The 72089-nt window shown below is 35.5% G+C and overlaps 5 protein-coding genes and 1 long non-coding RNA gene across 6 annotated transcripts; 3 read left to right on the plus strand and 3 right to left on the minus strand.

Annotated features, from left to right (window-relative positions):
* Positions 1–9291: 9291 nt before the first annotated feature.
* LOC114165266 lies at positions 9292–10365 on the minus strand. Its single transcript, XM_028049924.1, has one exon. It carries the CDS (start codon positions 10363–10365, stop codon positions 9292–9294), a length of 1074 nt encoding a protein of 357 aa, XP_027905725.1.
* An 8776-nt stretch (positions 10366–19141) lies between these two features.
* Positions 19142–21488, plus strand: LOC114165267 (protein OCTOPUS-like; the record flags this gene model as incomplete). The annotated part of the gene is made up of 1 exon (XM_028049925.1): positions 19142–21488. A coding segment is annotated over one exon (2010 nt), but the record flags the coding sequence as incomplete, so codon positions are not given.
* Positions 21489–36506: 15018 nt separating this feature from the next.
* LOC114166333 lies at positions 36507–38373 on the minus strand. The gene is made up of 2 exons (XM_028051045.1): positions 37882–38373; positions 36507–37200 (listed from the first exon to the last, which is right to left on the minus strand). Exons 1-2 carry the CDS (start codon positions 38194–38196, stop codon positions 36790–36792), a joined length of 726 nt encoding a protein of 241 aa, XP_027906846.1. The 5' UTR covers positions 38197–38373; the 3' UTR covers positions 36507–36789.
* Positions 38374–45401: 7028 nt separating this feature from the next.
* LOC114165268 lies at positions 45402–46256 on the plus strand. The gene has a single exon (XM_028049926.1). It carries the CDS (start codon positions 45402–45404, stop codon positions 46254–46256), a length of 855 nt encoding a protein of 284 aa, XP_027905727.1.
* A 767-nt stretch (positions 46257–47023) lies between these two features.
* Positions 47024–48589, plus strand: LOC114165269. The gene has a single exon (XM_028049927.1). It carries the CDS (start codon positions 47024–47026, stop codon positions 48587–48589), a length of 1566 nt encoding a protein of 521 aa, XP_027905728.1.
* A 14606-nt stretch (positions 48590–63195) lies between these two features.
* Positions 63196–65221, minus strand: LOC114167406. The gene is made up of 3 exons (XR_003600219.1): positions 64817–65221; positions 63500–64131; positions 63196–63381 (listed from the first exon to the last, which is right to left on the minus strand). It is a non-coding gene; the product is annotated as an uncharacterized LOC114167406 (long non-coding RNA).
* Positions 65222–72089: the final 6868 nt, after the last annotated feature.

Raw genomic sequence — 72089 nt, forward strand, 5'->3', positions numbered from 1 at the left:
GGGGTTGTGAGCGAAGTTAGTGTCTTGGAATTTGTAAGTGGTGATAACTTGGTGATGTTATTCTGGTCAGTTTGGGTATAATTTGATAAATATGTGTTGTATGATATAAGATGGAATTGTAAGAGAAGTGTCCATGTCCTAGGGGTTAGGCAAGAAATAGGGATACGTGACAAGGTTTTGGAATGCAAGACTTGGATACATTTTTGGGTTTCATTAGAAACTGGTGGTCTTATATTGAAATACCGGATTAGTGGTATTTCTATAAGTGGGATGGAGACATTGTGCAATTTAAAAATACTTAGTGAATTCATAGCTTTGGATCAAGGAATTGACAATTATGGTTGATAGGCAATTAAACCTTGTGAGGGTTTCAGATTTCCAAGAATTTAATCTTAACTGATGTGTTTATTTCTGGACTTGTGGAAGTACCTTGGCTTGTAAGCCAACCTGATGTGGGGTGCAAAAACCAGTAGGATTCTTGCTACTGGTATAGCGCCTGGCGGCACGGGTGTGTGCACCAGGCAATAGGAGCACCAGAGGGTTTCTATCACGCGAGGTGCCTGGCGGCAAAGTGTGGTCCGCCAGGCGATAGACTTCAAAACAGAGGGTTGCAATGACTTGGCGCCTGGCGGTAGATGCGTTCCGCCAGGCGGTTTGCACAAGTTTTGCCCGGTGGCGCTTAGGTTGCACCAAGCGATAATGCGGCGGATAGTGGCTTGTGTGGGTTGCTTTTATGCAGTGACGTAATACTTGGATCATGAGATATTGTGCCATGAGCGGGTAGGTTCATGGATGGTGGTGAACATGTGATGATATGAGCGGGGAGGTTAATATCCAATTACTCTCGTTTGGGGATACTAGCGAGGTAGGTTCGTATGTTCCGTGCTCACATTTGAGAGATGTTGCGTCCGGGGAGGTACGTAGCTGGTGGATCACGTGTGTTGGACTACGGGAAGGCAGGTTCGTAGAGCAAGACTATGAGCGGGGAGGTTCGTAGAGGCATGACCACGAGCGGGCAGGTTCGTGTGAGCATCATAAACCTTGAATCCAATGTTAACTATTTGTTGGTTGTGTAGGTTGAAAAGCCTTGGGAATTAAGGTCTTGGAAAAGAACTAATTAGAATGACTAAGATGGGTGAATTACTGTTATATTAATTACATATATTTTATTTTGTGTATAATCTCACCTTTTCTATTTGTGATTGGCGATGATCGTGTGATTCGTTACACGGGAGCAGATGATGATACAGGTGATGTTGTGGATGCACAAATGACGGAGTGAGGGCTAGCTTGGGAAATAGATCTAGGGATTTTACTATGTTTTCATTTATGTTATTGAAAATTGGAACTTGTAACGACATTATGTTTTAGTTTCATTTAAATCTTGGCGCCTTGGATATTGTTTTAAATTTTTCCGCGTTTGGGAATAATAATATTGCGACGTTTGAATTTCTTTTCGATAATTATTTATTTAATTAAGTAATATTCCTTAGGGATGTTACAGTGTCATGGACATTGTAATCTATAGTGGGAAGTAAAGAGACATTAGAATCAAATATGGAATAATCAAAATTATAAGTAGGTAGGGTAGGAAGAGAGAGAGAGAGAGAGAGGTAGTGGCATCTGTAACAAAGGAATCAATGGTTTCATGATAGGGAAAATGAGTTTCATAAAATATAGCATGATGAGAGACATCAATGGAATGATTGTTAAGGTTGAGAAACAGATAACCCTTAGTGTGGGGCTTGAAACCCAAAATTATGCTGGGAATGGCACTAGGGTCAAGTTTCTTATGATGAGCATGGTTAGTACTGATGTAACAAAGGCAACCAAAAACTTTTAAAAAAGATAAATCAGGAGGGAAAACATGCAAATATTCATAAGGGTAGGAGTATTGAAGAAGGGGAGTAGGGATGCAATTAATTAGAAAAACGTGTTGTGTAGTGAAACACCAAAATGCAGTAGGCTATTTAAAAACTTCATCGATTGATCTTCAAGCTTGCGTTGGAGAAAGACATGAGAGAGATTGCAAGAACATTTCTGTGTACATGTGTAGAGAGGATTAGATCGAAAGTTCTCTAATTCATCACAAAGGATGCGAAGTTTGGTGAAGAAATCTGAAATGGAGAGGTCACCTTTACAAAGAGTGGCAGCCTTCATTTGCAGGTATGAGATTCTTGATCGATCTCGCTATGAAAACCAGTTTTTAAGATTTGTCCATATATCAACAGTGTGATCCTTCCAAATGATGCTTTGACGGATGGAGAAGAGACAAAATGGACCAACCAAGAGACCACCATACTATTGCAGCATTACCAAGATGAGAAGAAGGAATTTGTTGTGGCCAAAGGAGGTGCAATACCAAGAACAAACTTTTTTTTATCTTTACACATAAATTCGTTGTAACATCCTAGTCGGATATTTCGAATTTAAAATAAAATAGAATAATATGGAAAAAACTTCGCATTTATTTAACTACCTTTCCCAAAACGCGGGAAAATTAAAACATTCATTAAGCGTCATGATAATAACTGTAAATAAAACTCCAAGTTTTACATCTCCAAAAACTAATAAATCAAATTCGAGTTACATAATAATAGAAATAGCTATGAAATTAAATTCCTCATGCTGCGCCGCTCCAATGCTACGCCTCATCAGCACTACCTACAACATCATATCCTCCTATATAACGAATTACATGATCATTGCTAGTCACAAACAGATAGGGTGAGCTAACAATTCAAATGTATATAAAACACAATTCAAATATATACACACACTTATCAGAGAAACTCAATCCTCTGATTCCATAAAGCATGGCCATCACCATGTTTATCCACGCTCTACATCTTTAAATGATGACCTTAAGATATCCTTTGCTACCGCAAGCCACAACTCATCGTTCCACCATCTATAAGCCACAACTTGTAGAAATACGTGGGAGATTATCTTGTTATGAACCACACTCCGTAACTTAAGGTGGAGTTCCCATTACGAACCACAATTTGTACTCTCGACACAAGATTAACACCTCATTGGCTACAACTTGTGATTGCATAATCGAGTGGAGACCATATGTACGAGCCACAACTCGCACACTCACACCAGTATCACTCACCAGGCCACAACCTAGATCGCCACATGTTTACCCTCCATTCTGAGCCTACACTCAAGGAATGTCAGTCTAAGCCACAACTCAATAAATTTTCTAGCAAGGTTCATCCTTAAGGTATCACCCAAAGCCTTGTAGACCACGCATCACCAAAGAAAACAAGTCATTGTCCTTGCCTTATCACCTGACGCAGCTTGAGCGTCGCCAGGTGAGAACTAGTTGTAGATTGCTTAGCGAAAACCACAAGTTGCTAGGCGCCACACTTCAAAGGTAACTGGATTTCTAGGTTTCACCTTGCGAAACCCTCTCTACGGACAAGTGCCACGCGTTGTAATGCTCACTGCTCCTTCAGTTGTCGCTTGGTGGATTTGTTTGTGTTGCCAGGCGTTAAGCGATCTAGAGTTCCCTGATTATTGTAGCTTTTGCCTAGCGGCTCGATACCTACCGCCAAGCATTACACCAGTACAACGAGTTGTAGTAGTTATCTCTATTACAGTCTAAATTCCAACCCTTAGGACTCTAATACAGGTGCCAATTAATCAGTGACATTAAATAACTACTAGCCATTTGCCAATCAGTTCCCAAAACATCCAATTCAACTCATGAATCTAAATGTTCACCAATCAACCACTACCAACTTATGTTCAAGCCACATGTCAATTAAGCTCTGAAAACTTACCACTAAACCAACCCTTGCTTATAATTCACTTAATATCAAATTATTCACAAATGATAACCATAATATAATACTCCTCCCAAACCTTAAACCCAAACCATCAAGAATCACTTCCTTAACACTCTCATTCCAAAGTATTTATCAACCTCTTTCACCTTATTGACTTTTATTGCATAATTCTTGGATAAACTAAAGTAACCACCAATAGAACCCCAATCATGCACTCCTCACATTGAACCCATTCTATGCCATCCCCACTGCACCAGTTGTCACCTAGCGGCACATTGCTCGCCGCCAGGTGGCACATCAGATTCTGGAAAAATACCCAGAATCTTCCTACCTACCCGAACCCTAAAATCCTCAATTTCCTTTCCCTTTTACAATTTATCCTTCAATAAACCACACTAATTCCTTTTCTAGTATGTGTCTACATTCAATTTCACTATTAAATTATCAATTCTTTGCATCATAATTTAAATTCAGCTTTTACTGATCATTATTAACTTTGACGCACTCAATGATCCTTAACATTAACCAATCATCAAAACACAACTAAAATTATAATTTTAAGGTACCCATCCATCCAGAAAACCCTAAGAACGATTTTCTCCCAAATCTGAATCATCCCAAATCGCATAAAACCCAAAAACATGCTAAAACCACATGAGTAACCTAGTGAGCATTCATCACCACTAGACGGTTCTTGCCAAAACCCAGAAAATTGGATTATTCCTGATGTGTTGCCTTGCAGCCCTTTAACGCCGCCAGGCTGTAAGATTTGAGAAAATTAAATAAATAAATAAATATTTATCTAATAAATGCGAGGGCAGGAATCCCTAAGTTCATTAATATGGATAGAGAAGACAATGAGCAATGGTAGCTCAAGTGGTTAAGAGTACTTGACTATTATGAGAGGACTTAGGTTCAAGCCTTGTGTATGTCATTAGCATATTAATTTAATTGTTTTATTATTTTAATAATATGCTTGATCATGGTGTGTGATAATATAATCCTAGAGGTGTAGGATTTATCATGAAACATGAATTGGTTGAATGGTTGTGCAATTATTTGGTATTGAGTTAGGGTAGGTTCGAACCTTGGCTAGCATAATTTAGCCTTGCATGGAATAATATGTTACACTTGCAATGAACTCACATGTTAATGGTTTTAATTGTTATTTTCGTTTTGGGTAATTAAGGGAAAATTAATAAGGTTAATAATGGAGGAAAGGGAGGAGAATGGTGCTCTTGGGAAGGTGGGAGTTTTAGAACCCTAAAAACAGAACTTGGGAGAGTGTTAGAAGGCTGGAAGGAGTGCCTAAGGGTGGAGATCAAATGGGAGATCAATTATGGTGTAAGGAAGGATTCTAAGAGTACTTTTAGAGCCAGAATTCCAGGTTAGGGGAGTTGTCATTTCCTGTTTTAATGATATTATATGTAATTGCGTTATATATTGATGCATGAAAGCTATCTCCTGAGAACATACACAAAGATAAACAAGTCCATACAAGAAGGGTAAGCTAACCAAATAAATCAAGCAATTTAATTATAATTATCAGCAAGTAATTTCACATCTATCAGAATATTTAAGCTACCAACACAAAGCAACACAGTTACATGACACTAGACTCAATATCCGGATTATGTAAGCAACATTGGATCTCTTGGTGGCTTGCACCTGTGAAGGTTCCCAAACTTTGCAGAGTTTAGGCTCAAGGGGTTATCACCCAACCACTCTCAAGGTAAGTCCCTTTCGCGTCTATGATTGATCGGGTTCATAGACTAGGACCTCCCGCTACTCCTCACGACATAATCCATCACACTCTACATGAGTCTTAAAGGATTATTGGAGCGTCAGGATGCCAACCAAATATGAGTCCTTAAGTGCTTACACACACTAAATACTTCTCTTAGAATTTCCCTTGAAATCCTAGTTCCATCACATCTCATCACAATCTCATTCCCCGCAATTTCAACATACAAATATATATATATATATATATATATATATATATATATATATATATATATATATATATATATATATATTACCAATCATGATTATCCAAGCAGATTATGAGCAAACATCACATTATTTCACTAAATAAAGCTTTTGTTCATCTAAAACAGAGAAAATAACATAACTCTGCAGTGAAATTCGCTTAAGCTAGAGAATCTCGCCTAGGCTAGGGGGTAATCTCGCTTAGGCGAACCACCCTCGCCTGGGCAAGACCCCATACAGTGGGCAACCCAAAAACCTAAGCGAATTCTCGCTCAAGCTAAGTTGGTTCGCTTAGACGAGAGGATCCCTCCCTCAAGCGACCCCAGCTCGCCTAGGCGAGACCTCGCGCAGTAACAGATGTAACTCTCTAATACTTTCGCTCAGGCGAGAGCTGCTCGCTTGGGCGAAATTATTAGGATTCCAATCTGTTCTTCACATGCAGAGCTAAGAATTTCATGCTAAATCCCAAATTTACACAGCAAGTAGTTCCAAACAGCAATTAAACAAAGAATCATGCCATCCAAGCACTCAAAGACACTATATACTCAAAAATTTAGTTAAAGGTTAGCTTCCTTTACCTTTTTGCTAAGTATTGAGTTTTGTGGAGTCAAACTAGTTGCAAGGAGGCAGAAATCTCAAATTAACCTAGAGAATTTATCACCAAGACATAGAGGAAGAAGAATCCCATAATTAAACTCAGAATTCAGAGATTAAATAGCGAATTCTAGCTAGAAATGAACCAAAACCGAAATAGAACTTACCTAGGAGGAAGGAAGTTGTGGGACGAAGCTGCAGAGGGTTTTGTTGGGTTGTTCCTTCCGAAATCTGATCACGGTTCAAAGAATTGGTGAGGAAACTGATTAAGGGGGTAGAGTTTGAGAGAGAATTTGAAGCTGAGGAGGTGGGTGGAAGTAGCTGGCTTTTGGGTCTTTACAACAGAGAGCAAAAAGAAGCCAATAAAAGAGGGTTTCACATTCTCCCCTACAACAAAAATTTTTGACCCGAAAATTGAGACTTACCCGTGAACATGTGGGGGTATGACTTTCTCACGTCCTCTTCAATTCCCCAAGTGGAATCGCCCGTCCTCTTGTCCCATATGACTTGGACTAGACTGATGGAGTTCCCCCTGAGTTGCCTTGTCTGGATATCACCAAGACCAACCGACTGAGCCTCTACTGAAAGATCTCCCATAATCTGCAAATCTTCTGCCTTAAGCACATGGGAGGGGTCAGTCACATACTTCTTGAGCTGTGAGACGCGAAACACTGGGTGAAGGTTGGCCAACTGAGGAGGTAGAGCGACCTCATAAGCCACTAGTTCAATCCTTCTCAGGATTTGATAGGGACCAATGAACTTAGGAGATAACTTCCTAGAGCGAATTTCCCTTCCCACACCAGTAGTCGGGGTAACTCTCAAGAAGACACGATCTCCATGTGCAACTTCCAAAGGTCCTCTGCTCTGATCAGCATAGGATTTCTGTCGACTCTGTGATGCCTTCATTCTCTCTTGTATTAGCTTGACCTTCTCGGTAGTCTGTCTCAGTAACTCCGGTCCCACAACTACCGACTCCCCATCTTGGTACCAGTACAAAGGAGTCCTGCACCTCTTGCCATAGAGAGCCTCGTAAGGTGTCATGCCAATGCTTGCATGGAAGCTGTTATTATAGGTGAACTCTACCAAAGGCAGGACCTCATCCCAGACACCCAGATGATCAAGCACGCACGTCCGCAAGAGATCCTCGAGAGATTGGATGGTCCTCTCAAACTGACCATCCGTTTGGGGGTGGTAGGTTGATCTCACAGCCAATTTGTTGCCCAAGGCACTCTGCAACGTCTGCCAGAAACGGGATATGAATCGTGGGTCCCGATTTGAGACTATACTCGACGGCACTCCGTGCAACCTCACAATCTCACTGATGTATACCTGTGCCAGCTTTGTCATGGACATCCTCAGATTCACAGCTAGAAAGTGGGCGCTCTTAGTCAGACGGTCCACTATAACCCAGATGGCATCATGGCTCCTCACAGTCCGTGGCAAGTGGGTAACAAAATCCATAGCAATGCTATCCCACTTCCATTCTGGTATCTCCAGCTGTTGCAGCATTCCCCCAAGTCTTTGATGCTCTGCCTTGGCCTTCTGACAGGTCAACCAGAGGATACAAAATGGGCAACATCTTGCTTCATGCCCGGCCACCAGAAAGATTCTTTCAAGTCATGGTACATTTTAGTCATGCCTGGATGCATACTAAAACAACTCTTGTGCCCTTCTTCAAGAATCATACCTTTCACCTCTACATCCTCAGGTATGCAGACCCTGCCTCTAAATCTCAACACCCCATCACCTCCTATTGTGAAGTCCTTGGCTTTCTCTGTGCCAAGTAGCTCCACTGTCTTCTATAGCTTAGGGTCAGATAGTTGCCTCTCCTTTATCAGGACAAGGAAATCATTAGACACAGTTAGATGATTGCATCTAATGACACCCTCTCCTAAAACCACCTGCAACTGCATGTCTCTAAACTGTTCCACCAAACCCAACTCCTTAACCATCATGTGAGTCGCATGAACTGTTTTTCTGCTCAAGGCGTCAGCCACCACATTTGCTTTCCCCGGGTTATATAATAGCTCGAAGTCGAAGTCCTTCAGAAACTCCATCCACCTTCTTTACCTCATGTTTAACTCTTTCTGGTCAAACAAGTACTTCAGACTCTTGTGGTCACTGAAAACCTGGAACTGCGCGCCATACAGATAATGTCTCTAGATCTTCAAGGCAAATACCACAGTTGCCAGCTCCAAATCATGCATGGGATAGTTCTTTTCATGGTTTTTCAGTTGTCTCGAGGCATAGGCAACCACCCTCCTGTCTTGCATCAAAACACATCATAATCCCTGATGGGAAGCATCGCAGTAAACCTCGAAGGGTTTACTGGCATCAGGGATCACCAACACGGGGGCACTAATCAACTTTTGTTTCAACTCTAGAAAGCTCACTTCACACCGGTCAGTCCAAGCGAAAGGCTGATCCTTTCGAGTCAGCTGTGTCAGGGGTGCCGCTATCTTAGAGAATCCCTCAATGAACCTCCTATAGTAGCCAGCCAGCCCACAAAGCTTCTTATTTCAGTCACTAACTTAGGACGCTCCCACTTTAACACGGCTTCCACTTTGGATGGATCCACTGATATGCCCTGAGCTAAGATCGTATGCCTCAAGAATTGGACTGTGGTCATCCAAAACTCACACTTCGACAGTTTCACATATAGTTGTTTCTCTCTCAAGATGCACAAAATTGTCCCCAAATGCTCTGTATGCTCCTCATGACTTCGAGAGTATACTAAGATGTCGTCGATGAAAACCACCACGAACTTGTCCAGGAATGGCTTGAAGATTCTGTTCATATAGTCCATGAACATGGCAGGGGCATTAGGTACTCCAAAAGGCATTACTATGTACTCATAATGCCCATATCTGGACCTGAAAGCGGTCTTCTGAATATCATCAGACTTGACTCAAATCTGATGGTATCCTGATCTCAGATTGATCTTAGAAAACACTATAGCTCCGTGCAATTGATCCATCAAGTCGTTTATCCTTGGCAGAGGGTACTTATTTTTTATGGTTAACTTATTTAGCTGCCTGTAATCCACACAAAGTCTAGAACTGTCGTCTTTCTTTTTAGCCAGCAACACTGGCGCTCCCCATGGTGACACGCTTGGTCTAATAAATTGTTTCTCTAGCAGCTCTTCAATTTGCTTCTTCAGTTCTTCTAGCTCAGCTGGAGCCATCCTATAGGGTGCCATTGACATTGGCCCTACTCCTAGCACTAGATCAATAAAGAACTCTATTTCTCTAGGAGGGGGTAAACCAGGTACATCCTCAAGGAATACGTTTGAGAAGTCTCTCACTACAGGTGTCTCAATATTCCCGCTTCCCTTCTCAACAGATAATTGAGTCATAATTAGGAAACACTGAGATCCCTCCTTGATTGCCTGATCCACCTGCTGTGAGGATATCAACTGATCTTCATCTTCCAAGCTAGGAAACACCACCCTCTTCTCGTTGCAATCAATGAGGATGTGATTAGCAGATAGCCAATCCATCCCTAAGATTACATCTAGTCCCTCTAAAGGTAAACAAATAAGATTTACCTTGTACTTGCGTCCCTCAACCTCGATCAAACACCTAGCACATAATGTCGAGGTTCTGACCAACCTAGACGCAGGCGTGGATACTACCAGGTCAAATTGGAGCTCCTTCACCGGAAGACCCAACTCAAACACTTTAGACTCCGACACAAAGGAATGTGTAGCTCCAGAATCATACAAAACGCATAAACTCCTACCAGCAATCATACATGATCCAATGATGAGGTTACCTGATCTGACCGCCTCTCTACCCGTCATGGCATACACTCGGCCAGCTGCCTGAGGCCTTACGCCTCCCCTGGATTGCTGCGGCTGAGACTGTGCTGAAGGTCTCGGCACTACACTCCTACTAGCAAGGCAATCTTTGATGAAATGACCCTTCTTGCCACAACCGTGACACGTCCTCCTGCTAGAGAGCTGAGGGCAAGCATTCTTCATATGGGGCCCTCAACAAAGGAAACACTACGCCCTAGGAGGCTGAAACTGTTGAGGCTGGTGTGAGAATCTCCTAGGCCCCTGAGGCTGAGGCTTGGAGTATGGCTTCCTCCTATCTTCATGTCTGCTCGTGGACCCAGATGGTCCCCCCACCTTCTGCTGGGGTCGTTGTTGTGCTTAAACTTCAGCCTTAAGCTTCTCCATTACTCGAGCTTTCTCCACCAAAGCAGGAAATTCTTTAATAGAGAGTGGGGCCACCATGAGCTTAAGATCACCTCTCAACCCATTTTCAAACTTCTTGCACTGCTAGTCTTCAGCCATCTTCAGGGTATGAAATCTGCCCAGATGTTTAAACTTTTCAGCATATTCAGACACTGACATGTCTCCTTGCATCAGCTGCAAGAACTCGACCTCCTTTGCATACCTTACACTATCTGGGAAGTATTCGGCATATAACTTTTTCTTAAACAGTTTCCAAGTGATGGGTTCCCTGCTATCTTCCAACATCATCTTCATGTTGGACCACCAATGTACGGCCTCTCCAGCAAGAAGGTACTCAATGTATGCTAATCTGTTCTCCACAGGACACCTTTTGGCATCATAGATTCGTTCCATATCCCGCATCCACTGGTCTGCTCCATCTGGGCTAATCTTGCCATCAAAGCGGGATGGATGATGCTGTAGGAAATCCCCCAAACTCCAGCTGATGGTGGAGCTTGGGACGAACCGACTGCTGAACGGTTTTCTCCCAGCTGATGTAGGGATTCCAAGTGCCTCTGCTGCTACTCTTGCAGACTTCATCTGTTGTAAGGCTAGGTTTTGTTGATTCACCATGTTAGCATTCTACTGCTGCATGGCTGCAATCATCGCCTCTATTGCTCCCACTAAATGAGGATTATCTGGGTTTGGAATAGGAGGAGGAGGAGGCCTAGGTGCCATAGCTCTGACCACACAAAGAAAGAATCATCAGTCTAACTAATAGATACCACAACTATGCCAAAACACTATGATGAATACGCAACAAAAACTAAGCAAGCTCACACCTACAGATCCTAAAGGAACCACTGCTCTGATACAAAAAATGTAACATCCCATTTAATAATATTCAAACTACTAAACAAAACATCATATCATGATTTAGCAAAGCAGATAGTCAGAATAAGCCATACATGAGTTTAATACAGTCATCCAAAGTAATTGTATGAACTTCCAAGCATAAGTATGGTCTATGCTAGAGAGAAGACATAATATGTATATATATATATATAGTCCAAAAGGGCTCTAATCCCCAGTCTAAAGAAACAAAAGTTCTACCAAACGTCTTTGGTTGTGAGTCAACTCTGGTAAAAAAGGGGAGTATCTTCTCCTGGATCCTTTTCTGCTCACACCAAGACATAGGTGATCATTGCAAAAGAAAACATACACAAAGATAAACAAGTCCATACAAGAAGGGTAAGCTAACCAAATAAATCAAGCAATTTAATTATAATTATCAGCAAGTAATTTCACATCTATCAGAATATTTAAGCTACTAACACAAAGCAACATAGTTACATGACACTAGACTCGATATCTGGATTATGTAAGCAACATTGGATCTCTTGGTGGCTTGCACCTGTGAAGGTTCCCAAACTCTGCAGAGTTTAGGCTCAAGGGGTTATCACCCAACCACTCCCAAGGTAAGTCCCTTTCGCGTCTATGATTGATCGGGTCCATAGACTAGGACCTCCCGCTACTCCTCACGACATAATCCATCACACACTACATGAGTCTTAAAGGATTATTGGAGCGTCAGGATGCCAACCAAATTTGAGTCCTTAAGTGCTTACACACACTAAATACTTCTCTTAGAATTTCCCTAGAAATCCTATTTCCATCACATCTCATCACAATCTCATTCCCCAAAATTTCATCATACAAATATATAAATAAATATATATATATATATATATATATATATATATATATATATATATATATATATATTACCAATCATGGTTATCCAAGCATACTATGAGCAAACATCACATTATTTCACTAAATAAAGCTTTTGTTCATCTAAAACAGAGAAAATAACATAACTCTGTAGTGAAATTCGCTTAAGCTAGAGAATCTCGCCTAGGCTAGGGGTAATCTCGCTTAGGCGAACCACCCTCGCCTGGGCGAGACCCCATACAGTGGGCAACCCAAAAACCTGAGCGAATTCTCGCTCAAGCTAAGCTGGTTCGCTTAGACGAGAGGATCCCTCCCTCAAGCGACCCTAGCTTGCCTAGGCGAGACCTCGCGCAGTAACAGATGTAACTCTCTAATACTTTCGCTCAGGCGAGAGCTGCTTGCCTGGGCAAAATTATTAGGATTCCAATTTGTTCTTCACATGCAGAGCTACGAAATTCATGCCAAATCCCAAATTTACACAGCAAGTAGTTCCAAATAGCAATTAAACAGAGAATCATGCCATCCAAGCACTCAAAGACACTATATACCCGAAAATTTAGTTAAAGGTTAGCTTCCCTTACCTTTTTGCTAAGTATTGAGTTTGGTGGAGTCAAACTAGTTGCAAGGAGGCAAAAATCTCAAATTAACCTAGAGAATTTATCACCAAGACATAGAGGAAGAAGAATCCCATAATTAAACTCAGAATTCAGAGATTAAATAGCGAATTTTAGCTGGAAATGAACCAAAACCGAAATAGAACTTACCTAAGAGGAAGGGAGTTGAGGGAGGAAGCTGCAGAGGGTTCTGTTGGGTTGTTCCTTCCGAAATCTGATCACGGTTCAAAGAATTGGTGAGGAAACTGATTAAAGGGGTAGAGTTTGAGAGAGAATTTGAAGTTGAGGAGGAGGGTGGAAGTAGCTGGCTTTTGGGTCTTTACAACAGAGAGCAAAAAGAAGCCAATAAAAGAGGGTTTCACAATTTTCATTTTCGTTATTATTTTTATTTATAAAATTTCGTTTTATTACTATTATCATTATTATAATAATAATAATAATTAGTATTTATTTATTTTTTTATTATTATTACTATTTTTATTTTTAATATTTTTATTATTCTTATTATTCTTATTATTATTTTCATTTTTTTTATTTTATAATTATCTTTATCTTTATTATTAATATTATTTTATTTTACTATTATTTTTATTATTATCATTTTTTTATTTTATTTATGATTTTATTATCATTATTATTTATTATTATTGCTTTATTTTATTTTTATTATTTTTTATGTTATTATTATTATTTTATCTTATTATTTTATCTTATTAGTATTATTCTTTTACTATTATTGTTTCATTTTATTTTATTATTATTTTTATTTGTATTGTTTCATTTTATTATTATTATTATCATTATTGTTATTGTTGTTGTTTTTTTATTATTATCATTATTACTCTTTTATTGCCCGTGTGATATTTTGGGACAATGATTATGTGTTCTTCTTGGTTTGTATATTGTTTGGTTGTGCATGATTGTGTGTTGGGTATAACACTTTGTTTTGATAGTTTTAAGTGGATTTATTATGATTCTTCAGGATGTATAAAAGCAAGAATATGGTTGTGTTTGATGTATGACCATGTGATATTGTGTAGTTGAGTTCAACTTAATGATATGAAAGTGTATTTACTTGTCATGGATGCATGTTTTTCGTGCACTGAGTCTCATGTATAAATAGGTTCATTGGAAACTATTCTAAAGTGCCAAATACCAGTAAATTACCAATTACTAGTGTGGCGTCTGGCGGAACGGTGTAAACTGCCAAGAGATAGGCCACAAAGCGAACTCTAGAGTAAAACCTGAGAGTTGGCGCTTGGCAACGAAAGTGGTTCCGCTAGGCAGTGTGTTATAGAACTGGGCTTGGACCAAAATCCAGTGGGTTGGCGCTCGACGGCGCCAAGTGTTCTGGCAGGTGGTCTAGAACGCGAGTTAACCTAGCGACGTGGATGTTGTGCTAGGCGGTTTTGGATGCTGTAATGGATTACGCGAGGGATTCTACATAGCTTTGGATGGAGGTCTTGATGCGATGCTTTGTTGGGAGCCCAGTTATGAGTGTAACTTGTATTGGGATAACACATGGCCACTTGAGGTTGTAGCCTGGTGGTTTTGGAAGTCCAGTGGAGTGTGCGAGATCGTGGCTCGTATGGCGGGGTTCCGGAAGATTGTAATCTTCAGTGTAACTGATTGAGTTTGGTAGTTCGGGGACAACTACGGACTACGGTTCATTTTGGGGAACTCCACTTGGTGTCGCGGATTGTGGCTGTGGCAATTTATTCCCGCGTGTGGACTATTAGGTGGTGGCCTGTAGTCGGAGGGGCGAGTAAACACTCGTGCAACAAAGATCGATCAGTGTACTCATCAAAGGGTGTAGAATCAAAAGGCGTCCAGAGGAAGATATGAAAGTTTGGGTCCGAGATTTGAGTGTAGTAGAAGTGTTAGGGGTTTTTAATTGTTATTATAATGTACCTTGTAATGCGTTTTTATTTTGAGCTCACCCTATCTGTGTGTGTTTGGCGATGATCATGTAACTCGTTACATGGGAGCAGATGTTGATGCAGGTGAGCATGTGGATACTTAGAGCCAGAGTGGGATCAACATGAGAATTTTTACATGGAATTATTTTATGGATTATTTTTGCAATCAATTACTATAAATTGTTTTATAATTGTAAGCGTGAAACACATTTATGGATTTGATATTTTGGCGCGTGTAAACTAAAGTTTTACTTTTCCCATGTTTTTGGGCTGGAGGTTCCGCTGCATAGTCTGCTTGGACTGGATCTAAATCTTTTTGGGCTTTCTGGGCTATGGCCCATGTACTAGTTTGTCTTTTAAATTCCTTTTTTATTACTGTTGAATGTTGTAACTGGTTTAGTTTTGGCGTCGTGGTGTGTCATGGATATGTGTTAGGAGTTATGTTTTAAACTCTAGGACTGCGCTGCTATACTATCTGTGTGGTGACGTTTCCTTTAATTATGTTTATTGATTAAATGAGACGTTACAGAAGGCTTCGTAGCAATTTTTTGTTCTTATTTTTGTAACAATAATTCAATGTTTTTCCTCTATTTATTTTTACTCCATGTGGTTTATATATTTTTTAAGAAGATTTAGTATGTTATATTAGCGTCATTTAGAAGATGATGTAATGTATGATCATTCACTCTTTTTAAGTATTTATTGTCCGATCTTAGAAACCAAAATAGGAATAATGATGGTAATAGTGATCTAGTATAAAGATAACCATTTAAAAAATATAGAAACCAATTAAATAAAAGAAATTACTAAATAATTAATTTACATATAGAGACCAACAATGTTATTAAACTCCATTCGAATTTTGGTGATGAGAAATGATAAAAAAAAAAATAAAAGAAAAAGGTTATTTTTATTAGGCCTTTCGATAAGATTGCGATGTATAAGCACTACGCTGGTCCTAATGTCCTATGATATAGTCCTCGTGCATGCCTACGATGGTGTGGTCTGGTCATATATACTGTTTTTATGATTATTTGTGTGCTCGTGCACTTGGTGACCAGACACAAATATGGTCCCAAAAAAGAAAGACAACTCAGATCTTCAATTGGATCGTCCTGTTATAAATTCGAAATCAGAATCAAAATTATATTATATTGGGATAAATAAGATGGTGCTGTAACAGTGAGTTGGAGGGAGGACAAATTAAAGGAAACAACACAAAACATTCTTCGGGTTTTTTCTTTTCATCATTCATACATTGAATTGCATTGCATAGTACATTTGTACATTTTCCTCTATAGATTCTACAACTGGTCCATGCTCTCATAAGGGGACCTCATGTTTACATTTTCTTTTTCACCTTCATAGAAAAATTAAATCTAAGTTTTTTTTTAATATTTTATTACCAAAAAGATTTTGAAGTTTATCACACAAATTTATCTCTATTTTGTCAAGAATTGTGAGTGTGATCATGCAATTATATGAGAGTCTTTTTTAAAAGGAAAATACAATGATTCAAATTAAAATCTTGTTGAACTTCAAGTGGATCATTAATATGAAAAATAATTTAAAGGTTCAATATAAATTTTATTTCTAAATTATTATGGAAAAGTGTGTTTTTAAATTAAATGACAATATATTTTGTCCCAATATTTTATAAACATTATATAAGATATTTTTTTTAATAAATAATGTAAAGATTATATATATTATAATTTATTATGAAATTTTGTTTGTAAAGAAAACACCTATTTAATAGAAGAATATTTTACATATTTTATATAAGCTGCAAAAATAAAATGTTTATAAAATATTTTTTATAATAATTTAGAGGCAAAAACATATTTAATTTTTAAATAATTTTTTTCAAGTAATACATTTGTCAATATATTTTAGAAAAATTAATTAGTTGAGCCAAAAATAACATTTATATAGAAATGAAATTCATGTATTTCTTTTAATAAGAAGAGATGTTTGAGGAATTAGAAGCTACTATTATGGTTGAGAAAATACAAATGGGAATGATGTTTGAATGGTAGGTAGAATTGAATGAAATTCATTATAAAAAATTGAAAAAAAGAAAACACAAAAAAACAAAAGTGATACAACAAAAGGCACAATCCCCAATCCCCATCACCTTTAGTAAAAACAACAACCTCTCATTGTTTATTTTCTGTAAATAGTGACAAGTTCTGACCCCATAGAACTCCACACTCCACACCTAAAGTTAAAGCATCAACCTTTATTTTTTATTTTTTATTTTTTAAAAAAAAAAAGAAAGTTAAAGTAGCAACCCAAACAAAACGGAAAGGAACCAGGTCAGAGAAAATACTAATAATATTCATAGTAACTGATAACGAGATCTTATTATAAATAACCACAGTTATATGAGTTGCTTTATGGATTAGCAAATGTTTATGATTCTATATTATTATTATTAAAGAATTTCGACTTAATCTTAAAGACTTTTAATTAGTTTACAATTTTGTATGCTTTCTTATTTATATTTATTTTAATAAGTAGAATAATATTTTTATTTTATTTTTTAGATTGAGTTACTTGAAATTGCTTAAAAAAAATTAAAGTTTAATGGATGACTTTGAAATGTGATATGAAACCACTTTAAGAAATAGATTGATTTAAACCATTTAAAATAGTTCGATAATATCTATTGTTGGAAATGGCTAACAGGAAAAATAAATTAAATGATAAAACTCATGTGTACAATAATATAAATATATGTCATTCTGAATTTATTGTCTATTCTAATTTGTAATTATAACAATAACAATTATAATATTAAGAATACTAATAGCGTTTTATGTAATAAATTTGAAAAATAAGAAACTTGAAAATTCAACGTTAACAATTGTTAGGAAATGAAAGACAGTGTTGAGAGACTTATGAAGAACAGTAATTTTAGGTTTCCATGCTTTCTTTGAGTTTGAGGCCTTTAGAGTCACTATCAACTTTTGAAAAAATAACTCATAATATGCAAACAAATATTAAAATATCTATTTTATTTAAAAAAATAATTGTTTGTTGTTCATAATTTATCACAATGATTGACAAGGAAAACACTTGTTAAATTAACAAAAAAATGATATTTATGCGTCAAAGTTTCATAGTTCGAATTGAATAATTTTATTATGTATTTAATTGACATAGAAATAAAAAAATTGTTAATATAATTTATAAAATAAATATCATAAAATTCAACAAATTTATCGAATATTATTGTAAGATAACAATATAAAAATGTATTACAAATTATTTTCTCTTACGAATATGTTAAGAATCACTTTTATGGTAATTATTAAAAAATCAATAAATTTATTCAAAAAAATTATGAAACTTAAATACATTATTTTAATTCATTCTTTAACCAAATTTAGACTTTTGTCTCATTAATTTTATACAATAAATAATTCCATCAAATATAGAAATCCATCACAGAAAAACTATGATTGTATTTTAGAAAAATAACATAAATACCACCACCTGCGTCTATTTGTCATTACAATTTTTGAAACGGACGCTTTACACTATCTTTTCTATACATTAAATTGTCTTTTGAGGTCATCCACGTTACTTTAATACATATAATATTTTCTTAATAAATAGATTCTTAAACCCTAATTCTTTTTAATTAAAAATTAATTTTCCACGTTCCCTTTTAAAATACACACTTATTACACTTCAATGCAAGGAGAAACTCCAAATTCTTGGTAACCGACCCTACATTTTTCTTTACGTAGTTTCTTTCATTGATGTCCATTAATCCAAATACTTTAACAAACAATCGACATAAGAAAAATTAAATATTAAAATTGGTTCTCCAAAAATTAAGATTATTGTATAAACGAACCATTAAAAATTTAATTTGTGTATATATAATTTAATTTGTACTATATATATAATATATAATATCAAATATCCTCACATAGTTTCAGACATATGAATTTTTTAAAAAATTTTAATTTTTAACACATTAATATTCTAGGGATGAATTTGAGTAATTACTCTGTATAGAAAACCCATATCATTATTATTATTTTATTTTGCATTCGTCCACATAGTATAAACCTTAAATTTTTTTGTCACGCCACGCCACTTTTGTTTTCTCGCTGTCCCTGGGAACCAAACAGTGCCACCAACCTTCACAACCTCTCACTATCATCACATCACTCTCTCTCTCTCTCTCTCTCTCTCTCTCTTCCTTTCTCTGTCATCACTCCACACAGACAAATCACACTCAATACTCACTCTTCTTCTTCTTCTTCACTTTCTCTTTCACTTCATTCTTCATAACATGACCAAAGCTCAAATATCTTTTCCCCACTTTCGGTTATGAATCCCCCCCAACCGCCGCAGGCCCACCGTCCCTCCACCTCCTGCCCCCGCCACCCCGACGAAGCCTTCACCGGCTTCTGTCCCTCATGCCTCTGCGAACGCCTTGCTCTCCTCGACCCAAACAACAACAACAGCCCGGCCACTGCCCGGAAACCTCCATCCACCGCCGCCGCCGCCCTTAAAGCCCTCTTCCGCCCACCCGCCTTCCCGGAGCTCCGCCGCACAAAGTCCTTCTCCGCCTCCAAAAACGAACCTTTCTCCACCTCTTTCGAACCCCAGCGCAAATCCTGCGACGTCCGCGTCCGCAGCACCCTCTCAAACCTCTTCCACCAAGACCTGAAACCCCAAAACGACAACCCCCCAGAACTAAACGACGTTCTTCCACGTGTTCACGACCACCCAGAAGATAAACAAGAAGCCCAAGAAGAAGAGGAAGACGAGAAAGACGAGATCAGGGTTGTGGAGGAGCCCAAGGCCAATGTGAACGAAATAGTTGAAGTCATTGAAGAGCTTGAAGTTGAAGAGATAGACACAGAGAAAGAGAAAGAGAAAGAGAAGGAAGAAGAGCTTGTTGCTATCGTTGAAGAAGAGGAGGAGCTGAAGACAATGAAGGACCATATCGACCTTGACTCATCACAAGCGAAGCAGCAAAAAGCGCGTGACTTCAAGGACCTCGCGGGAAGCTTCTTCTCCGCGGCTTCGGTTTTCAGCAAAAAATTGCAGAAGTGGCGCCAGAAGCAGAAAGCGAAGAAGCGGAGGAACGGTGCTCTTCCGGTGGAGAAGCCGATCGGGCGGCAGTTCCGGGACACGCAGTCGGAGATCGCCGACTACGGCTTCGGGCGGCGGTCTTGCGACACCGATCCGCGGTTCTCGCTGGACGCAGGGCGGTTCTCGCTAGACGCGGGGCAGTTCTCGCTTGACGCCGGGAGGATGTCGTTCGACGACCCTCGGTACTCGCTGGAGGAGCCGCGGGCGTCGTGGGACGGGTACTTGCTCGGCCGGAGCAATTTTCCGAGGATGCCGACGATGCTGTCGGTGGTGGAAGACGCGCCGGTAGCACCGTTGCAGCATGTGGTGAGGACTGATACGCAGATTCCGGTTGAGGAGGAGCCGGTGAATGACGATGAGGGCATTCCTGGTGGGAATGCACAGACTAGAGAGTACTACTCTGATTCGGGTTCTAGGAGGAGGAAGAGTCTTGATAGGTCTAATTCGGTTAGGAAGAGTGTTAGTTTGGAGGTGGATGAGTTGAGTAACAATGGAAGTGGTGGTGCAAATGGGAATGGGAATTTGAATGTGAATGTGAATGTGAATGCTAAGGTGGCTCCTTCTGGAGTGGATTATGTGCAGGGTGTGAGAATGGGGTTTAATGAAAGGGAGTTCGGGTCAAATTCAATGCGGGAAGATTGCTATTCTGAGAAGATGTTTGATGTTGGGGTGATTGGGAATGGAGATGGAAATGGGAATGGGAAGGGGGGGAAGAAGGGGCGGCGATGGCGGTGGAGCATATGGGGGTTTATTCACCGGCGTGGTGGCGGGAACAAGGATGAGGATGAGGATAGGTATAGCAGAGTGAATGGGGTGGAGAGGTCTTATTCGGAGACTTGGGGTGGTGATGGTAGAGGTGGTGGCGGTGGTGGTGGTGGTGGCGGTGGTGGTTTTAATGGGAGGATGTTGAGGAGCAATAGTAGTGTGAGTTGGAGGAATGCTCAAGGAGTTGGAAATGGTGGTGGGGGGTTTGGAGGTTTCAGAAGGAACGGTGTGCAGGGTAATGGAAATGGGAAGAAGGGGAAGGAGGAGTTTGTGTTGGAAAGGAATAGGAGTGCAAGGTATTCACCCAACAACATTGACAATGGTCTCTTGAGGTTTTACTTGACCCCCATGAGGGGAAGCAGAAGAAATGGCTCTGTGAAAAGTCGCTCAAATCAAGCACATTCTATTGCAAGAAGTGTTCTTGGATTGTATTGACATGGAAGAAGGTCCATAACGTGTTCTTTTGGTTTGATGTTGTTCATTTTGCTCTGCATTTCTTGTGTAAACCACACATGCCCTATGTATTATTACTATTTACTACTATTCTTCTTCTTCTTCTTGATGGTTGGTTGGTTAAAGCACCTGCATTTTTCTTTAACACTGAGTAGTAGCATGCTTCTTCAGTTTAGTTTACTCTTAACAAGTGTTTCTGCTTCTGCACTATGCTGCTGGCGTTAGTGAATAGTGACCTAAAACTCTTCCTTCACACACCATGTTCACTTTCTTTAATTTGCCAGAAAAAAAAAAAATAAATAAACGAGACATGTGGCTAGATTCATGGCGCCACTCAAAATATGCTTTGTCTTTGGACCTGATATGGTTTCTTTTTCTGTCTTTATGCTGCAAAAGCAATGCTGATTGGCGTAGGATCGGAGGGGTTATAATTTGGGAGCATTTTAACCTGAATTTTGGCATGTTTTATATTCCTGCAAAAGTGGTTACATTGTGGGCTCATGCCACCTGCAATTGCTCTTTGTCATGAGTTGTAGTTTTGAGTACAAAGATAACCGGTCGATCCTTTTTCCCTTTGGCATCAATTAATCACACTTTATTACATGTGACTTAGCACAGACCATGGTCCCATAAAACATCCATCAACGTATCTTTGTCCACAAAGAAAATGTTGGAGCCTTGAAAATTTTTCTAGTGAGATTGAACTCAACAAAGGTGCGATCTTAACAGTATGTGAAGAAATTACAACATTTTACTGGTGTGGAAAGAGAGCAATGGGTGGAGGTTGAGATTAAGACAGTTGCATTTGGGTTTACCGAGACAATGAAGAGTGTGTGGACATAAGGAGGGTGTTAACAGGAACAAGACATGAGTAAAAGAATATATAGGGATAAGAGTGCAGAAAGCTGACCCTCCATGTTTGTAAAAGAAGAACAATTTTGCAGATTCTGTGTTGGAGCTACTGATTGACTTGAAACTAGAGGAATATTAATGCTACTGGTATGTCAGGTCAACGTCAACTGAAACTTGATAGTGCAATAAAGGGTTATTTTTCAGTATACAAATGTAAGAAAGTATAGCAGGTGCTTGCCTCTTTGGTTCTTCAATTCACAAACTATGCTAATTAACTGCTCTATGTAATATTTACTGTGCTTTGCCTGTTACTTGGGTTACTCATAAAATTAATTTGGACTAATAACCAGTTCCTAAATTTGAAATCAAATGTCTATACGTTTACTAAAATCTTTGGTAATTGATATTGTAACATGACTCTGCATTAGTTTAGAGTGTTGTAAAATTTTTTTGAACTAAACTCATTTTAAAGTGAAGTGATTTAACTTTGGATATTTTTATATTGAAAGTTTGTTGCTAACATAGTGCAAATTCTTCTAACTTAAAAAGTTGTTTTTTATTAATTATAGTTGAATTGTACATTGATCCGAGTGGTTCATCAAACACTTCTCCCTAAGCTTTTTTTTTTCTTCTTTTCTTTACTTAAGAACGTAGTAATTTAAATTTTTCGATTGTGACTTGATCTAAACAATACATACTACAAGGTAATTGTGTTCACTGGAAATTAAATTTGCGACTTTGATTCCTATACAAATGATTAGATTGAAAAAGAATATTTTATGGCAAGCACAGTTGAGATTCTTATGGAATTTAGAATTGTTGGTTGCATTAGAATATTATTTGTTGGGAGAAGTTTTCTTGTGTGAGCATGCAGATATCGAAGGAAGCAGATTTTGGATGCCCCTAACGAGTTTTCTAAGAAGAGAATTGCCGACCTTCGAGAACTACAGGGAAAGCCAAATGATGCAGAATATATGGGTCGGTCCCTTCTAACACAAACAAATGCCTAAGTGAGATTTTGTCGGTCCAACCTCATAATTTATCATCTCCTTTATCATTATTTATCTTAATCTTCACAATATTTTTTCTCTCTTAAGAATGTGTATAAGAGAAACTTTGTAGATATTTTAAAATTTCTTAACATGTGAAAAAGTTCATGTATGATTGATTTCTAAATTTGGAATCGGGTTTTCAAGATTAAAACTATTGTTGTTGGAGAGTTTATCCATGTTCAACACATTCTTCTTATAAAGTAAGAATTTAATTTGATTTTGTGACGGATTTAAATACAAATTGATTTTTTTCTCATTTAAAATAGTAATCATTGAATTATATTATCCTTAAAGAAGAACATGGTGTTTTGGTTAGAGACTACATGTATCTGTTTATCTAGTATTTAAATATGACACATTAATTAAGTTTGAATAATCTCTATCTACCATGTGTTGACGATAAAGAAAAAACAGACTTATTCTTGGCAAAGATTTATTACAATTTGGCATTTTAATTATTTTAATTTATGGAAAAAATTATGAAAGATTATTTTTAATTGTCGCAAAACAAAAAATAACTTCTTTACATAAAACATTTAAACATATATAACTTTTTTTTTTTTAATTCAAACAGCTTGTATTTTATTATTACCCTTCAATTTTTACCTGTCTATTCATTCATTCTCCACTTTCAGTTATCAGTTTTTACCTACATGGTCTCAGAAAGTGAAAGTTATTATAAACCCATTAAACATTGCATTCCCACGAAGTATTTTTTCTTCTCACTTACTTGTAAAAAGTTGTTCGTAGATTTCTCATTTATATCGATACCCGATTATGTTCAATCATGATGCCTTTGATGCATGTATCATACCTTATTGGAGAAAAGTTTGGTTATCATTATTGTAAACATATTATATTAAATGTAATGCAATTTAAGATTAATTAAATCTCAAAAAATTGGTTTAGTAATTTTACTTATATATTCTAAATTAATACTGTGTTTCAAAATTTGACTAAGAGATACATATTTTATTCCAAAATTTGACTAGAAGGTAATCCGATTAGGATTGAAGCAATATTAAGACATTACAATTTAATTTGAAATTGACCTCACAAAACCGCAATTGACTCGATAAATGAATGATATTTAAATTTATCTTATTTCTAGTTTTATATTATTTAAAGGTCAAGATTAAAATTAACTTTAAATATATTTTTCTCATCAAATTTTTTGAGACACTTTCTAAATCTTTGTCAACAACATAATATAAGTTTCAGACTTCAAAACAAACAATATCTCAAGTGTGATAATTGAATGTAATAGTGTTATTTCAACAACTTAAGTTTAAAACACTAAAATAATATATAGGATATTCAACATATTTATTGAAATTCTAAGGACTAAGTTACAACTCATAAACTTACTTAAAATTGAAGAGCAATTTAATCTATTTGAATGTGAGCAATAACTCCAAAAAAGAAGCACTTTAAACTCTGTTTTATGAAGCTGAAATCCCATAATGTAGACATAAATAAGAAGTTAATGATTGTGGTTGAATAAGTAAGATGAATGTAGATGTCCCACTAGGATATTGAAGGAATAAAATCCATGCCCATTTCAATTACCAAGTCTTATATTTGGTGCTTTCTCTGTTTTCAATACAATTTGTAAAGCTCTATTATCAAACAGAAGTCAAAAAAGTAGGGGGAAAACATCTCTACATCTTGCTCCAATGAAAGTTCGGTGATAAAGAAAGCAAATTACGGTGGAAAAATAAATAAATAAATAAAGGAGTGTTGTGGGGTAGTGTGAGAAAAACATTTGAAAGAAAAAAGGGTCATGACACTGATGGCATGTCTAATTTGACTAAGTTGGAAGAAAACTGTTCTGGTTTTACACTTGTCTCTCTCTAATGCCATAACTTATTCACACCACACATTGCTATACTCTGCGCTAAATCATTAAGATATATTAATTATGTAATTGTTAAGAGTGGTAAATAAACATCAATGATTTGTCAAATGTTTGAGCTTCGATTGATCCTTTAATATTCTTTTTTTATTCTTTGAAAATATAGTCGATTAACAATATATCATTTTGAAGGTCGAACCATTTTTGATGAAATAAATTAAAATGCGGCCAAGAAGATTTTTTTTTTTCTGATTTAATAAGAAAGGATAATTGAGAATTTATTTGCAAGATCGCATTGATAGTCCGTTACTTAAAAAACAAAAAAACTATTCATATAAGAGAGACGTTATTCATCAATATAGAGGTTATTCTTTAAAACAGAAATTACTCATCGACGTACAAGTTACACTAAATGTGAAAATTGAAAATTAATGATATATTTATCTTTTGTAAATTGTAATAAGTGAACTTTCAACAAAATAATAAAGTGTAAGACTCAAATGATAAAATATCGTATTTATATATAAGATTTTAATATAACTTTTTAACGGTGATGGTATTGAAATTTTAGTGTAATTTAAAAAAAAAATATTATGTTTTAATTAAATTTATTACTAATTATATTATATTTAAAGGAAGAAAACATACAACAAACACGATAATTTTTATAAAAGCTTTTAGTTTCTTTCTCTTTATTATCTTTTAAAAATATTGATATTTATAATATTCGAAAATTATTCATCATATTCTCGATCAATTAAATGAGTTGTTGTATTTTCAAGAATGAATATATAATATTTTACTTTATTTTATAGTGAGTGTGTTTTCTCTCTAATGACACAATTATGCATGTATCAACCTAAGCTCTTTCTAATTTTTTCTTCTTTAATAATATTTATTTTGTATTGTTGTGGTTTATCATAAGAATTGTTTGACTTAATCAGTTTCATGTATTTATGTCTATGCCTTTTTGCTAACATTTTTAAAGATAAATTACTCATTATTCCTTTTATTGTAATAGTCAAAGATTATTATATATCATATTTTACTTAGAGTTTAAAATAAACTTGAAATATTTTCTTTTGATGATTTGCTTGTGTCTTCAAATTGAGAAAAAAAGTCACTTTTCTTAAAAGTTTATTCAAAATTTTCAATCTAATTTCAAGTCCTATCTTGTTAAGAACTCTATTAAGCTTAAGAACTCTTGTAACTCTAATACAAAATCCTTAAACAAGTATAGTTCTAATATAAATAAGTTTGTAAAAAGATTTTTTTTTCTAAAACAAAGAAGAACTTTGGTTATAACAAAATATGGCGAATGAGATATTTCATTTGTTTGTTGACAAACTAATCATGTGGCCAAATATTGCTTTCAACAACATCTTCAACCGATGTCTAATTCCAACCTTGAACCCAAAAATAACTGGTTGTGTTTTTATTGAATACTCTTTGCATAACACTAATTATAGATTATTGGTTATTAATTCTGAAGTGATCGAAATTTCCAACAATATTATTATGAAATCATATTGTTTTCTTTAAAAATATTTTCTTAAAAGATAAATTGACTAAAATTATTTATTATACCCATAGTCCTATTTTGTCTTCGGATAATAATGTTATTTGTAATGCCTCTAGTTTTGTTTTTTCTTTTTGGTGAAAATACTAATAAAAATGTTCAAAATGAAAGAAAAAAAAGTAAATGTTTTGATTCTATCTTTTATTTATTTATTTATTTATTTATTTATTTATTTTTCGTTTGTTTAAGGATATCCTAAAACTTATAATGAAGCAACAAGGTCAATTGGTACTTTATTTCTTAAATAAGTTATTAATAAGAAAATAAACTCTCTTAAATAGAATAAAACTTGACGTTAAAATTTCTTTTTAAATTGTGATTTAGAAGAGAAAATAAATATGTACATATAGTTTTTAGTCATGAAGAGAGTGGTAGTATATATATGATTAATAGATCTTATAAAGGCTTTAAAACTCTTTTCTCGTGAACTAGTTCTTGGGATTGAACTGAACTATACCAGACTATATTCAAGAGAGGGTAGATGTTGAACTGTAAGATATAAGAAAATAATTATTGTAAGTTGATCCAATAAAGGAGTGGAAACTTGACAAATACCATATTATTGTATTAAACATGCAAAAAACTATCATAATATGAGTAACAAATGAATTCTCTAGAGGGAAATTACCATCAAAGGTTGCTTTCCTATTTCTATGTCCTATAATAGTCCTTATAAGACGGATTAGGAAGGGAAGAAAGGTTAATTCCAGAGTAATCAATACAAAGCATCTTTCTGGATCTAGTGGTTAATTTCAGATTACGCTATCTAGAACATATTAAAATTCCAACAACAACCACACATCCCCACTGGAGAAAACACCACAACATCGAAAATAAAAACAAAGTGATAAATAAAAAGTGTTGTTCAACGGAAGACACCCCTTAAATAGAGGACTATTCCCGAATTTCATACAAGATGAAATTGAAGATGAACCTTTACAATTCAAAAGACCTATTATAAGGGCAAGGAGCAAGAGATTATAAGAAAAATCTATTCAAGGCTTATGATGCTACAAGCAACTAAAAATTCAAAGCATATGAAGATCATGGCTTGGAGCACCTTTATAGATTAAAATTTTAAGCATTTAAAACATTTGTAATCTATTTTGATTTTTTAAGTTCGTTGGGCGAACAATTCGTTTCTTTTTTTAATTTTCAAGTTATTTTGGACCAAATATCTTTGGTCTTTCTTTTAGGGTTTCTTAGGTTGTTTAAACATTTGTTCCTATATATAGGGGTACCAAATACATTTGTAGACACCTTTGATGGTCATTATATGAAGAATGGTCTTTCATTGAGAGAGAATTATCTCGGTTCTTATGAAAGATTGAATTATTTGTGGCAAATCTTCTTTGACTTATCAATATGTTAGATTGTAGCGTCTCCAATTCCAGCTCTTACCAAAGATGACAATCTTTGAGGCGAACCTTCATTGACTTATCAATTTGTTAGATTAAAAGATGACAATCTTTGTTGCAAATCTTCATTGATTTATCAATGTGTTAGATTGTGGCATCCCTGTTTTATTACACGTTTTTCTCTTATTTATTTTTCTTTGTGCCTCTTAAGGATTAAAAAAATTGAGAAGCGATTATACTCTTTCATGGATAGGATCATATCATCTAGTATCTAGAGCAAGGTTCTAGTTTCAATATCCTCTTTTATCTTATTTTTTTGTCACATGAAATAGAACAAAAAAAACCTAAATTTTTTTGAATGTATGTGTTCTGTGCTTGTTTTGAAATTATGTTCTTCATTTTTCTTAGAATTTTGTAAGTAGTAAAACAATTAAGGTTTTATCCAATTCCGTTGAGTTTTTAATTTTTTTCGTGTTCTTCGTTTAAATTGTGCATTTCTACATTTAATTCGTGAAAATTATTTGTTTTTTTGTCTATCTGTTAATTGTAGTACCAATTAACTTATTACTTTGATTTTGCATGAGTTTAGGTGTTTGAAGGGCAATCTATTTAGTTTTCTTTGTTTGTGTGTTGAACTGCAAAGTTGAAAAGAAAAGAAAGAATAGTGGATCCAAGTCAAAAATGAAACAAATATATATTCAAAGAAAAGATAAAGAAAAGGTAAGGATCCAAGAGGAAAAAAAATAAAGAAAGAGTTCAACATAAACTTTTGTTGCATTTTTTTCATTTGTGGTTTATTGATCTATTTAATTGCAATCATTCTTTTTTTAGAGTCTTCGTGTTGTCTCATTTAACTCTTTTTTGTACTCTTATTATTTTCTAATTTTATTGTTTTGTGTCTTTTAAAATTCCTTGAAGTTTTGTCTAGAGTTTTGTATTTTCTTTGACCTCTTAAGTTAATATTTAGATCTCGCAACGCTTTTTACATTGATTGATTACTCTTTGCTTAAGCTATTGGAGTTCTTTGTCAAGTGTTAAAAGGAATTTGAGTGGTAAAAGGAAAGATAGTACATTTAAGAAAAAATCTATAAGTGTGATACATAAGTGGAATTGGAGTGAAACACTTAGAAGAGTGGTGAGGTCCTAAAAAAGTATATTTTATTATTACTAACATTTTCTTACAGCACATGGCTTCTTCCTAAAATAATGATCCTTGATCACCTAAGATTGCCACAATTATGGTTGCACTTAAGAAGCTCAACTTACAAATGACTCAAATGCACAACACACTCAATTACAATTTGAAAGGCTCCAAAACTCTAATGAAGATGTGAGTGTAAGATTGGATGGAGTGGATAGAAAAAGGAGACATGATGATTCAAACCATTCTTCTCATAATGATGAAGAAAAGCATGCTTTTATACCATAGAGGGGCCAAAGTCGAGAGGAGTTTGGGAACCACACACCTAGGAGGGATAATGATGAAAATGAACATGGTTCTAACCCAAGGCGAGGCCAAAGACTAGAGGAATTTTGGAACCACACACTTAAGGGAGATACATGGGGAGGAAGATTATAATCCCTAAACTTAATGGAGCTAATGACTTAAAAGACTACCTGGCATGGGAAATGAAGCTTGACCAAATCCTCAACTCTCATGATTATGAAGATGATGGTGAGGTTCTCATGGCATCCTTGGAGTTTGAAGCCTATGCTTTGAATTAGTGAAATCAAATTACCATAGACATCACTAGAAATAGGGGGTTGCCAATTTGTACATGGAAACAATTAAAAGTAGCTACGAAGGAAAGATTTGTGTCTCCTTATTATAAAAATGAGATTTACAACAAATTACAAATATTTACCAAGGAAATAGGAGTGTTGAAGAATATGTCCAAGAGATGGAAGTCAATGATTTGTCAATGATTCGTCAATGATTTTGGTTTAAATGCATTAAACATAAGTATGGTTTCAATTTAAAGTCAATTATACTTGAAGACATAATATCCTTAAATTTCATAATTAGGGTTCACAATAATTTCATAAAAGAAACCCTAAATTACATAATTAGGATTCATACTAATTTCATAAAAGAATCCCCAAATTCATGATTAGGGTTCATCTTAATTTGGAAGAAAAATAATTTGGGAACAAACATCATAGTGGGAGAATCATAAATCTAACAATGCATGTTATGATACCACATGTTAGTTATTGTAGTTTTCTTACATTCTTAATTCAATTCTCAAACATTAAGATAAATCATAATAGGGAGACACTACTTTGATCCATGAGAGATCCCACACGAATATATATACATTTTTTGATCTCATTGTTCTTCAACCACATTTTTTCAATCTATCTCCTTGCCTTTTTTTCTCCTCTCACTCTTTCTTGATGGTTAATAGTGAGAAAACTTTATAGGCAAAGACATAATCCTAATCCCTTTTATTAACCAACATCCACCAAATTTACTTTCAATTTTTATTTTATTTCTATAATTACTTCTCATAATAACCAATAAGTCCTTATATTTTTTTAAATCATATTTGGGCTCATTATTATATGTGACATGAATCACATAATTGAATTAATTTATTAATTAATTCCAACTGTTTTCCCCGAAGACAACCTAAAGTTAGAATCACTTTCTAACTCAACTAGAATTCTAATGGTGTGGAAATATTTTGAAATAGATATTTTAAAAGGTATTTATGAATTTAAAAATATATTCTCGAACATTTACCTTAGAAAATATTTTTATAATTCAGATGAGTATTTCAAAAAATATTTATAGATTTGAAAATACATTTTGAAACACACAACAAAGAAAAAAAAAGGAAGTGTAGGATTTTTATTATACTTTATAATGAGAGATAGTTTGACAATTGCATATTTTATGGGGTCCAAGGAGAAAAAACGGGGTGCAAGAGGAAAAAATCTGTATTTTTTTAAAATATTGTAGCTGCTTTCTTTTTTACATATTTTTGTTTCGGATTCTTCTATAGCTTTCGGATTAAAACTCGAACAGATTTTGAAAAGGCCGCTTCTTCCTATATACTCTTTTCTTTTCGCACCTGCATAAATTATTATATTCTTATTTTACCCTTCAATAAAAATATATTAAAAACCTTAATTTTTTTTCATCTTTTTTTCCTCAGCACCGTAGACTAATATGCCCCTCCCTCCATCGCTTATCTTTGTGATTCAAGTTCCCTCTACCATGCCAAAGTTGACGCCAGAAAGAAGAAGGAACATAATAGAAGCATGGATGAGTCCTCCACTACAAACCATTCTTTTTGTTCCTCACCCCTAACCACCCAGCCATATAACGTGAAGAGCGTGAAAAAGATGATTGGTAATCGTGTGGTGGGTGATGAAAGATTAAAGGAGAAAGAAAATTTGAAGATGAATCATGGTGGAAGAAGTTGTTTGATATATTTAAAAACAAAAAAACTTTTGAATTAAATATTTTAGAAGATATTTTCATAACACTCATTTAAAAATAAGCTTAAATATACATTTGGTCCCAATTTTTGTTATTTTTATTCAATTTGGTTCCTATTGTCGTTTTGTGTTCAATTAGATCCTCATTTTCGTCAAATTGTGGTCAATTTGGTCCTTTTCACTAACCGTGTTTAAATAGTTAACGTTTTTGAACATTACATGTCACGTGTCAGCTCCTGATTTTTAAATTTTTTTTTAATATTTTTTAATATTTTTTTAAATTTTTTTAATTTCAAAAAAATTGTCCACGTGTCAAGTGAATTCAACCCATTCTTCCACTCACGTAAGTTATTTTCAGTTCATACTCTTCTCCTTTGGTTTGATTTTTTGTGATTATAACTAGGGTTCACCATGGTAACCCATTTGGAATCTGTTTCTGCTATTTTCCAGCTCCCAAATCCGTTCTCAAAGTTGTGGTGCTTGTAGCTTAAGTGTCAGGGGTTTTTCTGCTATCTTTTGCAAGGTAAGGGAAGTTCAGGTTCACTTGTTCATTTCATTTTTCTGCTTGCTTTACTGTTATTTCACGATTGTATGGTTGTTATGCTTCTATGAGCTTATGAAATGCCTTATTGAGTTGTTTGGATTGTGTTTGTTGGACTATTACACGAGAGAACAGTGGTGAGCACTAGTTTTCTCGCCCAAGCGAGCACGTCTCGCCTAAGCGAGCACGTCTCGCCTAGGCGAGACTAACAGAGGCTCACTCAGGTTTCCTGCTCGAGCTGTCGCTTAAGCAACGAGTCTCTGTTTTGAGTGAGGTGCAGTCTCGTTCAGGCGAGGGGGGCTTGCCTAAGCGAGAAATCGCAAGAAGCCACTGTTCTTTTTTTTTTCGAGCTCTCGTCTAGGCGAAAGAAGCTCGCTTGAGCGAGACCTTCCTACCTGAACGAGAAGCTGGGTGAGAGGTGTGCTTGTTCTGTTTGTTTCTCCGTTCTTGGATGTTTTGCCATATGTTTGGATTGATTAATCTTGTGAAGCTTGAATTGGGTGGATATATATGAGTAAAATGATTTATGACCTGTGATGGATAAGTTTAACATGATCTTGGTATGCGAAATGCATGGAATGTTTGGTTATACAAGTGGCATGGAATTGGCGTGAGAAATGATTCTATATTGATTGATGGAACACGATGTTGGTATGGTTAGGACGTAATTCCATGATAGTTTCGTGGTGGTGCCTCATTGGTCAGGACGTAATTCCATGAATCTCTAGGTGAGATCTCATGGTGGTTCCTTAGTTGGTCACAACGTAATTCCATGACCCATGTTAGTGGGAGTTCGTGGTGGTGCCTCATTTATATAATTTAGTAAGGATTCAAGGTAAGGATTGCATCCTTACACTCTAAAGAGTCAATTAGTCTCACGTAGAGCGTACTGGCTCCAATGGTGAGAGTAGCATGAGGCCTGGAACACTTTAGGGTTGACCTTGTGTGTGGGGATGAAATATTGTAACAATTAGCTTGGTAGAGCAGCTCAGTAGAGCAGCAAGGGCCACCACAAGTGCAAGCATCCGCTGAATCCGACTAATTATATGTATCTGGATTAGTCGTGTCTTGAGTCTTAGTGTATTGTTTGAAAGTCATAACATGATTGGTTGATATATGTATTTTGGACTATGAAAGTGTATGTAACTGTATAACAAATCATTTTCTACTCTAGCTTACCCTTTTGCTTGTTGTATGTTTTGTGTGTGTGGTTTTCTCTTTTTGTGATGATTATCAATTTATTGATGTGAGCAGATGCGAGAACTCCTCGTGGTCAACGGGGAAATGGTGATTCCGCTGCATAGCCATCTGGGTTGGATTCCGCTCATTTATGTCTTCTTTTAGGGTTGTGGCTCATGTATTGCCTTATCCTAGAACTTTATTTGGAATACTTTAGACCCCTTACTCTATTTTGTTACTAAATCGTGGTGTTGCTTAGTTTCTTTCCTGTTTTCTTCTGGATAACTGTAAGGAGTAGTGTTTATACTCCATGACTTTGCTTCATATATTATTGTGTGACATTTCATTTAATTAAGACTATTATTTAAATGAGGTGTTAAATAAACTAGAATATTATAATTTATGGGGTTGAAGAAAAAAGAAGAAGAAGAAGAAACAACCTTTTAAAAATCCCAAAAAAAACTTATCTAGATATGCTTTTACAATTATTATTTATTTAAACCTTTCTTAACTAATTTGGTTCTTTTTTATTATAAGATAGAACTGATTATGATAGATTATTCTTTTTAATATATAAATTATATTTTAGATTTATAATAAATAATTTATATTATCATGTTGTTCTAAATTTGTTTATTAAAATAACACATAAATCAATAATTCTTCTTCTGAAGTGTTTGTGATCTTAGTCTCATTCATTTCATTTCTATCTAATAATTATTTGGAAAATTCCACTTCTAGTAGTTTACTTTTTCTCAAAGGTAAAAGGCATATTTTATTTTTTCTGTATTGTTTTCTTCTAAAAATACTTTTGGAAAAAATTGTCAAACACTATGTAACTACTAACAAAACCAGGAAGCTTTGTCTAACATTTTCCTATACTCTAAAAAAAAAGAAAGAATAAAAGGTTTTTCTTGTTAGGTTCGAGTGCTTACCACTAAGCCAAAAACTATAGTCATTAGTCAGGACGCAACTCTTTTTATTTAAGAGTGTAATACAAGTCCAAGCGCCACGATTCATTCGATTGTGACCCAACCCACTTGGCCTCTCTACCACGAGACAATTGATGTCACCTGCAATAATTTTTCCCTCAACAATTGTTCTACTAGGAATCCCACACTTGGATTGTGACTTGGCACACTTGGCCTCCGCCACGGGACAATTGTGCAACCCGCAACAATCTCCCCCTTAATAATTACCCACTGAGAATCAAAGTCGTGACCTTGACTCTGATACCAATTGTTAGGATAAAGAAAGTTCAGTTTAAGGGAGGGCCACAAGAGTTAGAAGAGAACCAATATGGATGACAAATTATGTGACATGGGCTGATTTGGCTTATTTAGCTACAAAAGAAGAAAATATCATGATGTTCATAACTAAAAGTGATCCATTCTCTTTCGAAGAAGCACGAAAAAGTATAAAAGGCAAGAGGAAATGAAAGTTGAGATGAAAGCTATAGAGAAGAACAACACATGGGAGCTGACAGATCTACCAAAAGGTGTCAAACCAATTGGAGTCGTGTGGGTTTTTAAAACTAAGTTCAACGAACATGGAAAAGTAGAAAAGCACAAAGCAAGATTGGTGGCAAAAGGATATGCACAACGATTTGAAGTAGACTACACAAAAGTTTTTGCACCAATAGCTAAACTTGATACGGTAGGTCTAATTCTTGCACTTGTAGCTCAACATGGAGGAAATATTCCAAATTGATGTAAAAAGTGTGTTCCTTCATGGAGAATTTGAAGTAGAAGTTTTCATTGAACAACTAGAGGGATTTATCATAAGGGGAGACGAAGACAAGGTGTACAAATTGAAAAAGGTATTATATGGCCTTAAACAAGCACTAAGGGCTTGGTATAACAAGATAGAAGCATATTTTACGTGTGAATGGTTTGAAAAATGTTCCAGCAATCACACACTATTTACGAAGAAAGAAGGAGGTAACATACTTATTATTAGTCTTTATGTAGATGATCTCATCTTTACTGGAGACAATAGGAGTATGTGTGATAAATTCAAAAGCTCAATGATGAGAGAATTTGATATGCCTAACTTGGGAAGGATGAAATATTTTCTGGGAATTGAGGTTATACAAAATGAAGTTGGAATTTTTATCTGCCAAAGAAAATATGCTCGAGAAGTCCTTGAAAAATTTGGCATGAAAAATAGCAACTCTGTGAAGAATCCCATTATTTCTGGAACACGATTATCAAAAGATGAGACATGAGATGAAGTAGATTCCACCATGTTTAAACAAGCAGTTGGAAGTCTTATGTGTCTCACAACCACTCGACCAAATTTGATGTATGGAGTAAGCCTAATTAGTAGGTTCATGGCAAATCCAAAGTCATCTCATTGGCTTGTAGCAAAAAGGATTTTAAGTATATAAAGGCACCACTTATTTCGGTATACTATACTAAAAAGATAGCAAAAATGCAGGTCTTGTATCTTATACATATAGCAACTATGCTGGAGATTTGGATGATCAGAAGAGCACTTCAGGTTTTGTTTTTATTATGGTATCTAGAGCAATTTCATGGATTTCGAAAAAACAACTTGTTGTGAGTCTCTCAACCACAAAAGTTGAATATATTGCTACTGCACTTTGTGCTTGTCATTGTGTTTGGCTTAGGAGAATATTGAAACAACTTGGAGTTGCGGAAAGAGGAAGTACGAAGATTCATTGTGACAACAACTCTACAATTCAGTTGTCCAAAAAATTCAGTTTTCCATGGACGATGCAAGCATTTTGGAGTAAGATTTCATTTCTCAAGGACTTGGTAAATGATGGAACTGTGAAGCTGAGGTTTTGTAGCTCTGAAGAACAAATTGTTGACATAATGATAAAGTCTCTCAAATTGGAGCAATTTATGAAATTTTGTAGGATGCTTGGAGTAATTAACGCAATTGAAGTTTAAGCTCAATGTCAAATCATATGCATTAGCTTAAGGGAGGGATTGATAATCAATTAGTTTTTATTTCCTGTGTATACGAGCCATGAAATGTGGCCTTTCTGTTTTACTTCATTACGTGTAAAAGGTTATAAATGCTATCTGTTACTGCTCATATTTTATAACAAGACTTATCGATTCCTCTTCGATTCATGTTTACCTTTCATTTCTTACATTTCTTAACCATATAAAGATAATGTAAAATAAAGTAATATGAAATAACAAAAGTTGTTTATACAGACAATAAACCACATCATTGGAGAAAAGTTTGAGTTAACATTTACCTTCCCTTTTTCACCTCATCTTCTCGAGAACTTTCTCTTACAACCTTAGATGATATTTTTTAAGTGATTTTTCAAAACTAATTAAAAAATGTTATCTTATGTTATAAGAAAAAGGTGTCAAGATTTAGTAGTCAAAATATCATTATTCTATTTTCTTTTTCATTTATCCATCTCAATAGGAAATTGTGAATCCTCTCCCTTTACATAACCCCTTTGTTAACATATAAAAAGAAAGAATATGAGAGAAAGACTTAGAAACACAGTTTGCTTCTAAATATAAATTTGTAACAGCCACAGATGAAGATGCTCCTAAAAGCTATGTACATATATTTTCAGCATCAACACAAGATTTTTAAAGTAATTCTACATTACTGTTTTGACATCAGCAATATCTCAGCAGAATTTTAAGCCAAAAAGCTGGTTGATGCATCAGTCCAAGTTCAAACATGCATTACCAATTCACAATGTCATCCCCCAGAAACTTATTTTTCTCAAAATGAAAATGAACTTTGAGTTTTCTTCTCAGTCTTTCTTTTGGTCCTTGTTTTGTTCATTGATGAATAAAGAAAACAATAGCACAAGAATACCTCCAAGAACTGAAACTCTTTTCCAATCAGCACCTGAAGATGAGGCAACAGAATCAACTATTCCAAAAGTCAGCAGGCCAATAAAGAAGAGATAAACATTTTTCAAGGTTTGGTTTTCACTGTTTTCTATTTTCACATCTTTGATCTTTTCCACCTCTTCCTTGGGTTTTTCTTTATCAGCAAGTTCCTTCTGTCCAAGGTTCTTAAAGAATAGTCCTTCGTTTCGGTCCTTCTGCATTTGGTCCTCGAACTCCTCTATTTTCTTTTCACTCTCCTCAATCTCTAGTTTGTTAAGTTCAGTAGATTCCTCGAATGCTAGCATTTCGCTCTCTATGTTTGCTGTTATCTGTTCATCACAAATCAATGTAAAAGGGTCATTCAGATTGAATTATGCAGTATTTTTGAGGTCTGTTGTTCTGTTTAAGGTTTTAATTTTGTGATTACATTATTAATTGATATTTTCCTTTGTAAGGATTTCATTGTAAAAACTACTTATTCCTCACTGATTTAATTAAATTTGTATATTTTTAATTAAGATTTTATCAAATTTTATTTATTTATTAGATATTTAAAAGTCTTAAATTTTTTAATTGATTTTATCCCATCAATATTTTATATACAATTATTAAAAAATATTAGATTTCGTAATTACTTTAAAATAATATTAATAAAACTATTCATTTAAAAAGTTAATTTCGTCATTATATAACCTGTTCATCTTATTTTTATATATTATTTTTAACATTAAGATGATCATAACTAAAAATATTAAAGATTTATGATACGAAGACTAAAATTAACTAAAATAATATATAAAAAAACACTGAAAATAAATTATATTCAAGTAAAGAAACTAAAAAAAAAGTAACATTATATAACTATAAAAACTAAATAAACAATATTATTTTAGAACATTCATTTCAAAACTGAAACTTCATGAAACTTAAATTTAATCTGAAAATTGAATCTAACGATGAGTAAGAAGAAGAACATTGAATTAAAGGTTAAGAAGTTGAAGAACACATACTCTGGCACCAGCTTCATCCAACTCTTTGAGAGCATCTTCTCCGATCTTGTCAAACTCAGCTTTGGCCTCTTCCCCAAACTGCGACAAATACGCAGACCTCTCCTCCAGAAAATCGGTGAGGCGAACCTTCTCCGTCTGAAGCATGGCGATTCGTGCCAGAAGCTCTTGGCTCTTAGCATCTCCTTCCGCCGAGGAACCCTCGGAATCGGACTCCTGCGACTTGCAAACGCACCAAACGGAACCTCTCACGGTGTGGGGCGGCGCGTTGTGGAACGCGTGCAAGGAAGCGTGAACAATGGGCTTGAGGGCAATCATTTTCTCATGCCTATTTGAGTGAGTTTATTTGTTTTCAAATGGAGATGTTTGCGTTATCTTTTGAGGGAATACTAAACAGATAAGGATTGTGTTAGTAGCTGGGAATAGGCGTATGCTTCTTGTGTGTACTTTTTTTTCGGTTTTGTTTTTCGTTGTTCGGTGAAGGTTTGGATAAGGGATGAGTGTTTTTGTTTCATAGGGTGACTTTTATTTTATTTATTCTTTGGTTTTAATTATTTTAAATTTCTTTCTTAAATTCATTTTCATAAAATCTCACCAAAATGTATTTAATATATTTGTAAATACTTTTAGATATTTTAATTTTAGTTCTTTGTTCAAAAGTGTAGGTTAATCGAGTATTTGCTCTATAATTTTTTTTAACTATTATTTTATTTTATTTTGTAATTTTGTTTATATATCGGTTAAAAAATATAAATTATGGCTAATATGAAAATAATACTGTAATTAATATAAGATATTGAGTGAGGTTTAGTATTTTAATTGAATACATGTTGAATATCGAGGTCATATGTTTTTTTTATGGTTTCTAATATTATCACTTACAATGATAAAAAAAATTATCTTTTTCCATTATAATTTAGGGGAATGTCTTTGTTATTCAACTTAAACAAAAAAAAAAAAGAAAAATTACTTAACGTATTATATTAACCACAATATTTATAGGTTTAATTACTCGAACACTTTGAGAGTAGTGTGCCAAATTGATATTCACTTTTTAAAAAAATATCAATTTGGTCCCTAAATGAGGTAATGTGAAATCAAGCCTATCTCGTTAGATTCTCAGAGGCGACGTTAAGATTGTGGTTATGTGACAATGGAAAATGGATACGTGTCAATTGATAACGAATATGTGTAAAAAAAAATTGTACAGTTACGTGTACAAGATCTCATTTTATGGTGTGAAGATTGACCTTTTGTCCTAAAAAGTGGTTTGGTTCTATGTCTTCTTCTCCTTCGAAGTTTCTTATTCAACCCTGAAGAGGTGGTGGTTGATCAATTGCGGAATGTCTCACAATTAAGGTTGTGCATGTTCTGCATGGGGTACACAAAAGCACAACGTCTTCTCCCATGGTGGTTCATATAGGAGCGTCGGTGGAACACCAATTTGCTGTTGTAGGAAGGTTGTAGTGTTGAGAGTGACTAAAATAGTTAAGAATGGTGGAAAACAATTTTGGGGTTACCCTAACTACAAGGTATGATTTATGGTTTTAATTTTAATTGAACCTATAATTTTTTCCTTTTCGTAAACAGTGTTCTATTAACAACATTCTTCTTTTTGTTGGTTTCTATAAACAACAAAGTGGTGGCAATGAAGAATTTAAAGGGTGCAATTATTTCAAGTGGTTTAATGAAGATAATGGGGATGAAAGGGATGCTACCATTAGAGACAATGGAGAAAGATCTACAATCTGAAAAAGTCCCTTATGATCTTTGAAAAATGGGTTAAATTTTTAATAAGGATTATATGTTTTCTAGGTTTGATTAATGTAATATTGGTTTGTAAGTTGTTCAAAATTCCATGAAATGTTGTAAACATGGTTCGTGTAGTCATTTGGAAGCTATGTATTGGGTGTTTATTTTTGTAATGGATTTTTATTAAATGAATGACAAGTCTTGTATGTTCTTGTTAAGTAAATTTATTGAATGAATGAAGAGTTTGAGTAATTTACATAGAAGCATATATGCTAAGCAAAATAAGGTGCATAATAAGGACATGAAGTAAAATATGGGCTAAATCATATATGTTAAATTATGTTGCAAATACACATGAAATTAATCCCAAATGCCTCTGAATACATAATATTGTTCTTCAAAACACTTAAGGTGCTAAGCAAAGTAGATAACATTGTTGTTCAAAACACATAACGTGCTAAGCAAAATCAATTGCTAAGCATTTCAATACATAACATTGTTCTTCCAAATTATATGGCTTCCAAACAAAACAAAATATTAATTCAACTTCCAAATACATAGACAATTACAAAATGAAGTGAAATAAAGTCTTCATGGCTTCCAAATTGGGACCTTCCTATATGGAAATTTCTCTCTATAGATGGCTCTTGTAGTTGGCTGACTTTGGTGGGATGCATAAATCTGAGTTGCTTGTGTTGGCAGACTTGGTTAATGTGGTTTAGGTGGAAAAATTTGTTGACCTACTTTAGTCTCACTTGCCTAACTTGGCTAAATTGGCGGACTTGCAGTGATCTTAGTTGCCTGAGTTAGCTGTGTATGCTGACTTGATTGAAGTGGTTCAGATGGTTGGGTTGGATGAATTCCTTTAGGATGTTCAGCTGTTGTGGTGCCTTGCTGTGTAGTTTGTGAAGTTGGTTGTTGTTCTATTTGAGGAGCTTATGGGCAACTATTATTTTTTGTCCTAGTTGCATGCATATCCCACATCTTTTACGTGTTCCAATTTGCCTTAGTTGTGTGTCGTCCTTCTTCAACTCCTATGACTCTAGTCTTCATTTCCTTTTTGGTCTTCCAGGCAAGACCCTTTTAGTAGGAGGATAACGTCACTAGTAGAAGTCATTTCCCATAGATGAGGATTGTTGACAGGGTATATTATTAACGAATATGTCTCTTTATAGGTTGACTTCAGAAACCAGTGTGGGAGGAATTCTTCACCATTCAGATTTAAAAATTTGATTGTAGTGAGTGCTTAACAACATGGAATTGCTAATATGGTCCATTTCCTATAGCCACATTCTAGTTTATCTATGTTAACCACAAATTTCTCCCCAATCATGAAACTATGGCTGACCTATCGTCAGACCAACTGTTAATGAAGTAAAATTTGTTGACATAAATAGCCTGAATGTTTTGATACTTGAAGATTTGATGAAGCTTTGATGAAGGTACATGAAGCCATTACCTTGGAACAAGTTGGAACCATGCTTACATTGATGAAGATTTGATGTTTCACGTATTGATCAAGCCTTGTGTGCGTGCTCTCTATCTGGATTAATCATAGGGAAAACAAGCTTGAAGATTATAATTCATGTTGTAGACCATTTTGCCTTAATTATATGTATAGGGTCTTTGTTGTGTCTTTTAATATGTTGAAATATTTTTCAACAGATTTAATGGTGTCTTTTAATCTGTTGAATGGATTTTTAACATATTAAAAGGTTAGCTGCAATAGTTTTAATTGACACATATTCAACTAGTTGATTTATTTTGTAATTAACTATTTTCACTTAAATTAAGTGAAATCGACCGATTGATTTGAAAATCAACCTGTTGAATTTCATAATAGTTTGACTATAAGAGTTATATTTTTTGAAAGAGAACCGCCACATTTTACACGTAAAATGTGATAGTTTACGTTACTTTCCCAATATTCCCTTACCTTGTGTTTGGATGAAGCATTTCAACAATTCTAAGAAATTGAAATGCATTGCATTTGAAATTCTTGCAATTGAATTCCTTTAATTTTCTAAATAATTTGTTTAGATAGAGTAATTAGAATACCTTATATTTCAATTTCTTGTTTAGATAAAATAATTGAATTTCTCATATGAGATAAAATTTCATTTTAATAATATTTATTTTAATATATAATTTTTTAAATTAAATTTAACAAATATAATTGTCAACTTAAAATATTTAAATTCGATTAAATTTCGATCGAGCTGACTCGACAAAATTCAGCCAAATTTTGGCGGGCATAAACTTAGTCCAATTTGGCCAAATTTAGGTCGGAGCCAACTCAGTCAAATTCAACCAAATTTCAGTCGTGCTGACTCGACCAAATTTTTCCAAATTTCGATCATGGTCGGTCGACCCTGTTTGGATCGTTGGGTCGGTCAGAACCATTTGGGTCATCATGCCGGTCGAGCCCATTAAGGTCGTTGACCCATCCAGAATTACCTAGGTCGTCGCCCCCCAGCCCGTTTGGGTCATTGGGCACGCCTGACCCGTTTGGGTTGTCAGGTTTATTTGGGTCATCTGGCCCAACTGGCCTGTATGTGTCGTAGAGCCCGTTTTGGTAGTCGAGTTTGCCCGACCTGCCTTTATTGTTGTCTCGCTCAGCCCGTCTTTGTTGTCGAGCTTGCCCGTTTTGTCTAGATTATCGGGCCGACTCGGCCCGTCTATGCCATCGGGCTAGCCTGACCTATCTAGGTCATTTGGGTTGTCTTAGTGAAATTGATACCTCGAATCTTGAACAATGAGGAATTCAACAAATTGCAGAATTTCAATTTCCTTCCTTTTTGAGTGAATTTCAAATTCTACTATTTTAGTGATTTAAAATACTTAAAATTTCTCAATTTCAATTTCCTTATAATTTCCTCATCCAAACAAGTCATCTTATTTAAAAGAAATTCAAATTCTACAAATAAATGAATTGCTCTCTTAAATTACCTCATCCTATAACTTCATTTCCCCCAACGTTTCATCCCTCACTTTTTCTAGCTCACATTTCGAATTCCCAGCTTTTCATCCTTCACTTTTTCATCTCGATGCTCCAGTGAATCACATTTGGATCTCTCGCATACCAAGCTCTAGTTGAATGATAAGTTTACGAAAAGAAATTGATTTACCTTGTGTTTGGATAGAGCATTTCAACAATGCTTAGAAATTGAAATGATCTGTTTTTGAATTGCTTGTAATTAAATTCCATTCATTTTTTAAATACCTTGTGTTAGTGTATAGCCGGGTACATCCCGACCCAATAAGGGGAAAATGGTCGGGATCATCCCGGCCCAGGTACGAGCACCCTCACACTCTGGCCCAACTGCGAGGGCTTGGATCTAACGCGACGCTGACAGCCCAATAAGTGTGATGGCCGGGTACTTCCCGGCCTTCTTGGCCGAGTACATCCCTGCCCAAGGGAGTGGCAGATGGAACATGTTATTATGATGCAGAGGTACAGAGGAGCAGCGCGCAATCTCAGCCAAAAAGGAAGGAGTTGATATTTGGCGAAGTACAGACGGGCAAACCCCAAAAAGGAAGGAGTTGATATTTGAGAAGTACAGACGGCCAAACTGCAAAAAGGAAGGAGTTGATCTTTGACAAAAGTACAGACAGACAAATCTTAGAATGGAAAGAGCTGATCTTTAACAAAGACACAGAAGAACAATCTCAACCAATAAGGAAAGAACCGATGCGTGTAACCTCAGTCGGAAAGGGAAAGAATCGATCCTCGAATACAAACGACCCACAAATAGTAGTAACTGGTCCATTAAGAAATTAGTATAAATTAAGGCCTAGTGAACAGGTAAAGGTACGCTTTTCTCACTAACCAATTACACCTCATATCAATCAGTTTCTGACTTGATCGTCAGAGTGCCTGCAGGTACCCCCACCCCCGTAGTGCAAACGGTAGGGAGATCCAGGAGGAGTCCAAGGAGGAACAGGAGGAGGTTCGACACAGAGGGTTCTTGAGATCGTCTGGTTCCGTACTGAAATAGTATCGATCAGGTACAATTGGCGCCAACTGTGGGGCCAGACAATTCTCAAGCAGGATGGTGTCGACAAGAGTAGTAGTCGATCAAAATACAGTAGTAGCGGAGATGCAACGAGAGATGAACCGCTAGTTGGAGGAATTGAGACGCAAGAACGAGGAAGAATTAAACGCCCTAAGAGAGGAGAACCAGCGGATGCGAGCGCAAATTGAGCAGAATCCCCCATAAAGGGAGGAATCACGTAGCAATGAAGAGGGAGGGGACGGTACCGGGCGAGATGAGTCCCGAGTACAGACCACCACCAACCAAACAGAAGCGAGGCCCAGAGCAGCCAGACGCCACCCCTTCGTGGACGGGATCATGGAAGTGGAACTTCCCGCGCGTTGGAAGGGGTTGACTATGAGCCAGTACGATGGCACTACTGATCCGTAGGAGCACGTAGACGTCTTCACCACCTAGGCAGGATTGTATACTTCGGATGACGCAATCCTCTGTCGTGTTTTCCCAACATCCCTAAAAGGACCTGCACTCAATTGGTTCACACGATTACCACCCAACTCTATCGATTGTTTCGATACGTTAGCCACCCGTTTTGGCATACAGTTCGCCATCAGTAAGCCACACCATCTTACTTCTTTGGCATTGGTGAATATACGACAGGAAAAAGGAGAGTCTCTATGGGAATTTATGGAACGATTTGGGAAGATATCCTTGATTATCTCTAATTTGAATCCTGAGGTTGCCATGCACCACCTCATAACAGCACTAAAGCCTGGCCCTTTTGTTGACAGTCTATGCAAGAAGCCCGTGAACAATCTGGATGAGCTTTGGACCAGGGCCACCAAATTCATGCAGATGGAGGAACTGAAAGAATTTCGCAATACAACTCGATCAGACGCCTAGGAGAAGAGGCACCATGATAGAGAGCGAATGTTAGCACCCCGATCCGGCCACAGGTTCAAAGACTCTAGGCACCTGAAATACAGCAGGTACACGCCCCTTGTGTCCAACAGAGCCAGAATTCTAGAGGAAGCATTGAACACCGATCTAATAATAGCCCCTCGAAGGGTTCCGACTCCCCCGAACGCCAATACCACCAAGCATTGTTGGTATCATCGAAATTATGGGCACACAACGGAAGATTGTTTTACCTTGAAAGACAAAATCGAGGAATTGATACAAGCAGGACACCTAAGAAGATTTGTAAAACGGGAAGGCGGGGGATTCTCTTTTAGGGGAGAACGAGAAAAACGCTACGGGGAACAACCACGAAGGACATCAGGATACCGAGAAAGGGAAGGAGAAGGCACCCGAAGAAGGGCCGAACCCAAAAAAGATGATAAGCAGGATACGAGAGAAAGACCGCTGAGAGGAGTAATCAATTATATTTTAGGAGGCTTTGCAGAAGGTGGAGCCACTACGTCCACAAGAAAGAAGTACGTACGAGCAATTCAGAGCATCAATGTCGTAACAGTATGTCCCAGGTGGCACATGCCACCCATCACGTTCTGAGACGATGATTCCCAAGCGATCGACCCCCAACATGACGACCCAATGGTGATATCAGTAGAGATCGAGGACTTCGCAATAAGGAAAACCCTGGTGGACTCGGGTAGTTCAGTGGACATCCTATACTGGGGCACTTTCAGAAAGCTGAGAATTCCAGAAGGGAAAATCCAACAGTACTCAGAGCTGATCGTGGGCTTTTCAGGAGAGCGAGTGAATACGAAAGGCTACGTTGACTTGTTCACCAAATTCGGGACATGAAGCGTAACGCGAATGGTAAAAATTCGATACCTTATTGTTGATGCTCACACCTCTTATAATATTTTGCTAGGGAGACCCTCGTTGAATACGCTTGGTGCAGTAGTCTCCACATATCACTTGGCCATGAAGTTTCCGTCAGCTTCAGGGGACATAATCACTGTGCACGTAGATCAGCTGACTGCTCGCAGATGCTATGTGGACAGTTTGAGAGAAAGACAGTTTGAGAAGGTCTTGGAGGAAGCGGAAATAGACTTGGATCCTCGGGTCAGCAGCGAGGAGAGGGTGGAACCAATTGAAAGTACGGAAGAATTCCATTTTGATGAGCATTGGTACACCCATGTCAGCAAGACACTTGTAAAGACCCCTGAGATGTGGGAATTATTACAAAGGAACGTTGATTTGTTCGTCTGGAGCGCGACCAACATGCCAGGCATTGACCCGAGAGTAGCCAGTCACAAACTGTCTATTTTTCGGGAAGCTCGGCCTGTTGCTCAGAAGAGAAGAAAGATGGGGGGAGAAAAAAGGGAGGCAGCCAAAGCGGAAGTACAGAAGCTAATTTCGGTAGGCTTCATCAAGGAGGCCACCTACACGACCTGGCTAGCCAACGTAGTGTTGGTAAAAAAGGCGAATGGCAAATGGCGGATGTGTACAGACTACACCGACCTTAACAAGGCGTGCCCTAAAGACATGTACCCTCTCCCAAGTATCGACAGATTGGTAGACGGTGCAGCTGGACACAAGGTGCTTAGTTTTTTGGATGCATACTCTGGGTACAATCAGATCCCAATGTATCCTCCTGATAAAGAAAAACAGTGTTCATCACGGAGGAAGCTAACTTCTACTATGAAGTCATGCCTTTTGGCCTAAAAAATGCTGGAGCCACATACCAGCGGCTGATGGACAAGGTGTTTCATCATCTCATCGGAAAGTGTATGGATGTCTACGTCGACGACATGGTAGTCATGTCAGATTCACTCGAACAACACGTCAAAGATTTGGACGAGGTCTTGGCAGCCGTACGGAAGTATGACATGAGACTGAATCCATAAAAGTGTGTTTTCGGGGTTGCAGGCGGGAAATTCCTGGGTTTCATGTTAACCCACAGGGGAATAGAGGCCAACCCCGACAAGTGTCAAGCAGTTGTTAACATGAGAAGTCCAGCCAACATCAAGGAGATACAAAGATTGGTGGGGAGGCTAACTGCGTTATCACGTTTTATGCCTAAATTAGGAGAAAGAATCCAGCCGATGCTTAGGCTCATGAAGAAAGCACAAAAATTCGTATGGGATGAGGCTTGCGAGCAATCTTTTCAAACATTGAAGGAGTATTTGTCTTCTCCCCCAGTACTACAGAAGCCTAGCAAGGGAAAACCCCTGTTAGTATATCTAGCCATCTCTACCAATGTTGTTAGCACGACCATTGTACAAGATCAGGCGGGGGACCAGCGACCCATATACTTTATCAGCAAAGCCCTACATGATGCAGAATTGCGGTACCAGACAGTGGAAAAGGTAATTCTAGCACTCGTGATAACAACCAGACGATTGCGACCATACTTTCAAGGGAACTAGGTAATAGTCAAATTTGACTACCCAATACACAAAGTATTGAGGCGACCCGACCTCGCTGACCGAATGGTTGGGTGGTCCGTAGAACTATCTGAGTATCATCTTCGATGTGAAGCCCGAGGGTCGATTAAGGGACAATGCCTGGTAGATTTTGTCAACGAATTAACAGGAGATCTTGACGTACGCGAGGAAGGCTGGATCCTGTCGGTGGATGGCTCCTCCAACACGAAAGGCGGGGGTGCTGGAATTGTTTTGCAAGGGCCGAATGATTTGGTACTCGAGCAAGCCTCGCGCTTTGGCTTTAAACCCTCTAACAATCAGGCAGAATATGAGGCATTAATAGCGGGGTTGACCCTCGCAGCAGACATGGAAGCAGATACGGTGACATGCCGAATTGATTCTCAGCTGATAGTAGGACACTTGGATGACACTTTCCAGGTAAAGGACTCCCTCCTATTACGATATTTTCACGTTGTGCAGGGCATGTTGAACATATTCATAACAACAAACGTAAAGCATGTTGATAGATACCAGAATTCCATAGCCGACTTGCTCTCGAAGTTGGTGACTGCCAAAATAAAGGGGCAACATCATATAGTGATCCATGCCACACTCGACCGTCCTACTGTAACCTTGACAGAATGCAATACTACTGAGACAGTCGCACAAGAGGATGAAGAGTGGATGGCTCCTATTATACAGTTCATTCAACATGGTGACACAGGCGGAATTGATGACCCTATCATGCGTAGAAAAGCTTCTCGATTCACTTTGGTTGGTGAAGAATTGTACAAACGAGGCTTCTCCAACCCTCTGTTAAAATGCATCACAAACCGCCAAACCCAGTATATTATGGAGGAGTTGCACACGGGGATTTGTGGCTTACATTCAGGATCTCGAACCATGGCAGCTCAGGTGTTACGAGCAGGATACTATTGGCCGACTGTAAAAGAAGACTGCGAGAAGTACGTAAGGAAATGCGCCCAATGCCAACAACACGATAACATGATACATCTCAAGTCAGAAGAGTTGCATGGTATTACCTCCCTTTGGCCTTTTGCCAAGTGGGGCATGGATATCCTAGGGCCCTTCAACCCAGGGAAAGGTCAGGTAAAGTTCCTGTTGGTGGCTATAGACTTCTTCACCAATTGGATTGAGGCGGAGCCACTGGCCCTGATCACGGCCCAGCAGGTACAAAAGTTTGTGTGGAAGAATATAGTGTGCAGGTTCGGCATACCAAGCATCGTCATAACAAATAATGGTAGACAGTTCATCGACAAGGGGCTAGCCGAGTTCTATAAGGGACTCCATATCCAACATATTACCAGCTCGGTCGAGCACCTACAAACAAATGGGCAAGCCGAAGCAGCAAACAAGGTCATACTGCGAGAGCTTAAGAAGAGGCTGGGAGATACCAAAGGAAGGTGGGCTGACGAGTTATTAGAGGTCCTATGGACATATCGTTGCACCCCGCAGTCAACAACACAGGAGACACCCTACTTCTTAGCCTATGGAGTAGACGCAATGATCCCGGTCGAGATTGGGGAGCCCTCTTTACGAAGGCATTTGTTCAACACACGTTTTAATAAAGAAAGTATGCTAACAAGCCTAGACCTGGTTCAAGAGCTCTGAGATCAGGTGCGCATTCGGGAAGAGGCAACCAAACTAAGGGCCCAGCGCCGCTATAATACTAAAGTCAAACCCCGGTCTTTTCACCAGGGAGATCTAGTATGGCGTATGGCAAGTGCTGCCCGGAAGCATAAAGGGAAGTTCTTGCCCAACTAGGAAGGACCATTCCGAATCAACAAAGTTGTGGGAAACGGCGCATACAGGTTGGAGCACCTATCTGGTGCCCCTGTCCCGGCCACCTAGAACGCCTCACATCTCAAGTTTTATTACAGTTAGTTTGTCAAACGTTTATTTTTCAGACTCTTTTGTGATTTGATTGCGCAATAAATGATGTACTCTTTCCTACATTGATCTTTTTAACCTAAAGAGGGTTTTTGGTCAAGAAGGATTTAACGAGGCATCATAGCCATAAATAAAGCATGATCATTTCATTATTATCCTATGATTACCTTGTCTATTGTCAAAACACGCATATATTCCGATCAAGCACAACAATCAGTTAATATTTCGCACTCTCTCATGGGAAAGGAAGCTTCATCGAACTAGATGATCCTCCCATATCTATACCAATGGGAAAGGAAGCTTCATCGTCCTAGATGATCCTCCCATACAAGCAAAAACTTAAGGTAATACATAACCATACAAAAACTTAAGGATTAGACGACATAAAGGAAAACACCATCCTGGCCAGAAGTGGCTGAGTACATCCTGGCCAGGAGCGGTCGAGTACATCCCGGCCAGAGGTGGCCTACCACATCATGGCCAGAAGTGGCCGGGTACACCTTGTGCCCACCTTCACCTGCAAATAAAAATGGCTAGCAACATGCAAAGAGGCACAAGCAGATGCAAACACAAAAATCTAAAGAAGAAAGTTCAAAGCATGGAATCAAAACATACAATGTGTGTTAATACATGTCCAAAAGGTAATAAACCAAAGCTCGACAAACAATTTATAAAACCAGAAAATACAAAGCAACAGGTCAATCCTCAGGAGAAGCAGCAGGTTTCTATTGCCTAGCAACAGGGATGTCCTCCACAGCCATGACGGAGCCTTCGTACACATCCTCATCAATATTAAAGCGCTCATCTCCCACGTCAAAGTTAAAATAATGAGAAGCCTGGCGCAGGGCCTTGTGGAAACCCTCCTCATGTTGGGACATCACGTACCCCTCCAACTGGTAAATTTGGCCAGCTTTCTCAACGCTCTCCCTCTTCTCGGTTGCCAGCTCCTCCTTTAGACGCTCCAAGGCCACCTAAGAATCCTCATCCTTTTTCTCAAAATCCCTACAACGCGCTTTCAAGACATTACGCTCCGCTAGCAGTTGTGATAGCTCATTTTTCACACTTCCCAACTGAAGCGAAACCTCTTGCTTCCTATTATTGGCCTCAGCCAATTCCCTCTGCAGACTCTCTATCTCAGCAGTCAGTTTGCTTGTTTCTGGCAGTTGGCTTAGCATTGTATTTAGATGGCGACCCATCACCATTGCTCTGGCATGAAATTCATTTAGTGCATACAGCACAGTCTCAGGACGCATGGCTGGCACAATCTCAGCTTCCTCCGACGATAGGGAAACCTCTATGCCTTGGTTAATTTTGAGTTGTGCATCAAACATTGCAGCCAAAGAGTCGGCCACACTATCAGCAGAGGAAGTGCCTCGAGACTTCTTGGGGGAAGATGACCGGGGAGTAATCGGCCTTGCGGTACGATCCCTACGCTTGCTTTTCTTCTTCTCCACAGCAGAAGGCATCAGGTCGCTCTTTTGGGAAGACATTTCCGCGGGAGCACGGCAAGTACTCTCACCCCCTCAGTTCCAGAAACACTTCTTTACCAAAGAGACCAGCAACAGCCATGATATCTGCAAAAAGAAATAAGCGTTAGTCCAAACATACCAGAGGCATATCTATGGGTAGTCAGAAGAACATACATACCGAAAAGATCATCGCGTGGATGAGAGGAACTAAACACACCAATAATTTTCTTGGAGGAGAGTTTCTTGGGCAATTGGTCCAAATAAGACAGCACATACAGGTCCTCCTAGGTAAGGGATGTTCTCGGCCAAACTCGATATGGGGTGGGATGTTTGGTCCAGTAGAACGAGAATTTGGGCTCGCCATTTTCAAAATAAAGATATCCAGCCCCAGCGAACTGGATGACTACCTTAAATAAACCAGTCTTAAACCTTTTAAAAGATTGCGTATAAGACGCAAGTAGACATTGGTGGCTTTGACCCACTAAAGAAAACCAATTAACCAGCTCCCCTGGACGTGTACAATAGTACTGCAAGAAAACTTGCGGGGAGGGTCTCAAATGAAACACTCGACAGATCAGTCGGAACGCCTGAAAGGACGCCCAACTGTTAGGATGCAGCTGATTGGGTGGTACATTTAGCACCCTTAGCACTCCCATTGTAAAGTCATCAAAAGGGAGACAAACATGCAAATCAGAGACTAAGGTAGAGTACATGTAGAAAAAATCATGCGAATGACCTTCTCGACCATGACATACACTATCCCCACTCCTGGCTCGCTCTACACTAACAATGCGATCGTCTACTATATCAGCTAGACTGTCATACTTCTTACGAAAATCAACTATAGTGGCAGATTTACTAAACCTAGACAGAGGGAGTTTCACTCGGGGATTTACCCATTCGTACCCCAGGTGACACAAGGCCGAGAACTCCTCGGCACCTACAGAGTCCTCATCGTCGCTCTGAACACTATCACTGCACGGGGAGTCAGACACGGTCCTCTCCTCCTCTGAGTCACTATGCCTACTAGAAAGATAATAAGCAGAGGAGGATGACATACCTGGGGTGGTGCAGACAGGAAACACTCGGCTGGAGGTGGCTCACTTCCTAAATGGATCCTTTGCCTCAAAACATCAAGACCCCACCTCTATTTATAGTGGACCACTTTCACAAGAGTAACCCCCTCATCACCATGAGACCTTGCTCCATCCAACGGTTGTTGGCACATCTCCTTTAACTCCCCACCTACACCATCTCATTATTATGACAAGACAGCCTCGAACGGCGAGCCAAGTTAATACTTTCTCTTTCCCCATAATTAAAGCAAGTCTCATAAACACAAGTGGTTGGGGATGCCTCGGCACCATTTCCAAGAACAACACATCATAGCCTCTTGTGAACTTTGTTCACTACGAGCCTAGGGGGTTGGTGTTAGTGTATGGCCGGGTACATCTCGGCCCAGTAAGGGGAAAATGGTCGGGATCATCCCGGCCCAGGTACGAGCACCCTCACACTTTGGCCCCACCGCGAGGGCTTGGATCCAGCACGACGCTGACAGCCCAATAAGTGTGATGGCCGGGTACTTCCCGGCTCTCTTGGCCGAGTACATCCCGGCCCAAGGGAGTGGCAGATGGAACATGTGATTATGACGCAGAGATACAGAGGAGCAGCGTACAATCTTAGCCAAAAAGGAAGGAGTTGATATTTGGCGAAGTACAGACGGGCAAACCCCAAAAAGGAAGGAGTTGATATTTGAGAAGTACAGACGGCTAAACCTCAAAAAGGAAGGAGTTGATCTTTGACAAAAGTATAGACGGACAAATCTTAGAATGGAAAGAGCTGATCTTTAACAAAGATACAGAAGAACAATCTCAGCCAATAAGGAAAGAACCGATGCGTGCAACCCCATTCGGAAAGGGAAAGAATCGATCCTCGAATACAAACGTCCCGCAAATAGTAGTAACAGGTCCATTAAGAAATTAGTATAAATTAAGGCCTAGTGAACAGGTAAAGGTACGCTTTTCTCACTAACCAATTACACCTCATATCAATCAGTTTCTGACTTGATCGTCGGAGTGCCTACAGGTATCCCCACCCCCGTAGTGCAAACGGCAGGGAGATCCAGGAGGAGTCCAGGGAGGAACAGGAGGAGGTTCGACACAGAGGGTCCTTGAGATCGTCTGGTTCCGCACCGAAATAGTATCGATTAGGTACACCTTGTTTGGATAAGGAAATTAAAATACCTTACATTTCAATTTCTTGTTTGGAAAAAAAAATTTGAATTTATTGTGAGATAAAATTTAATTTTAACAATATTTATTTTACGCTTAATTATGTTTTGAATTCATGATAAATTTGGAAACATGCTCGACAACCCAGATGGGTCGGGTAGACTAGGATTGGCCCGAGGACCCGGACAGGCCCGACGACTTGGACACGTCTGATGACCCAAACAAACCTGACGACCTAGACGGGCCCGAGACGCGAACGGGCCCGACAACTAGTACGGGCCCTTTCAAACCGTCGGGTCCGTTCGGAAAGTCTGGCCTATACGAATCATCGGGCCCGTCTGGATCGTCGGACCGTCTGGGTCATCGTGCTTGTCCGGGTCATCGTTCTAGTTCGGGTCATCGAGCCCGTCCGGGTCTACAGGCCTGTTTGGGTCGTTAGACATGTCCAAGTCGTCGAGCCCATCCGAGTTGTCCGACTCGTCCGGGTCCTCGGGCCGATCCTAGTCGTCTAAGCTTTCTGGGTCTTAGGGCCCGTGTGGGTGTACGTGTCCAATGATTTGGAAGGGCCCGTTTGGGTCGTCGGGCTTGTCTAGGTCGTTGGGCTCGTCTGGGTTGTTTAGCTCGTCTAGGTCGTCAGACTCGTCCGGATCATCAGGCTCGTCTGGATCGTCGGGCCTGTTTGGGTCATCAGACCTGTTTGGATCATCGGGCCCGTCTAGGTCGTGGGGCACGTTCGGGTCGTCGGGTCTGTCTGGGTCGTCGGGCACGTCCAGGTCGTCATGCCCGTCCAGATCGTCTAGAATGTGAGGTTGAGTGAGAATAATTTCAAATTCCACCTATTTTGAGGGTATTTGAATTTCAACTAATTTAGCTAATTGAAATCCTTCAAAAAAATGCTTGCATTTGAAATGCTTTTTAATTCTCTATCCAAACAAAGCATTTCATTACAAAGAAATCTAAATTTTTCAAAAAAATGAATTGCTTCATTAAAATACTCTATCCAAACACACTCTTACCTTGTGTTTGGATGGAGCATTTCAACAATGCTTAGAAATTGAAATGCTTTGCATTTGAATTGCCTTGAATTAAATTCCATTCATTTTTTAAATAATTTGTTTGGATAAGAAAATTAAAATACCTTACATTTCAATTTCTTGTTTGGAAAAAAAATTTGAATTTATTATGAGATAAAATTTAATTTTAACAATATTTATTTTAGGCTTAATTATGTTTTGAGTTCATGATAAATTTGGAAACCCGACGATCAAGAAGGGACCGACGACACGGACAGGTCCGACAACCCGAACGGGCCCAACGACCTAGACGGGCCGACGACCTGGATGGGTTCGACGACTCGGACAGGCCTTCCAAACCGTCGGGTCTGTCTGGGTCGTCGAGCTCGCCTGGATAGTTTGACCCGTCCGAGTCGTCGGGTCCATCTGTGTCATTGGGACCATCCATGTCGTCGGGTCTGTCTGGATCGTCGGGCTTGACAGTTTGGACGAGTCCATCCAGGTTGTCGTGCTCGTCCAGGTCGTTGGACCCGTCCAGGTCGTCTTGTAGTCCGTGTCGTAGGGCCCATCTGGGTCGTCAGGCTCATCTGGGTCGTCGGGCCCATCTGGATCATCGGGCCCGTTCGGGTCATCGGACCCGTCTGGATTGTCGGGCTCGTTAGATCATTGATCTTGTCTGGATAGTCTGCCTTGTTTGAGTTGTCGGACCCGTTCTGGTCGTAAGGCCCGTTTGGGTCGACGGGCTCGTCCGGGTCGACGGACAAGTTCGTCTAGATCATCGAGCCCATTCAGGTCGTCTAACCCGTCTGGGTCGTCGGGCCCGTCTAGATTGTTGAGCCCATTCGGGTTGTCGGACCCGTCTGAATTGTCGGCCTCGTTTGTGTCATCGAACCTACCAAAGAGTCTAGAATGTGAGGTTGAGTGAGAAGAATTTCAAATTCCACCTATTTTTAGGGTATTTGAATTTCTACTAATTTTGGCTAATTTAAATTCCTCAAAAAAATGTTTGCGTTTGAAATGCTTTTTAATTTCTATATCCAAACAAAGCATTTCATTACAAAGCAATCTAAATTCTCCAAAAAAATGAATTACTTCATTAAAATACTTTATCTAAACACACTCTTAGGGTTTTATCTTAAAGAATTTTGATGTTTCTAAAGTGATAAAGCTTAACATAATTTCTTTTACATTTTGATTCGTAGTGAATTCATCCGCGAGCATTTGCATTGAAATCGTCTCAATTGGGCAAAGGTACGAACTGACTGTTTCAACCTTTCTTCGTTTCTCTTGTTAAGTGTTATTGAACTCGTCTTAGTGGCAAAGGTACGAACCTACTATTTTGACCTTTCTTCGTTTCTCGTGTTAGGGTTAGACATTGGGTTAGAGATTATGGGAAAAGGATAAGAAATTGAAGTCCAAAATTTGAAATGTAACTCATTTTTTCATTTTCCTTAGAAACTAAAATCTGGAAGCGTTGAAAATATATCACTAGAAGTCGACTTCCGAAAGTCAAAATATATTACCGGAAGTCGACTTCCGAAAGTCAAAAATCATTACCGGAAGTCAATTTTCAAAAATAAAAAAACATTACGGAAATCGACTTCCGTAAGTAAAAAACTTAAGTGATTTTAAATATTTTTAATTCTTTTTAAAATTTATATTTTCTAACTTATTTTATTTTATTTTTTAAAATACATATTAAAAATTGTAAAACATATAAATTTAAAAAAAGTTACTTTAAAAAATGAAAATAAATAATAAAAATACTAAATAAAAACTTGAAAAATAAAATTAAAAATAATTTAAATTAAAATAATAAAACTTTAAATTTAAAAAATGAAAATATATATATATATATATATATATATATATATATATATATTTTCATTCTTTTTAAATTTAAAGTTTTATTATTTTAAAATGAATTTAAATATTAAATAAAATTAAATGAAGTAGAATAAATTTTTTATTTTTTTGTTTTTTTTATTTAAAATTTAATGTTATCTTAGTTTTACTTATTTTTATATTTATATTTATTTTTCAGTATATTAAATAAAAATAAAATTATATATATAGATATTAATATTTTTAAAAAATATATATATTAAGAAATATGAAAACATAAAAAATAAATAAAATAATAAACTAAAAAAATTATTAAAAGTTAAAAAATATAAATTTTTAAAAAGAATTAAAAGTATTCAAAATAAATTTCTTTTTCGACTTACGGAAGTCAACTTCCGGAGAATATTTTTTGACTTCCGGAAGTCGACTTTCGAAAATATTTTTTGACTTTCGGAAGTTGACTTCCGAGAATATTTTTTGACTTCAGAAAATTGACTTCCGGTGATAATTTTTTACTTCTGGAAGTCGACTTTCGGTGATATATTTTGACTTCCGAAAGTCGACATAATTTTGGGGGTGTGGTGTCTGCGGGTTTCCTTAAATGGTCAAAGGGTTTTTTGGGAATTTAAAGAAAGTTTGGAGGTGTAGAAGAAATTTTGGAGGTGCAAGAAGAAAGACCCATTTATGTTTAGACTTGTAGTTGGGCTTTTGGGGTTATTGAGGTTTACATCTTGCAAACCTACACCTCCAAAGAGGTCTACTACACCTCCAAAAATTTCAAAATTCCAATAGTATCTTTCTGAACTTTTCACTATTTAACGGCAAAAAAGTTAAACAGATATAGATTGTGCACCGGTATTTGAAATCTGGTTAAGTGATTAAACGGAATTCAAATTTCGTTTTCTTTGTGTACCGACATTCGGAGTCCGATTTAATTTTCTATCGGCATTTGAAGCTCGGTTAGGAAATTTAAAATCAGCTTCTTCTTTTTAACCGACATTGGTAGTCCGCTGATGATTTAATTTTTTGTATATTTTTATAAATTTGTTTGTAAGATTTAATTTCTATTATTTTATAATTTATGTATTAATTATTTAATTTTAGATTATTAAATAAAATTTTATTATTTTAAATTTTGTAGTTATTTTTACTTTGTTAATTTTTAATTAATAATGATAAAATTTTATTTAAAATATTTTACTTTATAATATGTAGATTAATTATATTTAATTATTTTCGAATAATTTTGACTTATTTATTATTTGTTAGCTTTTTAATATATTTATTTATTTATATAATTTTATTTATAAGATTTAATTTCAATTTTTTTATATTGTATATTAATTATTTAATTTTAGATTCTATATTAAATAAAACTATATTCCGACAATGGAAATCCGGTACGTTAACTATTTTTTTATTTAAAATTAATATTTGTATACCGGCCTTCTAATTTCACTAGTTTACTTCTTTTATTTATTTTACATATAAAATTTAATTTCAGATTAGTATTCTTAAGTTACTATTTAATTGTTTAAGGATATATTTTATTAATATTTCTTTTTTTTTATTCATTTTATTACTTTATTTTTAATTTAATTTTTCATATATTCTTTTAGTTATATATTTTATAGTTATTTTTACTTTGTTAATTTTTAATTAATAATGATAAATTTTTATTTAAAATATTTGTCTTTATAATATCTAGATTAATTATATTTAATTATTTTAAAGTTATTTTTACTTATTTATTAGTTGTTAGCTTTTAATGTTTTTATTTATTTATTTAATTTTATTTATAAGATTTAATTTCAATTTTTTATATTTATATATTATTTATTTAATTTTAGATTGTTTATATTATATATTATTATATTAAATAAAATTAAATACGGCAATCGAAGTCAGGTTGTTAAACTCATTTTTTGTTTAAAGTTATTGTATTCCAATTTCACTAGTTTACTTTTTTTTGTATGTATTTTACATATAAAATTTAATTTCAATTTGATTAATATTATTTAGTTATTGTTTAATTGTTTTTAGAATATATTTTATTAGCATTTATTATTTTTTGAATTTTAAACTTCAGCTTTTATGTTTTTATTTTTATTTTTTTTAATTTGTTAAATTTTTTATTCATTTTATTACTTTATTTTTAATTTTATTTTTCATATATTTTTTAGTTATATATTTTATAGTTATTTTTACTTTGTTAATTTTTAATTAATAATGATAAATTTTTATTTAAAATATCTGCCTTTATAATATCTAGATTAATTATATTTAATTATTTTAATTAAATATAATTATTTTAAAAAAATAACAAATAAAATATTATTAAAAAAATATTTAACATTAAATTAAAAAGAAATTAAATTTTCAACCAATTAATAAAATTAAAAATAAAAATATAAAACAAATACGTTAAATAAATAAAATATTATACCTAAAGCTAACACAGCACAACTAACAAAATATTCAAAATAATCGAAAAAAGCATTTCAAAAATAAAAAAATTCAATAAAGCAAAATAAAAATTAGATTTCGATTTCCGGTTTGTGTAAAATGAAATTCGTTGGTTAGCATTACCACTGGAAGTTGGTTTGTATTAAAAACAAATTCAAAATGAAGAATTAAAGATTTAACAAAATATTTTATTTTTAAAAGTTGGGAAAAAATATAAATTAAATAAAATATATAATGAATCACAAAAAATATAAACAATTTAAAAATTTAACAATTGAACCGTTTTCATGAAAATCGGATATCGAAATTCATTTAATTTGTGAAGCGAATTTCTAAATTCATTTTTGGACAACCGGATGTCGAAAGCCGGTATATGTGTACAAATTCATTTTCTGGAAAACCAGATGTCAAAATCCGTTTAATTTTTGAACCGGATTTCTAAATCCGTTTTTGGGCAGAACCGAATGTCGAAACACCTAACACAGTAACTATTTTAATTACTTTTACCTACTTAAGACAGAGGTGAGTCAGAAGGGTAAAATGGATTGCGCAATTAATATTTGGGATGTAGTAGAAGTCTTTGGAGGTGTAGGGAGAAGCTCCCCTTGCAAAATTTGTAGTGATTGGGCATAGCACATACCAAACTATCATTCGTGGGGCGTGTTTGACAAAGATTTGTAGCCTATGTCTTTTGTTCAAATCCAAGATAGGCTTTGTTACTGATCCTATACTATTTGAGTTTATGCCCTTGTGTTGTCCCTTGTTTGTCTCTTCAAGATGGACAAAAGCTTTGTGTATTTACTGTTGGACTCAAGCTTTGTGTACTTACTGCTGAGAACTTCAAACATCACTTATTTCTTCATGGTTAGAAAACTATAAACAAACTCAAAAGTGAAATTGAAAAACAATTTCAGTGTGTTTCCATGTCTTGTTTCTTGATCAAGAGTTAAGTAAAAGGAGGAACTAGTTTTTCAGGTAAGTTTACCTTTTCATCCATTATTACTGTTGTCTTGAGGATTTGAATGTGCATAAATCACAATTGACATAATTTCTCTTAACTTAAGGCAAGAAACCAATAATAAAAATGAAGAACCCCTACTTAGTATATAAATTGAAATATAGTATTGAACAAGGATAGTTCAGATGCGTGAATAAAAGAAAATCTTTATTATATATATATGGCTTTTGATCCCTCACTTTCTCTGGTAATGCTAATGGATATTTTTTATTGAGTAAATCATTCGATTCAACACCATGTGTTGGAATAAAAGCTTATGTCCTGGAGTATTATATACAAGAAGAATAAATGCATATATATATATATATATAGATATATATATGTATATATATACATATATATATATATATATATATATAAAATAAATAATTAAACGTGTTAAAGGTATTATATTATTAGTCAAAGTATTAAAGTGATATAATTAATTAAAGGTTAAAATACCTTTTTTTCCTAATTTTGGTCAAGTTTTTTCAAATAAGTCCTAATTTTGGTTTTGTGTTCAAATAGGTCCCAAATTTCGTCAATTTTGTTCAATTGGGTCATTTTTTGCTAACACCATTTAAATCATTAACGGCCATGAACAATGACTGCCACGTGTCACTTCGTGGTTTTTTTGATTGTTTTTTTAATGTTTTTTTAATTTTTTTTAAAATTTTGTTAATTTTTTTTAAATGTACACGTGTCAACCTAGGAGTGTGCCACGTGTCACTTCGTGGTTTTTTTGAATTTTTTGAATTTTTTTTAAAATTTTTTAATTTTTTTTTAAAATTTTTTTTAAATGTCCACGTGTTAACCCAGTAGCGTGTCAAAGTCAATGTTTTAAATTCAATTTGGTCCCTATATTTGTTATTTTTGTTCAATTAGGTCCCAATTTTTGTTAACATTAACCAATTTGGTCCCTCTCCAAATTAAAACCAAATTTAATTTTTATATTAAAATTCATATTTTTATTAAATATCTTTATATAATATATTAAAATTCACATCATTATAACTTTGATATAAAAATTAAATTTGGTCACATCTTTTATAGGGACCAAATTGGTTAATCTTAACAAAAATTAGGACCTAATTGAACAAAAATAACAAATATAGGGACCAAATTGAATATAGAATATTGACTTTGACATGTGGCACACTACTAAATTGACACGTGGACATTTAAAAAATAATTCAAAATAATTCAAAAAAAATTCAAAAAAATAAAATAAAAAATTCAAAAAAACCACAAAGTGACACATGGCACACTCCTGGGTTGACACGTGTACATTTAAAAAAAATTTAAAAAATTAAAAAAAAAATTAAAATTTAAAATAAAAATAAAAAAAATTCAAAACAACCACGAAATGATTTGTGGCAATCACTATTGATGGCCGTTAATGATTTAAACGGTGTTAGCAAAAAAGGACCCAATTGAACATAATTGACGAAAATTGGGACCAAAAAGGTATTTTAACCTTAATTAAATATATGACTAAGAACATATACATATCATAATATATTAAATGTGTAGATAACAATAATATTTTAATTTGATGAAGGGGTCAAATTAGAATTATTGAAATTAAGTAACTTAGAGAAGTTACATAAAGGGTTATGTCCCTATTTGTGAGCACAATACCTATTATTCTTGTTCCTTTCTTCCCAGAGGAGAAAATCAAGAGGACACTTCAAGTAGTCTACATATAGAAAATCATGTATATTCTTCCACTACAAGAAAATTTGATATTAGTCCCAGGTAAACCCTTTCAAAAAGCAAATATTGACTATAGTGCATCCGCCTAGAGTGAGTAAAAGGCCAACCCTCCAACTAAGAAAGCTATGGTAAATTAGACTCGTCTCAATTATCCATGGTTAGACCCATATAATATTAGTTTCTTGTTTGTTTATATATTAATAAAGTAAGTGACAGTTAGACCGTCTCTTTGAATGTAATTTTTAAATTTTAAATTAGAAGAATGCTAATTAGTGCTGGTTAAGGATAACAGAGAAATGACTTTGAAATTTTTAAGGTCTTTATTAAAATATTTTATTTTTTTTTCTTTTTTATAAAATTTGTAGATATTTAACACTGTTTTTTTATGTTTGTACTATTAATTTAAACTTCTTTATATTTAATTATATTTAATTTTTAAAAATATTAAAACATAGTTATTTTATTATTTAATTATTTTTTAACATTTATTGACGAAAGTTGAATAAAATATGAAACATACATGTATAACAATTATTGACATTTCTGTCTTTTAAATAAAATAAAATTACATTAATACTAATTGTGTCAAATTTAATTTAATATTACATTTATTTGTGTATTTCTTATAGAATTTAATACATATTAATTATCTTAATCAATGTCATGAGGATATCGGTTACCAAGACTCTTTAAATTAATATAACATAAAAGGTGAGTTTGTCTGAAGTTATATGAGGATTAAAAAAATAATGATTAATAGCTTTGTATTCTGCTTCTATTTGCTACATATTTCAAATAAATATAAAAGAGAATACAATAAATGCACTAAATAAAATTGATATATAAGTTTAGTTAAAATCTAAATATTTATTTTGAAATAGACGATGTCGAGGGACTGGAAGTGGAATCTTCACTAGCAGCGGGTCATTAAATCTTTAAACAAGTAGAAAAAGATCCTTCATTCCAAAGAAAAATAAAAGCAAGATACCAATTTAGAGTGAACACCTTAGTAAGCATGCATCTAAAATGAAATCAATAATTTCTGGATTAGACAAAGAAAATCACTTAATATTTGTTCAACATACACAAAAACAGTACCTAATCTTATAAAACAATAGCACAACATACAAAGTTGTGGCTCTTCACACAATCAACAATAATTAGTCTATGCTTCTAACATCACCTAAGAGAAAACAAAAAAAAGGGCTTTAAGTGAAGAAAATAAGAAACAGTAGGAAAAGTGGCAGTGTGTGGTTTGATAGAGCATAGTAGAGACTTGAAGGAGTGGTTGTATATGTAAGATTGGTGCGGTGGAAAAGTGGCAGAGCTGGAACTTGAAGCGGTGGTACATTTGTGTTATAAGGTGAGACTATGAGCAGGAGTTCAAAACAATAGGGAAGGTTATAACATCTTTAAACATATTTCTTGTTTTCCAATTGATCAAAAACCCACACCACACACTACCACCAACACAAACGAAACTAACCTGGCTTGAAAAAAACGAAGAGACCGAAATTTGTGGCTTTAAGCTATCATTTTTCCTCTTTCTGAAGGAACATGAGTGTGGCAGTCGTGCACCATCACTAATTCTGAGATTTCTTTGGACAACAACTAAGGATCGAAGAGCAACTTAGAAGAGTCTGGGAAAGGGAAAAATAAATTTAAAATATGAAGAGTATTAGAAAAGGAGGGAAAACTAAATTTTACACGAGGAGAAATAAATTTTGGACACAATTTGTTAAATTTGTTAAAAGTTATCTGTGTTTATTTCTTTTAATAATATCATAAGTGTCAAACACAATTTTTTATTTTTAATAAAAAAATTAATTATTTGTATCATTTAAACGGACACAAAATTAATTTTAATTTCATTAATGGTTATCATTAACTATTTCGATTCTGTAACCACTCAATAATATTATTTAAGTTAAATTATTTTTTTTGTCTTTGTATTTATCAAGTAGTGTCAAATTAGTCCTTCAATCTTTCGCTGTCTCAATTTGGTCATTGTTTTTGTAAAAATGATTTAATTTGGTCATTTTCGTTAATTTTGACAAAACGGTGTTAAAGTCAACCTCACATGTCAATTTTTTATTTTTTTAAACTTTTTAAATTTTTTTTTAAATTTTTTGAACTTTTATTTTTTACGTGTCACTTTACAATTGTACCACGTGTCAAAATAATTCAATTTGATTATAAATTTGTTTTTAGTTTTAATTTAGTCCAGAAAATTTTATAAAGTTGAAACAATAGAAAGTAAAAACCGACACTAATTTAACATTTTTGTCGGTCCAGTATTGGAAAAGGAACAAAAAAACCTTGGACGTAAAATTTATTTGCGTCGCATTAGGGACACTGATTTGAGTTCCATATAGCGTCGGCCATCTAAAGTTAAATGATAAAAGAAAATGTAAAATGTTAAAGGATAGTGAAGGATAGCCGACACTTAGTATAAAAGTTATTCTAAAACATTTAATGTTGCGTGGGCTAGCCAACACAAATAAATGTATTATACTATAAATAAAATTAGAACATTCCTAATATTTCAAAATTAAAACTATTAGCACATGCTGCAAAATGAAATGGACTTCTTCATGGAATAAAAATTTCATAAATTCTAATTTCCAGATAATTCATTGTCACAATATATAGTCTAGTTATAAAGTGTTAGTGTATTTGTTGATAAATCTTTCTAAAGTATAACTATTACAAACTCAATTAACAAAACATATATCAGATTTTAATATCATCCTTCTTCGTAATCTTCGTCAACAAGCTGAAAAAGATAATATAAATTAATGTCACTTACAAAATAAAGATATAATTACCAACAATAAAATAAAAGAGGTATAAAATAGTATTTTTCGGTGGTTTTAAAAAGTTGAATGAATTACCTCCCCTCAAACATGTAAGTGAATGCCAATCCAACCATGAAGCATGCCATTTTTGCACTGATGACAAGTGCATATACTCCACCTTCATCTACTATTCGTAGAGCATTACCAGCATTGAAAGCAAGATTCTATTGTGCCCCTGTAGCAATTTCATGAACAATTTGAAAGTGGAAAGTGGTTTAGAAATTAATCAAAATTACTACTCTGAATCAACCAGTTCAATCATACACCCCATTTTGCTTGGGTCTTTTAATCCAATCGACTGATCTAGAGACCAAAAGACCAAAGAAAGAAGTATAGTTCAAAGAAAATAGAAAGAGTGTTGTCTTATAAGTCAAAGCTCTGGACAGAAAAAGAGCAATAGAATAGTTCTTTAAATTCTAATTTTTATTTGCTAGTAATCATTACCCACTTTAATGCTTGATTCCTGAATTGAATCCATACCTATAATTCCAAACTAAAAAGTAACTTCAACAATTAAGGTAGTTTATCTTTTAAAGGTCAGTGTTACGAGACTCAGCTTCTGTCAGCTCTTGGTTTAATTGAAGAGCATGTTGTTTCTCCTTGCTGAGTGATGATTCCAACTCTTCTTTCTCAGCTTTCAAGACTGATATAATATCACCTTTGGGTTTCTGTATGACAACAAAATATCAAAGCAATTACTGTTACAACGCAATGTATCAACATAAAGCAATTTGATAAAATCAAGAGACGAAATGCCATATCAGACACCAATAGGTCTATTAATTTAGCTGAACTAATTAATAGTCAATTTAACTGCAGTGTCAACGCATGTTTGAGTTGGAATATATTTCTGAATTTACACAATATAAGATTTTTACTATCCCAAATGATATCACAAGTTATCGTGCAGACAATACAGTACTCTATATTATCTACATATAATCAACTTCAACTAAAGGTATAGTAAAACAGTGCATATTACTTTGTATCAATAATAAAGGTACTCATCCTTAAACAAAACAAAATAACTATCAAAATTTATGGTGTAAAATGGTTTGGCTTGGCCAATTCAAACATGGATGCAAGCCTCGAGCTCTGATCAATAGAAGAACCACATGGTCTCCACTTTAGCTCACAATCCTATAAATGTAAGCTACATCACATAAATCAGACCCTATATTCAACTTGAAATAGTAGAAAATAAAACTGTTTTCCAAACTCCTTAGCAGGTTAAACTAATGTATAATCAAACATTGAAAACCCCATTCCCTTCTCTGAGTTCATCGCAAAAAAATCACCAAGGAGTTAGATTAATTACTATAAACAAGCATTAATTGGAGAGAAAAAAAAGACCTGGGTAAAAGACACGACATTTTTATATCCTAGGATCAGTTCCTGCATCTGCAAACACAGAGACATCAACACCTTGGTTATAAAAAACATTTTATTCTCAACGAAGGCAACGACCGGTGAGAAGGCAACGAAGAGAGCTGTGGAGCGTTTTTCACTTGATGAAGAGAGGCGTGCGGTGTTTGCCGCGTGATGAAGAGAGAGACAGTGAGAAGGAAAGCCAATGGAGGGAATCGCGTGATACGAGCTTCTATAGCAAGGAAGAATGAGGGTGAGCAATTCAGGAGAAGGCCAGTGGGGGCTATGCGCGAGATTGAAATTGCAAGAGAGGGGAAATGAGTTCACCATGTCTAGGGCGCAATGGGTGGGTGTGAGAGTGAAATTGGAAAGGGAAATAGCGCGAGGGTACAGGGGAAAAAAATAAGGAGGGAAATGAAATAGAAAGCGAAAATTTAATTATATTCAAGCAGTGTGTGTCCATTAGCGGACGCAAAAACAAAATAAAAACCTTAATGGGGACTGGCCCACGCTAACTGGAAATAAATTATAAATTATATGAATTTTAGCGTCTTACGCCGAAGCGAATTGAAATGAAACAGTGCGGGTTAGCCCACGATAAATAATAATATTATTTATTTACACATTATGACAAATAATAATATTATTTTTTTACACATTATATTGAATTGGCGTCGCATAACTAACGTAACCCGTAAATATTTTAGTGTCCATTGACCCTCACAAGTAAATTGTTCTAATTATATCAAATTAGTGTCGCATGGCCAACACTATTATGGAATGAAATAGTGTCGAATAACTCTCATAAAAGAATTAATATAATTTACTATTACTTTTATTTTAATTATTTGGATTTAGCGTCGGACGCTAAAATCAACTCTAATAGTGTCTTGTACAAGCCGACACTAATTTTTGGTGGCTAAATCAATGTATTCTTGTAGTGTAATATTGTTCATTCTTAAATTGACACACAATTTATTTTTTGTATAAATTTTATGATCATATTCTTACTAAAATTTACATTTTTATCAAATATTTGTAGAAATATTTCTAAACAAGTTTTTTTTAGTTTTAATATTAAACAAAGTTAAATCTCAAACTTAATTTCAATACTTAACAATTTTGCCATCATATATATATATAAAGACATCAAGTGTACCATATTATACAAACTTCGTGAAAATTAAAAATCAAATAATTTGTTATACATAAGTTTAGGAACTAAATTTCAAGTTCAAAACAAAACCAAAGTTTAATGCTTTGTATAGAATTTAAAGTTAATTTAAAATATTTCTACAAATATTTAATAAAAATGTAAATTTTAGTAAGAATATCATCATAATATTTATACAAAAAAGTAAATTGAGTGTCAATTTAAGGAAGGATAATATTGTTTCATTTTTACAAAAATTAGGACTAAATTGAAACTAAAAACAAATATATGGATCAAATTGAATCATTTTGATATGTGGCACAACTGTGAAGAGACACATGTTAAAGTAAAAGAATTCAAAAAATTCAAAAAAAATTCAAAAAAAAAATAAAATTGACATGTGACATTGACTTTAACACCCTGTTAAAATTAATGGCAAGGACCAAATTGAATTATTTTTAAGAAACTGAGAACCAAATTGAAACAGAAAAAAAAAATTGAGGACTAAATTGACATTATTTGACAAATAGAAGGACCAAAATAATATTTTAACCTATTATTTATGTCATAATTGTGTTTTCTCCGTATGACACGTTATCTAATTATTATTGTACCTTTTTAGTTTTTAAATTCTTAGGGTCTGTTGAGCGTCCATTTCGGTGACTTTAATTTTTTTATTTACTTTATATCATATGGAGTTGAGTTGGTTTAAGGGACGCTTAATAGTGTCCCATTTTTAACGGACACTCCTTTATGGTAGCTAATGTAATTCTTGTAGTGTTCATGTATATTATTTCCATTATTCTTAAACGGTTCATCAGGTACGTTTTTCAATCTATTATTTAGAGTATTGAGAACCGATGAAACTCTCAGTTACTGTATAGGTTTATTGCTCATACTATAAACTAACAGTTGCATGATAATTAAGTTGGAGAAGGTTAAAATTAGCATACGAAGACAATGCAGAAAATAGAGGTACTGCTAGAATTAGAAAAAAGAAAAAAGAAAAAAAAGCACGTGAAGAGAAAAGAGAGAGAACATAAGAAATATGTAAAGGATGAGTGCAATTATATTATTTATTAGATTGTGCTAGGGATTTTTTAAACATGAAAGCAGTGGAGGTGATGAGAGGGAGAGTTGAACGGAAAGGTGAGTGGAGATTAGGGCATAAGCATCCTTTAACTTAGGGGACAGTGGTGGTTGAACGTCGTGGTGGAGTAGAAGGAACACAAATAATGAGGTCGGGGCGGATAATGCATGTTGGTAGAGGTGGAGGTGGAGGTGGACCGTTAGGAGTCTTCATGAGATGTCGTGCTGCTACTGCTCCCTCCATCATGCATGAGAAGGAAATAGCAATCACAAAACCCATAATCATCCATTTCTCACACTCACACCCCATGCCTATGCTTCCTTCAATCCCAACTTCAAAACTTTGATTACACTTCACAACTGCATATTCCACACACTCCATTATATTTACAAGATTACAAGTACCTTACTACACTATTCTACCTAATACTGCACGTACTTTATATTATTCAATATTCTATTAATTATTGATATGTTTTATTACGTGTTTGGCAATCCATTATTAATATGGAATCAAGCAACCACATCAATTAATCTATCGTTAAGAAGTTAGTATAGTTCTAATGCTTCATAGTTACCCTCAAGCTACCACAGTATGCAGGGCCAAATTTTTTTTATCAGCATCAACAAATCTATGAATACTCCATTATAAGTACCTAACTAGACTACGGTATTGTTACCAATGGTTAACACTGACGTTGTTTGGTATTATTCAATATTGTATTAATTATTAATATGGTTTGTTTCGTGTTTGGCAATCTATCGTATATACGGAATGAAGCCACCACTACTCTATGCTGAAGTAGTTATTAAGAACTCAATTTGATGTTTCAGTTTTAAAATTTGTGCCATATTGTCCATAAGTAAGTGAGAGATTTGTTAGGTTTCAAAGAGGTACATCTTATATATATATATATATATATATATATATATATTCGTGTTACAATATAAATCTAATGCATATATTAATAAAACAGTATGCAAAATTATCCAAACCAAACGAAAATTTGATTTGGAATAGCGTCTTTTTAAATGTCCACATCAAACCAAATCACATAATTTTTATGTTCGATTCAAATGTATTTAACAAAAATTTGCATCAATAAAATAATGTATTTTAGCTGTTTCTCCAATTATGTATCTTGGACACTTTAATCTTTAATTATTATCTTTATATTTTTATTATGAAATAAGTGAAGACGTTGATCGAACCGATTAATTTTGATTGTACTTCAATATATATATATATATATATATATATATAATAACTTACAAAAAAAAGAACATCTTTAAGTAAGTTAATCTACCTAACTCACTGATTTTGGTGGGTCTAGTCGCACAACAAAATTTGTAACCCATCAAAATTGAATCCGGTTAACCTAACTCATTTTTAATTCAACTCATGGTGAGTCATCTTTTGTCTTACTTGAATCATCTATTTGCTATCATTTTAGTCAGTGTTGTTAGCATAGGCTCGTGTTTTAGGTCCATTTACTTTTGACTCTTAAGGTTAGCTTTATGTGTGTATATATCACACTTCTTGTAACATTTTATACACACTAAATAATATGCAATTCGCTTCTTCCTATATTTCTTTGTTTTCACGAGGGCAATCTTCTTTTCTCAGCGCTTTGCTTGGGTTGCCTAGCTGATTGCACTCGTCTGGTTTGTACATTACATTGTTTATGCCAAGAGAGTTTATTTGTTGCCCAAGGCACATGTATGAGAAATCATCTAATAACTCATATAATTTGTATCATCTGGTGCATTGCTTGGAGGACCTCATTTGTACCACTTTTTTATGTGTTCAACTTTGACATTTTACACACATAAGTTGTTATTTGGCTACCATTATGAGCGAGATTCATGGAAGATTTTGATGTAGTGAAACGTTGTTATTCACACTGAATATTAAATGAACAAAAACTATTTAATCTCTTGAAAATCAACATGGAATCTAGGTCATATATACCAATGTGAAAGCAAACAAAGCATGATGTGAATTTTTTGAATATTCGCAATTGAAGAAATCACGACCAAAAAGCATGGGCAAAGTGCAGTTTGGACAACAACTAAATCCATATCCAGCACTGATATAAATATAGAGCACCAGACGACTTCAACATCAATCATTTTTTTCCATAATCAGTGAGTGGATTACTTAAATCACTATTGCCTCATTTAGGAGTGGTCATGGATCGGATTTTGAATGATCCAATCCACATCCATTTTAGATCCAAATAATTGGATCAAATTTTCGATTCAAATCCATTTTTCAGCAAAACTAGTTTAGATTGTTTTTAAATGTAGATCCAAATATTTGGATCAAGATTTAAATCCAGTCCAAATATTTGGATCAAGTTCAAAATCCAGAATCCGTATTTTATAAAAGAAATTGAAATTGAATTTTCTAAAACTGGAGTCCTTAAGCCCAACACGATACAATTTGGTTAGAGTTGTCAATTTGACAAAATCCACAGGGTTAGGGCCAAAAAAGTTCACAGTGCAAAAAAACCCCCATTAAAGAAGCCCACAAAGCCAAAAACAACAAAAAGCCTTGTAGGTCAAGGCCCGCCCATGGGCTTTCTTCTAAAACATGAAAAATATATTACTTTTTAAAATATATTATTAAACTTTTTGTCATCGGCTTAGGGTCGATAGGTCTAGGACCCGTCCAGGTCGTCAAGCCAAGCCAAGCTGACCCATCAAGGTCGTCGAGTCGGCACAGTCTATTTGACCCGTTGTGCTCGTCAGGGTCGTCAAGCTTGCTCGGTCTGTACATGTCATCTGGCATGGCCTATTCGAGTTGTCAGGTTGACTTAACCTGTCTGAGTCATCGGGCTGACTCAGTTTCTTCGGGTCATCGGGTCGTCGGGCACGACCCATCCGAGTTATCAAGCCGGCCCAGCCCATCTAGGTCTTTGGGCTCGACTGGCCCGTTCGGGTCATCGAGCCCACCCTACTTTTTTGGGTTATCGAGATCGATCAACTCGTTTGGGTCGTCAGGCCTGCCCGATCCTTCAGGGTCGTCAGGCCTGTCCGGTCTGTACAGGTCGTCGAGCACGACCCGTCCGAGTCTAGATTTTTAGCTTAGCCCATCTCGACCTTTAGCCTAACTTAGCTAAAAAATTAAATTGAAAATTTGGATTGTCCATATTTTAAAATCATGATTTAGAGAATGAATATCCAATCTATAAAATATATAAAATGTAGAGTAGATTGAAATCCAGATCCATTAAATTGGATTTTAAATGGATTGAATTTTTAATAAAATGGATTTTAAAAGGGTTAGATCAGAGTAATAGTGGATTAGATCAAGAAAATTAGATTTTTTTTGCCCATCCCTAACCTCATTGAGTGAATTTCAAGCTGCTAAACAAATTAACTCCAAAGCGAAAATTATAAAATTATGAAAACATACATTCATTAAATGACTAGATATTATCTAGGTGAATGTGATACATTTTCCAGAAGAATGGTTCCAAGGATAAATTATGAGATAAAGTGTTCAATCTCCCTTTGCTAAAGGAAACTAAGTGAATTAGAAATGATTGCGAGAGGATTTGAAATGATTAAGGGGATTATGTAAAAAAACTTCAATATTCGTGTTCCGGTAAAAAAAGGTGTAAAATAACCTTATACTAAAGATAAAAAGAAAGAAGTAATTTAACCTTAGCTAATGACTCACTTAGGCCAAAATAGTTTTTTCCCTTGACTGTGGGAGTAATATTCTTATTTATAGGGTTTAAAATTGGTTACAACTATTACAGATATACATAATTAGATACCTAATAATATTTCTAAAAGATAATCTAATAAATAACAACTGAAATGCTTCTTTGGAAAAATACCTATAAATTCTTCTTAAATAATAACTAAGATATCCCTTTTTACATAATCTAAGATTCTTCCAGCGCCACTCTTGGAGCAACATCCTCACCAATTCTGTTAATAGCTTCAGTTTATCATTATTTTGGCCTCGATTTTGTGGTGATGCCATATCATCAGTCTTGCATCGGCTTTATGACGACTCAACTATATATCTCTGCATATCATCAGTCTTGCGTCGACTTTATGACAACGCAACGCTTTATCTCTATATGTCACCAATCCTGTGTAGACTTTATGACAACGCAACTCTACATCTCTGCATGCCATCAATCCTGTGTCGGCTTTATGATGACACAATTCTACCTCTCTGCATGTCATCAATCTTGTGTCAGCTTTATGACGATATAACTCTACATCTCTCCATATTACCGTGATGTTTCTGGACATGTACAATTTGTTTTCTGTATTACGTCAAAGCAACCAAGTGAATTTGTTATAGGAAAAATATTCTAAAACTTAGCGTAAGGAGTTACGTTATATTCCTATAAGGTCTTAGGAAAATACTTTGGATCGATGTCACAGTATACTTTGATATATAGATCTTTTTTCTCTCTCTCTAAAACATATGAATAAAACAGTTCGTTAAACTAATATATTATTTCCATAGCTTTGTACTGAGTTTTATATTCTGGATTTTTTATAATGAAAAATATTAGAAAAAATATTCTATTAAAAATTATTAACCAACCATTTTATGAAAATTCATTACCAACAAGTCTATGAAACTCCACTATAATTACGATTAGACTATTGTATTGAGGTCAATGGTTAACATTACAATTGCTTAGTGGTACTAAATATTCTTATTTACTAGTATCGTTCGTGACGTGTTTGGCAATCCAACATTAATATTGAAGCCACCACACTAATCTATCGTGAAGTAATTATTACTTCTAACTTTTCATATTCTATTTAATATATATAATATTTATTTTAAATAAATAATAATATTAACTTTTTTTTATAAAATGTTGGGTTGTCTCTAGTAATTAAGCACTTGTGTAACATATGAATAGTTCGACCCTTCTTCTCCTCTGGAGAGGGCCATTTTCTTCTAACTTCATTTGTTGTGGAGAAAAATAACTGAAACAATTTTTCAACAGCCTGGAAACCTGTTCTGCCTTA

The sequence above is a fragment of the Vigna unguiculata genome, chromosome 10 (genome assembly GCF_004118075.2).
Source record: "Vigna unguiculata cultivar IT97K-499-35 chromosome 10, ASM411807v1, whole genome shotgun sequence".
NCBI lineage: Eukaryota > Viridiplantae > Streptophyta > Magnoliopsida > Fabales > Fabaceae > Vigna > Vigna unguiculata.

What these genes read in the sequence shown, in the direction of transcription:
- LOC114165266 (XM_028049924.1), bottom strand. Translation starts at nt 10,365, where the DNA reads ATGAAGAATGCTTGCCCTCAGCTCTCTAGCAGGAGGACGTGTCACGGT.
- LOC114166333 (XM_028051045.1), bottom strand. Translation starts at nt 38,196, where the DNA reads ATGATTGCCCTCAAGCCCATTGTTCACGCTTCCTTGCACGCGTTCCAC. An exon ending in TGGATGAAGCTGGTGCCAGA is followed by an intron (nt 37,201 to 37,881) that starts GTATGTGTTCTT and finishes TGTGATGAACAG; the next exon opens with ATAACAGCAAACATAGAGAG.
- LOC114165268 (XM_028049926.1), top strand. Translation starts at nt 45,402, where the DNA reads ATGGTAAAAATTCGATACCTTATTGTTGATGCTCACACCTCTTATAAT.
- LOC114165269 (XM_028049927.1), top strand. Translation starts at nt 47,024, where the DNA reads ATGGTTGGGTGGTCCGTAGAACTATCTGAGTATCATCTTCGATGTGAA.